The sequence below is a fragment of the Heterodontus francisci genome, unplaced genomic scaffold (assembly GCF_036365525.1).
Source record: "Heterodontus francisci isolate sHetFra1 unplaced genomic scaffold, sHetFra1.hap1 HAP1_SCAFFOLD_43, whole genome shotgun sequence".
Lineage (NCBI taxonomy): Eukaryota > Metazoa > Chordata > Chondrichthyes > Heterodontiformes > Heterodontidae > Heterodontus > Heterodontus francisci.
The window spans coordinates 10,983,589-11,055,677 of record NW_027141852.1 but is presented as its reverse complement, the minus strand read 5'-3'; the positions used below and the strand labels follow the sequence as shown (position 1 = coordinate 11,055,677).

The window sequence follows — 72,089 nt, the reverse complement described above, 5'->3', positions numbered from 1 at the left end:
TAATCGCACCAGCCCACTCTTTAAAGTGACAGGGACCTGTAGTTCAGCAATTTGGGCTCATTGCCCACAATGTACCCTGATTTTTACCTGGGTTGGATTAAAGCCGGTACCAACAGGCTCAGGGGTGCTCGGGAAGGACTTTTCTGTTGACACAACAGCTCCACTATTCCAGGAAGACACCGGCAGCAGCAGTTGTCAACTTTCAGAGGGAGTTCAGACATTTTAAATGTTGTATTTTATTTCTTAATTGCATGTAACTTTTTAGCATCGCCTGATCAGAGTTCTTAAATTTACATCTGACTTTTTATTAACAAGATTGAAGTGCTTTTAAAAGATCTCTAAATGTATATGACTTTTTATCAAGATTTACTTGGCTTCTTTGTAAAGACTCTTGAGCAAGATTGAAGTGACTTTTAAAAACTACATCTTATCCTTTAAAATCCTGCTTCCATGTAGATGACATTGGAAGATGACTTCAGAATAGCTTAGACTATCTTTCTAACAGGTACTGCAACAGCTTAAGACCTACTTTTCTGCAAAAGCTGGTGAATTACCTTCCGGGAGCGGAGAGGAGCGGAGCGGAGCAGACCTATATGGACCGATATGAGGAGAACGCCGAGAGCGGAGCCTATAAATCCAATCCGAGGACCGAGGCCCAGTCTCTTACCTTCCAGGAGTGGAGTGGAGCTCTTCCAGTGTGCTGGAGTTTTGAAAAAAAAGAAGCCAACTGTGATGTCAGAGGAGAGCTGCAAGGTGATTGGTTGGTGAGTCACTGCTGTTAGTGTATTTAAATATCTTAAAGAAAAGGGCAAAGTTTTTTACTTGAAAAAAAAACCTCTGCTGATAAGATGAGTACTACGAAAGTGTTTTTTTTATTCACTGTAGCTTATGAAGGACTTTAGATTGTAGTTGGTAGAACAAGGCCCCTAGTGTCATTAGTATTTTTTAATTAAGGGAGCAACTGATTAATCTAAGGGTAAGTCATGGCAGGAGAGCTCAGCCCCGTGATATGCTCCTCCTGCGCTATGTGGGGATTCAGGAACCCTCCCAGTCTCCATGACGACCATGTGTGCAGGAAGTGTATCCAGCTGCAGCTACTGGCTACTCGCATTATGGAGCTTGAACTGCAGGTAGTTTCACTGTGGAGCATCCACGAAGCTGAGGGCGTCATGGATAGCATGTTTAGTGAGGTGGTCGCACTGCAGGTAATGGATGCACAGGCAGAAAAGGGATGGGTGACCACCAGATGGAATAGTAGGAGCAGGCAGGTAGTGCAGGAGTCCCCTGTGGCCATCCCCCTCTCAAACAGATGCACCGCTTTGGTTCCTGTTGGGGGGAAGACCTCCCAGGGGAAAAGAGCAACAGTGCGGTCCGTGGCACAACGGAGGGCTCTGCTGCACAGCAGGGGAGGAAAAGGGGAGGAAGAGCTATTGTGATAGGGGATTCTATCATAAGTGGTGCAGATAGGCGTTTCTGTGGCCACAAACGAGACTCCAGGATGGTATGTTGCCTCCCTAATACTCGGGTCAAGGATGTTTCGGAGCAGCTGCCAGAAATTCTGAAAGGGGAGGGTGTGCAGCCAGAGATCATGGTCCATATTGGTACGAACGACATAGGCAGGGAGAGAGATGAGGTTCTGCAAAGTGAATATAGGGAGTTAGGCAGAAGGTTAAAGAGCAGGACCTCTAGGGTTGTAATCTCAGGATTACTCCCTGTGACACGTGCTAGTGCGGGTAGGAATAGGAGGATTAGGCAAATGAATGCATTGCTGAAGACTGGCGTAGGCGGGAGGGCTTCAGGTACTTGGATCATTGGGATCTCTTCTGGTGCAGAGGTGACCTGTACAAGAGGGACGGGTTGCATCTGAACTGGAAGGGGACCAATATCCTTGTAGGGAGATTTTATAGTAATACTCTGGAGGGTTTAAACTAGTCTTGCAGCGGGGGTGGGACCCAAAGTAGTAGTCTCTCCGATGAGATAGTTGAGGCAAATGGAGAGGTTAAAGCAAGCAAGTCCAGTAGGCAGGCCAGGCAGGGGCAGGACAGGGAGCGTGGAAGGTCTGGTGGGCTAAACCGCATTTACTTTAATGCAAGTATCCTTACAGGTAAGGCAGATGAACTCAGAGCATGGATCGGTACATGGGAATGTGGTATTGTAGCTATTACGGAAACGTGGTTGAGGGATGGGCAGGACTGGCAGCTCAATGTTCCGCGGTACCGATCCTTCCGGCGTGACAGAGGTGGAGGTAAGAGAGGAGGGGGAGTTGCACTATTGATTAGGGAGGACATCACGGCAGTACTTAGAGAGGATATTCCGGGGTGAATGTCCAGTGAGGCCATACTGGTAGAACTTAGAAATAATAAAAGGGTGATCCCTTTGATGGGATTATACTATAGGCCCCCCAATAGTCAGAGGGAAGTGGAGGAGCATATATGTAGGGAAATCACAGATAGGTATAGGAATTATAGGGTTGTAATAGTAGGTGATTTTAACTTCCCTAATATTGACTGGGACTGCCTTAGTGCTAAGGGATCAGATGGGGAAGAATTTGTTAAGTAAGTCCAGGATAGTTTTCTGAAGCAGTACGTGGATGGCCCGACTAGAGAAGGGGCTACACTCGATCTCCACTTAGGAAATGAGGATGGGCAGGTGGTTGATATGGCAGTGGGGGAGCACTTTGGGACCAGTGACCATAACTCTATTAGCTTCAAGATAGTTATGAAAAAGAATAGGACTGGTCCTCAGGTTGAAGTCCTAAATTGGGGGAAGGCTAATTTCCATGGCATCAGACAGGAACTCTCAAAAGTTGAATGGGAGAGGCTGTTTACAGGTAAAGGGACTTCTGGCAAGTGGGAGGCTTTTAAAAGTGAGATAGGAAGCGTTCAGGGCCAGCATGTTCCTGTTAGATGGAAGGGCAAGGCTGGCAAGTTTAGGGAACCTTGGTTGACGAGGGATATTGAGGGTCTGGTCAGGACAAAGAAGGAGGCATACGTCAGGTATAGGCAGCTGGGATCGAGCGAGTCCCTCGAGAAGTATAGGGGATATAGGAGTATACTTAAGAAGGAAATTAGGAGGGCGAAAAGGGGCCATGAGATTTCCCTGGCAGATAAGATAAAGGAGAATCCTAAAAGATTCTATAAGTGTATTAAGAGTAAAAGGGTAGCTAGGGAGAGAGTAGGTCCCCTTAAGGATCAGTGTGGCAATCTATGTGTGAAGCCACGCGAAATGGGCGAGGTCTTAAATGAATATTTCTCGTCTGTATTTACCGTGGAGAAGGTCATGGAAGCTAGTGAGTTCAAGGGAGGGAACAGCGATATCCTGCAGCATATCAACATTACAAAGGAGGAGGTGTTGGAGGTTTTGAAGCGCATTAAGGTGGATAAATCCCCAGGGCCTGATCAGATGTATCCTAGGATGCTATGGGAAGCAAGGGAGGAGATTGCTGGGGCGCTGGCAGAGATTTTTGTATCATCATTAGCTACGGGTGAGGTACCGGAAGACTGGAGGATAGCTAATTTGTTAATTAATAAATTAAACAACAAATCATGTCGCCTCTTTCTCTTCTAAACTCTGGCGGAGACAAGCCTAGCTTGTCCAATCTTTCCTCGTAAGACAGCCCGCCCATTCCATGTGTTAGTCTCGTAAACTTTCTCTGTACTACCTGCAATGCATTTACATCCTTCCGCAAATAAGGAGACCAGTACAGTACTCAGTACTGCAGAAGAGGTCTCACCAATGTCCTGTATAGCTGAAGCATAACCTCCCTACTATTGTATTCAATTCCCATGGTGATAAATGATAACATTCTATTAGCTTTCCTAATTACGTGCTGGACCTACATACTAACCTTTTGCAATTCATGCCCTCGGACACCCAGATCCCTCTGCATCTCAGAGCTCTGCAATCTCTCACCATTTAGATAATATGCTTTTTTATTCTTCCTGCCATAGTGGACAATTTCCGACTTTCCCACATTATACTCCATTTGCCAGGTCTTTGCCTAGTCACTTAACCTATCTATATCCCTTTGTAGCCCCTTTATGTCCTCTTCACAACCTACTTTCCTACCTATCTTTGTGATCAGCAAATTTAGCAACAATACCTTCGGTCCCTTCATCTACGTCATTTATATAAATTGTAAAAAGTTGAGGCCCCAGCACAGATCCCTGTGGCACACCACTCGTTACTTCTTGCCAACCAGAAAATGACCCATTTATGCTGACTCTCTGTTTCCTGTCAGCTAGCCAATCTTCTATCCATGCCAATATGTTATCCCCGACACCATGAGCTTTTATTTTCTGCAATAACCTTTGATATGGCACCTTATCCTTCTGGAAATCGAAATACAATACATCCACTGGTTCCCCTTTATCCACAGCACATGTAACTCCCTCAAAGAACACCAATAAATTGGTTAAACATGATTTCCCTTTCAAAAAACCATGTTGACTCTGCCTGATTACCTTAATTTTTTCTAAATGCCCTGCTATAACATCCTCTGTAATTGCTCCAAACATTTTCCCTCAGACAAATGTTAAGCTAACTGGCCTGTCGTTTCCTGCTTTCTGTCTCCCTCCCTTTTTGAATAAATGAGTTACATTCACTCTTTTCCAATCTAACGGAACCTTCTCGAATCTAGGGAATTTTGGAATATTAAAACCAGCGCATCAACTATCTCACTAGCCAATTCAGGACCTGGCGACTTGTCAACCCGCAGCTCCAACAATTTGTTTAGTACCACTTCCCTGGTGATTGTAATTTTCTTGAGTTCCTCCATCCCTTCAATTTCCTGATATACGGCTAATACTGGGATGCTATTTGTATACTCAATAGTGAAGACCGATGCAAAGTATCTGTTCAATTCATCTGCCATCTCTTAATTATCCATTATTAATTCCCCAGACACACTTTCTATTGGACCAACAGTCGCTTTGTTAACTCTTTTCTTTTTAAAATATCTATCGAAACTCTTACTAGTTGTCTTGAAATTTCTTGCGAGCTTTCTCTCATACTCTAATTTTACCTTCCTTATCAATCTTTTAGTCATTCTTTGCTGTTTTTTTTATATTCAGTCCAATCTTCTGACCTGCCTCCCACCTTTGCGCAATTATAGGCTTTTTCTTTAAGTTTGATAGTATCTTTAACTGTTTTCGTGAACCATGGATGGTGAGTCCCACCTTTGGAACTTTTCTTTCTCGTTGAAATGTATCTATTCTGTGTATTCTGAAATTTCCCCTTAAATGTCTGCCACTGCATCTCTATTGACTTATCCCTTAACCTAATTTGCCAGTTCACTTTAGCTAGCTCTGCTTTCATGACCTTATAATTGCCCTTATTTAAATTTAAAATACTAGTCTGGGACCCACTCTCCTCTCCCTCAAACTGAATGTAAAATTCAATCATATTATAATTGCTACTACCTAGGGGCACCTTAACTATGAGGTCATTAATTAATCCTAACTCGTTGCACAATGCCAGGTCTAGTATAGCCTGCTCTCTGGTTGGCTCCAGAATGTATTGTTCCAAGAAATTATCCCCAAAACATTCTATGTATTCCTCATCTAGGCTACCTCTGCCCATCTGAATTTTGCAATCTATCTGTAGATTAAAATCCCCCATAATTATCACAGTACCTTTCTGACAAGCTGCCATTATTTCTTCCTTTATATCCCATCTGACAGTGTGGTTAATGTTAGGTGGCCTGTACACCACTCCCACAAGTGACTTCTTGCCTTTATGATTTCTCATTTGTACTCAAACTGCTTCTGCATCCTGATCTCCAGAACTCAGGTCATTCCTCTCTGTTACGCTAATACCATCATTAATTAACAGAGCTACCCCGCCACCTTTTCCTAGCTTCCTGTCCTTCCAAAATGCCATGTCACCTCCAATATTCACATCCCAATCTATGTCGCCCTGCAGCCATGTCTCTGTAATGACTATCAGATCGTACTTATTTATTCTATTTGTGCTCCCAGTTCATCTGTTTTGTTTCAAATGCTCCATGCATTCAGATGCAGAGCATTTAGTTTTGTCCTTTTATTATTTTTGTCACCTCTAGCCTTATCTGTCGATTTACTCTTAGATTTGTACATTCTGTCCCTTCCTGTCACAGTCTGTTTATCATTTCCCATATTTATACCTTTCTCTCTTGCCTTGCCTCTCCTCCTTGATTCACCATATCTTCCCAAATTTGATCCCTTGCCCCCACTATTCAGTTTAAAACCGTCTCTACGTCCCTCGTTATGTGGCTCGCGAGAACACCGGCACCAGCACGGTTCAGGTGTAGACCGTCCCAACGGTACAGCCACCTCTTTCCCCAGTACTGGTGCCAATGCCCCACGAACCAGAACCCACTACAACCACACCAGTCTTTCAGCCGCACATTACTTTCTCTAATCTTATTTGTCCTATGCCAATTTGCACATGGCTCAGGTAATAATCCAGAGATGATTAACTTTGAGGTTCTGCTTCTTAATTTGGTGCCTAGTTCCTCATACTGACTTTGCAGAACCTCTCTCCTTGTCCTGCCTATGTCTTCGGTACCGACATGGACCACGACGACTGGATACTCCCCCTCCCATTGTATGTTTCGCTCCAGCCCTGAGCAGATGTCCTGAATCCTGGCACCGGCAGGCAACACAGCCGTCTGGACTCTTGCTTTTGCTGCAGAGAACAGAGTCAATCCACCTTACTATACTGTCCCCTACTACCACTACATTCCTTTTTTCTCCCTCTTTGAGCCGCAAACACTTACTGCAGACGTGTTTGCCCTGGATCACACTGGCATCCAGGAACTCCCACATGCTGCAGCTGTGACACATCACCTGTCCTGTCATCCTTAACGTGTTTCAATTAACTACTTAAATATTTTATTCAATTATTCATTTTATTGCATATTTTATTAAACTTACCACTAGTTTGTTTACTATTTTCAACGTTAGGACTAAAATGGATCTTAATCACTTACCAGATGCGCATCAAGCAGGTCGGTTCTTCCAAACCAATCAACTACCTGCTTGCCTGTGATGTCACAGCTCACCAGATCCTCACCAAACAGCTCCTTCCACAGCACCGAAGAAAGAACCAAATCCTGTATCCTCACCCCGGCGGCTCTCTGTTTCCCTGCTCTCACTCTCCATTGTGACGTCACTCCTCGATTTTTTTTTCCCCTGCTCTGCTCCTCTCTCTCTCGCTCTGTCTCCGAGTCTGTGCTTTCGGCGCATTTCTTCATTTGTTGTTCCGTTGTGCTCCTCTGTTTCTGGTCCAAAATCGGATGCTGGTGGGACTTGAACCCACAACCTTTGAATATCGTTTCAATCATTATTTAGAAGCCCAACACGCTATCCATTGCGCCACAGAACCTCACACATTTTTGTTAACATCACTAAGGCCTTTGATCTTGTCAGCAGAGACGGCCTCTTCAAACTGCAATGGAACACAGGCTGCCCTCCTGACCTCTTGGGCATCATCTCTTCTTTCCACGAGAACATGCACAGTTCCATCAGTTACAATGGAGCAACATCAGACGCTTTCAAGATCAGCAGTGGGGTAAAGCAGGGCTGCGCGCTGGCGCCAACTCTCTGAGGAACAGAGGAACATAGGAGTAAGCTATTCAGCCCGTCGAGCCTGCTCTGTCATTCAATTCGATCATGGCTGATCACCTACCTCAAAGCCCCTTTCCCATGCTATCCCCATATCCCTTGATGTCATGAGTATCAAGATTTCTATCAATTTCTGTCTTGAACATGCTCAATGATTGAGCTGCCACAGCCCTCTGGGGCACAGTATTCCAATGATTCACCACCGTCTGAGTGAAGAAATTCCACCCATCTCAGTTTTAAATGGCCTACTCCTTATTCTGAGACGATGTCCTTTGGTTTTAGACTCACCAACCAGGGCAAACATCCTGTCTACATCCACACTGTCACGCCCTGTAAGAATTTTGTCAGTTTCAATCAGATCACCTCTCATTCTTCGAAACTTTAAGGAATACAGGCCCAGTTTCCTCATAAGACAATCCCACCATCCCAGGGATTAGTCTGGTGACATAAAAACAAGAAATGCTGGAACCACTCAGCAGGTCTGGCAGCATCTGTGAAAAGAGAAGCAGAGTTAACGTTTCAGGTCAGTGACCCATCTTCGGAACTGACATATATTAGAAAAGTCACAGGTTATAAGCAAGTGGGGTGGGGGTGGGGCAAGAGATAACAAAGGAGAAGGTGTAGATTGGACAAGGCCACATAGCTGACCAAAAGGTCATGCAGCAAAGGCAAACAATATGTTAATGGTGTGTTGAAAGACAAAGCATTAGTACAGATTAGGTGTTAATGGACTGAATATTGAACAGCAGGAAGTACAAACCTGAAAAAACAGTAGGTAAGCAAACTGAACAAACTGAGATGAAATGAAATAAATGCAAAAAAAAGATTAGTCTGTTGACCCTCTGTTTCACCCCCTCTATGGCAAGTGTATCCTTCATAAGATGAGGAGGCTAAACTGCACACAATATTCCAGTGCGGATTCACCAAGGCTCTAGACAATTGCAGCAAGACATCTTTACTCCTGTACTCATGACCCCTCGTGTGGGTACAACATACCATTTGCCTTCCTAATTGATTGCTGCACCTGCACAAGAGCTTTTAGTGTCTCAGGAACAAGGACACCCAGGTCCCTTTGGACATCGACACTTCACAACCTCTCACCATTTAAGAAATACTCTGTCTTTCTGTTTATTCTACCAAAGTGAATAACTTCACACTTATTCACATTATATTCCATGTTCTTGCCCATTCACTTAGCCTCTCCAGGTCCCCTGGAAGCCTCTCTGCATCCTCCTCACAACTCACACTTCACCGAGCTTTGTGTCATCTGCAAACTTGGAAATATTACATTTAATCCCCACATCCAAATCATTTATATAGGTTGTTAACAGATGTGGCTCCAACACTGATCCTTGCAGTACCCCAATAGTAACAGCCTGCCATCCCGAGAAGGACCCGTTATTCCTGCTCTCTGTTTTCGGTCTGTTAACCAATTCTCAATCCATATCAGTATATTATCCCCAAGCCTATGTGCTCTAATTTTGTTTACTCACCTCCTGTGTGGGACCTTACCAAAGGAAAATACAAATACCACACATCCACTGGTTCTCCTTTATCTGTTCTATAGGTAACATCCTCAAAAATCTCAACAGGTTTTTCAAACCTGTTTTCCTTTTCATAAATCTATGTTGACTCTGCCCAATCATGTCATCATTTTCGAACTGTCTAGTTATCACATCCTTTATAATTGGCATATTCTTCTCCATGCTGCTATTGTACACTTTCAATTACTCAGATATAGGTGTTCACCTGCACATCAGAGCTGACGACAAGCTGTTCAACATGGCAAGACTGTGCGCCAGGACCAAAGTGGGTAAATTCCTAGTCTGTGAGTTGCTATTTGCTGATGATGCTGTGCTGACATCCCATAATGAAGTTCAGTCACAGCAGCTTGCAGATCGGTTCTCCCTGGCCTGCAAAGAGTTTGGACTGACAATCAGCATCAGGAAGATGAAAGTTACAGGCCAGGACGTAGAGACTCCACTTTCCATCAACATCTACAACCTCACTTTGGAGGTTGTCAACAGCTTCACATACCTTCAATCAACAATCACCAGCAATCTGGCCCTTGATGCTGAAATCAGCACCAGGATTGCCAATGCTGCAGCTGTCATGTCAAAGTTGAGAAGACAAGTGTGAACCGACAGCAAACTGACCGAAAATACAAAGCTCCACGTGTACCAGGCTTGTGTTCTCAGCACCCTCCTTTATAGTAGAGAAGCATCAACAACTTATACAAGCCAAAAAAAGCGGCTGAACAGCTTCCACCTCCACTGCCTCAGATGGATACTGGGCATCTCCTGGCAGGACAGAGTGCCGAATGCGGAAGTACACCAGCGTGCAGGGATCCGCAGCATGTTTGCCCTCTTGAGTCAGCGGTGACTCTGTTGACTGGGCCAAATGGATGACGGTCACATTGCCAAAAACATGCTCTGTGGTGAGCTTGCTATCAGCATGAGATCAACAGGTCAGGGAAAAAAATCAAGTCCTTTGGAGAGGTTTGAGTTAATTCAGGAGAGTGGGCATGGATTTATCAATGGGAGTTCATGCTTGACGAATCTAACTGCATTTGTTGATAAACTATCTGAGAATACTGATGAAGGGAATGCCGTGGATGTTGTTTATATGGATATTACGAAAGCATTTTATAAAGTACCACATAAAAGGGTGGTTAACAAAATTGGGGTTCATGGATTAGGAGGGCCAGTGTCCATTTGGATAGTAAATTGTTTTGAAGACTGAAAACAGCGAGTCATATTAAATGGTTCTTGGTCAGACCGGAGGATAGTCGACAGTGGTGTTCCCCAAGGGTCAATGCCAGAACCACTGCTTTTTTTGCTCAAGGTAAGTGACTTGGATCTTGGAATACAGAGTAGAATCTCAAAATATGCCGATGACACCAAACCTGGAGGAGCGGCAAACAGTGAAGATGATATGAACTGCCTGCAACAGGACAGTGATAGGCTAGCAGAATGGGCAGACAGGTGGCAGATGGAATTTAATAGTGACAAGTGTGAGGTGATGTATTTTGGCATAAGGAATAGGGAGAGGCAATATATACTTAATGGCACAGTTCTGAAGAGTGTGCTGGAATAGAGGGACTTGGGGTTCATGTGCATCAATCTTTGAAGGAGGCAAGTCATATTGCGAGAGTGGTTCGCAAAGCATATGGGATCTTGGGCTTTATAAATAGAGGCATTGAGTACAAAAGCAGGGAAGTTATGCTGAACCATTATAAAACTCTGGTTAGGCCCCAATTGGAGTGTTGCTTCCAGTTCTGCTCAGCAGACTTTAGAAAGAATGTGAGGGTCCTTGAGAGGACGCAGAGGCGATTTACCAGAATGGATCCAGGGATGGGGGATTTTAGTTACAAGGTTAGGTTGGAAAAGCTAGGATTATTCTGCCTTTCTCAAAGGAGATTGAGTGGAGAATTGATAGAGGTGTATAACACCTCTAGAGAGCAGGCCATCCTGGACTGGGTATTGTGTAATGAGAAAGGATTAGTTAACAATCTTGTTGTGTGGGGTCCCTTGGGGAAGTGCGCCCATAATATGATAAAATTCTTCATTAAGATGGAGAGTGAGAGAGTTGATTCCGAGACTCGGGTCCTGAATCTAAACAAAGAAAACTATGAAGGTATGAGGCGGGAGTTGGCTGTGATAGATTGGGGAACGTTACTTAAAGGGTTGACAGTGGATAGGCAATGGCTAGCATTTAAAGAGCGCATGGATGAATTACAACAATTGTTCATTCCTGTCTGTGCAAAAGTAAAACAGGAAGGGTGGCTCAACTGTGGCTCACAAAAGAAATTAAGGAAAGTATTAGATCCAAGGAGGAGAAATATAAAATGGCCAGAACAAGCAGCAAACCTGAAGATTGTGAGCAGTTTGGAATTTAGCAGAGGAGGACAAAAGGATTGATTAAGAAGGGGGAAATAGAGTATGAGAGTAAATTAGCAGAGAACATAAAAACTGACTGTAAAAGCTTCTATAGATATGTGTAGAGAAAAAGATTAGTGAAGACAAATGTGGGCCCCTTACAGTCAGAAACGGGGGAATTTATAATGGGGAACAAAGAAGTGGCAGACCAATTAAATACATACTTTGGATCTGTCTTCACAAAGGAGGATACAAATTATCTCCCAGAAATGTTGGGGAACATTGGGTCTAGTGAGAAGGAGGAACTGTATGAAATCAGTATTAGTAGGGAATGTTTGGGAAATTGATGGGATTGAAGGCCGATAAATCCCCAGGGCCTGATAATCTACATCCCAGAGTACTTAAGGAAGTGGCCCTTGAAATAGCAGATGCATTTCTGGTCTTTTTTCAAAATTCTATCGACTCTGGAACAGTTCCAATGGATTGGACGGTAGTTAATGTAACTCCACTATTTAAAAAAAGAGGCAGAAAGAAAACAGCGATTTATATACCGGTTAGTGAGGCCTGGACAACGTATGCCAGCCAAGAGCGACGTCTCAATTCATTCCATCTTCGCTGCCTTCGGAGAATACTTGGCATCAGGTGGCAGGACTATATCTCCAACACTGAAGTCCTTGAAGCGGCCAACACCCCCAGCTTATACACACTACTGAGTCAGCGGCGCTTGAGATGGCTTGGCCATGTGAGCCGCATGGAAGATGGCAGGATCCCCAAAGACACATTGTACAGCGAGCTCGCCACTGGTATCAGACCCACCAGCCGTCCATGTCTCCGCTATAAAAACGCGACATGAAATCGTGTGACATTGATCACAATTCGTGGGAGTCAGTGGCCATCATTCGCCAGAGCTGGCGGGCAGCCATAAAGACAGGGCTAAATTGTGGCGAGTCGAAGAGACTTAGTAGTTGGCAGGAAAAAAGACAGAGGCGCAAGGGGAGAGCCAACTGTGCAACAGCCCCGACAAACAAATTTCTCTGCAGCACCTGTGGAAGAGCCTGCCACTCCAGAATTGGCCTTTATAGCCACTCCAGGCGCTGCTTCACAAACCACTGACCACCTCCAGGCGCGTATCCATTGTCTCTCGAGATAAGGGGGCCCAAAAGAAGCCTGACATCAGTCGTGGGGAAAATGCTGGAGTCCATTATAAAGGATGTAATAGCAGAGTGAAATAATAACTCGTCTCCACTCCTAGTATTTCTAAATCCCACACATTCACTAGAATGTGAACAATTATTTCCTGTTGTGTCTCTCTCAGATTTGTAAACTTCACTGTATTGGAGTGAGGTGACATCTACTGGCGGGAAGCAAGAACTGCAATCAAGCAGCAGAAACTCCACAGTCTGTCAGGGTTAAAGAAACATTGCAATGTGAGGAGACAGCGAAGTGGTTTGATTGGGTAGATGGAGACATGATTCCACTTGTGGTGGTGTCTGAAGCAAAGGCCAGAAATACAAAATTGTCATTAATAAAAGAAATGAGGAATTCATGAAAAATGTAGTAACGTTGTGAATGGTTAGAATGTGGATAGAATAGAAAGTGAGATTGGATGGACAGAAGCAGTCTGAAAGGATGGCTGAAACAAAAGGTGAGTGCCGTGAAACGTTAACTGTGTTTCTCACAGCACAGATGCTGCCAGAGCTGCTGAACATTTCCAGCACTTTCTGTTTTTATTTCAGCATTTGCAGGATGTTGCTTTGATCTGAAAGAAAATGGATGATTGGCTGGGGGGTTCCAGTGAAATTCCACAGCAGCTAATAAAGCCTGACTTGTCAGTGGCTCGTTGGTCTAGGGGTATGATTCTTGCTTCGGGAGTATGGTTAATTAACATGCGAAAAATCCCACATTCAAATCCCGGATGAGCTCTGGTTTGCTGGCATTTTTAGATTAAGGTTATCTATTGGTTCAACCTTGCAGAAGGTGGAATTGACTTCCACACGGAGCTGACTTGAGGACCAGACAACTGGATTCAAAGAGCTTGTCGACAAAATTGCAATTAACTAAATGCACAGACAGCCAAGTGGGAATATAAAGTTGTTGCTGTAATTGTGATCTGACTCCAAAAACAACAGGACTGGGTTCTGGACTGGAATGGAATGGAATTCTTCAGTGTTTCTGTTGTTTGGCTTGCATTGACTCATCGATTTTCTTGTTTTTCACTTTGTCGATGCCTTTGAATAATTGTGGATCCTTCTTCAGAGTGTCTTCTTTCACCAGGTAGTTCTGACCTCTGATGATGTTGATCGTAATGAGCTTCAATTCGCTGATAGTTCTGGAACTGAGCAGATTTCCTTTGCTTGAGTCTACAACATGGAACTCAGTCTGACATGTGGACCCATGGGAGGATTTAAATGCCATCCCTGTGTTGGAGTTGCATCCATCCAATAAGAGACCGAGTAGAAGTGACAGTTCTGTCAGTCGAATATGAGACTTTTAATGGCAGGGTTGTGAGTTTGAGTGCCATTCTGTTTTTCCCTTTTTTAAGGCTTCATGAGCAGAGAGTACAGGGAGTGTTTGAAATGAGCAAGTCTCGCTTTGATTCAGGACTCTTACCTCTCAGCAGCATCTCACTATGAAAGATTGAATTTGATCTCATTTCATTCTCAGCTCGGGTCTGTGCGGCTCAGTGGCACTTCTGGCTGTCTCCCGCTTCACAATCCATCAGTACTGAGAAAGCAATGGGGAATATTACTCACATGTTGTGTTCTTTAATTTTTTGGAAAACTTGAATGTATGTATTTTCTTCCAAAACAAGGACACCAAGCCGTTGCTAATGTAGGGCTGAAATAGCTCAGCTGGGAGAGCATTAGACTGAAGATCTAAAGGTCCCTGGTTCAATCCCGGGTTTCAGCAATTTCGCTTCCTTATGCGTCCATTGCCTTGGTTCTGATTTTCCGGTTGCACAATTTACTTTGAAATTATTTACCAAGCACCAGTGGATTGAATTTGAGAAACAACACAGAGTCATTTACAGCACAGAAGGTGGTCATTTGGCCTATCACGTCCATGCTGGCTCTCCCCGGAGCAATCTAGTCAGTTCCACTCACCACCTCGATCCCTTTCCTCCTGCAAGTTTCTTTCCTTCAAGTATCCATCTAATTTCCTTTTCAAATCATTGATTGTCTCTGCTTCCACCACACTCGTGGGCCAAGACATTATCACCCACAACATAAAAAATTCCACCTCATCAAGGATGGGAAATACTTACATCTTCTATATTTGCTTATTCTCTATTTCTATGAGAATAGACTGACAGTCAACATGAAAGGAAACCCAAAAATCTTCGAGCAGCATGTAAATGATAAGTGGGTAGTAAGAGGTTGAGTCGGGCCTATTAGGGACAAAAAGGATAATATAAGCTTAGAGGTGCAGGGCAATGTTAATCTACTTAATGAGTACTTTGTATCAGTGATCACTAAGGAAGTGGAATTTGACAAAATATCAGTCGAAGTGAAGAGAGCAGAGTCAATGGAGAGGGTACAAATTGAGAGAGGGAGGTACTAAAAAGGCTGGCTGTGCTTAGGGTAGATAAATCACCTGATCTGGACGGCTGGCATCCCAGGTTGCGAAAGGAAATGCGGATGCAGATAATGGAAGAGTTTGCCATCATCTTCCAATCTTCCCTGGATACGGGGGAGGTGCCAGAGGAATAAACAGTGGCAAATGCGACGCCCTTATTCAAGAAAGGGTGTAAGGACAGTCCGGGTAACTACAGGCTAGTTAGATTAACAGCAGCGGTGGGTAAGGTTTTAGAAAGAATAATCAAGGTAAAAAATCAACAGTCACTTGGATAGGTTCGAGTTAATTGAGTAGAGTGAGCATGGATTTATAAATGGGAGTTCATGCTTGACTAATCTAACTGCTTTTTTGATGAACTAACAGAGCAGGTTGATGAAGGGAATGCAGTGGATGTTGTTTATATGGATTTTAAGGAAGCGTTTGACAAGGTACCACATAAAAAGGGGGTTTACAAAATTGAGGTTCGTGGTATAGGAGGGTCAGTGTCCAATTGGATAGAAAATTGGTTGAAGGACAGAAAACAGCGAGTCTTATGAAATGATTCTTTGTCAGACTGGAGGATGGTCGACAGTGGTGTTCCCCAAGGGTCAGTGCTAGAACCACTGCTTTTTTTGCTAAAGATAAATGACTTGGATCTTGGAATATTGAGTAGAATCTCAAAATATCCCGATGACAACAAACTTGGAGGAGTGGCAAACAGTGAGGATGATATGAACTGCCTGCAACAGGACAATGATAGGCTAGCAGAATGGGCAGACAGGTGGCAGATGGAATTTAATAGTGACAAGTGTGAGGTGATGTATTTTGGCATAAGGAATAGGGAGAGGCAATATTTACTTAATGGCACAGTTCTAAAGTGTGTGTTGGAATAGAGGGACTTGGGGTTCATGTGCATCAATCTTTGAAGGTGGCAAGACATATGGCGAGAGTGGTTAGCAAAGCATATGGGATCTTGGGCTTTATAAATAGAGGCATTGAGTACAAAGCAGGGAAGTTATGCTGAACCATTATAAAGCTCTGGTTAGGCCCCAGTTGGAGTGTTGCTTCCAGTTTTGCTTACCACACTTAAGAAAGAATGTGAGCGTCCTTGAGAGGATGCAGAGGAAATTCACCAGAATGGATCCAGGGATGGAGGATTTTAGTTACAAGGTTAGGTTGGAAAAGCTAGGGCTGTTCTGCCTGTGTCAAAGGAGAGTGAGGGGAGAATTGATGGATGTGTTTTCGGCTGTGACAGATTTAATTAAGTTGGCAAGGAAACATTGTTCCCGTTAACTATTGGTACAAGGACTAGGGGACACAGATTAAAGGTTTTGGACAGGAGGTACAGGGAGAATGTGCGCAATAACTTTTTTACACTGATTGGTGATGATCTGTAACTCGCTGCCCACGAGGGCGGTGGAAATGGAGACAATCGAGGATTACAAAAGGAATTTGAATGGGCACTTGAAGGAAATAATTTTACAGGGCTATGGGGATCGAGCAGACAAGTAATAACTCGTCTCCACTCCTGGTATTTCTAAATCCCACACATTCACTATCATGGGAACAATTATTTCCTGTTGTGTCTCTCTCAGATTTGGAAACTTCACTGCATTGGAGTGAAGTGACATCTGCTGGCAAGAAACAAGAACTGCCATGATGAGATCAGCCATGATTGTATTGAATGGCAGAGCAGGCTCGAGTGGCTGACTTGCCGACTCCGGCTCCTCGTTCTTATGTTCATCGAATCATACAGCACAGGAGGCCATTCGGCCCCATTGTGCCTCTGCTGACTCTCTAACAAAAAGATGCAATTAGTCCAACCCCCTGCCTATTTCCCCATAATCCTGGAGAATTTCACTTTGAAATATTTGTCCAATTCCTTTATGAAAGTTATAATTGAATCTGTTTCCACCACCCTGTCAGACAATTCATTCCAAATCCGAATCAGTTACTGGGTAAAAAGATCTCTCCTCACCTCCCCTTGACATTTTTGGCCGATTATTTTAAATCTGTGTCCTCTGGTTACTGACCCCCAGGACAGTGGAAACAGTTTCTCCCTCTCGACCCTATGAAAATCCTTCATGATTCTGAACACCTCTATTAAATCTTCCCTTAACTTTCTCTACTCTGAGGAGAACAATCCCAGCTTCACCAGCCTGTCCAGAGAACTGACACCCCTCATCTCTGGTATCATTCTAGTAAATCTCCTCTGAACTGTCTCAGAAGCTTTGATGTCCTTTCTAAAGCCTGGTGTCCAGAACTGGACACATTACTCGAGCTGAGATCGAGCCAGCGACGCCCACATCCCACGAACGAATAATAAAACACTCCCTAACCAGTCCCCAATTCTTAAGCATTTATCGACGCTCCCTGCCCAGTCCCCAAATCTTATTCATTTAGAAACGCTCCCTGCCCAGTCTCCAACTCGTATTCAATTTTACAAACTCCCTGCACAGTCCCCAGTTCTTATCCATTTACAGACGCTTCCTGACCAGTCCCCAATTCTTATCCATTTACAGACGCTCCCTGACCAGTCCCCAAATTTTATTCATTTAGAGACACTCCCTGCCCAGTCCCTAATTCTTACCCATCTACAGACGCTCCCTGACCAGTACCCAAATCTTATTCATTTAGAGACGCTCCCTGACCAGTACCCAAATTGTATTCATTTAGAGACGCTCCCTGCCCAGTCCCCAATTCTTATCCATTTCTCGACGCCGTTTCGGGAAGCCTCACCGGGAAAAGCTTCACCACCGCCATCCGCAGGGATACAGATGGGATTGTTCCATCTTATTGTGGCCCTGAGGCCCTGCTCCAGCTGTGTGAGCCAACAAAGTCTTCTCGCACTTTGTGAATATTCCGCTCCAACTCCGAACCCGCAGCTCCAGCTGCTGACAGAGCTGTCTCTACTGCGCCTGCGCGCCCCGCTCCTGTCACAGATCGGGCGGATTCTAGGCCGCTGAGCATTCTGGGTACCACACCTGTCATTAATGTTATTCTTTCAGCTGAAAGGTTTTATTACGTACATTTCATGACCTGGAATCGTCGTGAGTGTTTTCTTTTGCACCTGTCAATGCCTGGGAGGATAGAGTCAGCTTCACTTTGTAGCCATGAGTTTCTGGTGTGAGAAAGTGATGTTTAACTCAGTATATTTCAGTTTTTGGTCTGTGACTGTGGGTATTATTCAGTACCTGTTTGTTTCTGCTATTGCTCTGTGAGTTTCACCACATATCTTTCAACAACTTGTATGTGAGCATCAGCTTTTGTCGAGATCTATCAGTTTCTGAGAATTGAGAAAGGGTTTGATTCTATCCCTATCAGTTTCTGTTACATGCATGTGTCTTGAATCTGCACCTCCTCTGAGTGTGTCTTCGTCTCTGTACTTGTAGGTGAGTATGTGTTTTGCTTTGTATCTCTCAGTCTTTGAAGTGTGAGCCTGGGTTTGTACCTAATTTCCTTTGTACCTTGCAGTTGGGATATGAAAGAAAGAATTTTACACGGTACCTGCCAACTGCTGCAACGTGACTGTGGGTTTCACACTGTATCTGTCAATTTCTTGTCTGGTAATGCGAAGTTTACAGTGCACCTGTCAGTTTCTAGTCCAGGACTGATTGGTTTTACTCTGTCCCGAGCATTCGCTGGTATGTTAGTGTGGGGTTTACATTGTAGCTGTCAGTTTCGTGTATGTGAGTGTTGATTTCACTCTGAAAAGAATCATAGATCATAGAATAGTTACAGAACAAAATGAAGCCATTCAGCTCATTGTACTTGTGCTGCTTCTCGGCACGAGCAACTCAGCTCATGCCACAGACTCATGTATTCCATGAAAACATGCAATTTTTTTCACTTCAGATAATTATTTGATACCATTTTGAAAACCATGGTTGAATCAGCCTCCATCACACTCTCAAACAGTGCATATCAGATCTTAACCACTCGCTGTGCAAAAGAAGTTTTTCCTCATGTTGCCTTTGGTTCTTTTGCCATTCACCTTAAATTGGTGTCCTCTGGTTACAGAGCCGTGAATAATATTCCCCATTGCTTTCTCAGCACTGATGGATTGTGAAGCAGGAGACAGCCAGAAGTCCCACTGAGCCGCACTGACCCCGAGCTGGAAATGAAATGAGATGAAGTTCAATCTTTCACAGCGAGATGCTGCAGAGAGATGAGTCCTGAATCAAAGTGAGACTTTCTCATACTTTTGCTGAATTTCATTTCAAACACTCCTTGTACTCTCTGCTAATGAAGCCTTAAAAAAGGGAAAAACAAAATGGCACTCAAACTCACCACCCTGAAATTAAAAGTTTAATGTTTGACTGACTGAACTGTCACTTCTACTCGCTCTCTTATTGGATGGATGCAACTGTATTCTTCAATGCAGGGGTGGCATTTAAATCCTCCCATGGGTCCACATGTCAGACTGAGTTCCATGTTGTAGACTCAAGCAAAGGAAATCTGTTCAGTTCCAAAACTATCAGCGAATTGAAGCTCATTACGATCATCATCATCAGAGGTCAGAACTACCTGGTGAAAGAAGACACTCTGAAGAAGGATCCACAATTATTCAAAGGCATCGACAAAGTGAAAAACAAGAAAATCGATGAGTCAATGCAAGCCAAACAACAGAAACACTGAAGAATTCCATTCCATTCCAGTCCAGAACCCAGTCCTGTTGTTTTTGGAGTCAGGTCACAATTGCAGCAACAACTTTATATTCCCACTTGGCTATCTGTACATTTAGTTAATCAAGCTCTTTGACTCCAGCTCTCTGGTCCTCAAGCAGGCTCCATATGGAAATCAATTCCGCCTTCTGCAAGGCTGAAACCAATCAATGACCTTAAACTAAAAATGCCAAAGAAGAAGGGCTTGTCCAGGATTTGAACCCATGATCTCTCACACATTAATTAATCACTCACCCTAAGCAAGAATCAACATGCCACTGATATCAGAACTTCCTTTTAGCTCCTGTGGAATTTCACTGGCAGCCAAAGCCGATCATCCATTTTTTTTTCAGAGCAAAGAAACATCTTGCAAATTCTGAAATAAAAACAGAAAGTGTTGGAAATGTTCAGAAACTCTGGCAGCATCTGTGGAGAGAGAAACAGAGTTAACCTTTCAGGGCGTTTACCTTTTGTTTGAGCCATCCTTTCACACTGCTTCTGTCCACCCAATCTCACTTTCTATTCTGTCTAGATTCCACCCACTCACTGCCTCAATACATTTATCATGAATTCCTCATATCTTTTAATAATGACAATTTTATATTTCTGGCCTTTGCTTTGGACTCCACCACAAGTGGAATCATGTCTCCATCAACCCAATCAAACCCATTCACTATTTCCTCACATTGCAATGTTTCTTTCACCCTGACAGACGATGGAATTTCTGCTGCTTGATTGCAGTTCTTGCTTCCTGCCAGTAGATGTCACCTCACTCCAGTACAGTGAAGGTTACAAATCTGAGAGCACACAAGAAGTAATTGTTCACGTGACAGTGAACAGGTCCCTCTATTCCTGCACACTCTTTCGAACTGTGCCATTTAGTATATATTGCCTCTCCCTATTCCTTCTGCTAAAATGCATCACCTCACACTAGTCACTATTAAAATCCATCTGCACCTGTCTGCCCATTCTGCTAGCCTATCACTGTCTTGTTGCTGGGGGTTCATTTCATCCTCACTGTTTGCCACTTCTCCAAGTTTGGTGTTATCGGCATATTTTGAGCTTCTCCTCTATATTCCAAGATCCAAGTCATTTATCTGTCGCAAGTACAAAGCAGTGGTTCCAGCAGTGACCCTTGGGGAACAGCACTGTCGACAACCTTCCAGTCTGAGAATGAACCATTTATTACGACTTGCTGTTTTCTGTCCTTAAGCCAATTTTCTATCCAATTGGACACTGACCCTCCTATTCCATGAACCTCAATGTTGTTAATCACCCTTTTATGTGTCGCTTCTTAAAATCCACATAAACAACATCCACTGCATGCCCTTCATAAACCTTCTCTGTTAGTTCATCAAAAAATGCAGTTAGATTAGTCAAGCATGAACTCCCATTTATAAATCCATGCTCACTCTCCTTAATTAACTCGAACCTCTCCAAGTGACTGTTGATTTTTTTCCCTGATTGTTCTTTCTAAAGCCTTACCCACCACTGCTGTTAATCTAACTGGCCTGCAGTTAGCCGGACTGTGATTACACCCTTTCTTGAATAAGGGTGTCACATTTGCCACTGTTTAATCCTCTGACACCTTCCCCGTATCCAGGGAAGATTGGAAGATTATAGAAAGCCTTTCTGTTATCTGCATCCACATTTCCTTTCGCAATCTGGGATGAAAGCCATACGGACCAGGTAATTTATCTTCCTGAAGCATAACCAGCCTTTTCAGTACCTCCCTCTCTCAATTTGTACCCTCTCTATTGCCTCTACACTCTCCACTTCTACTGATATTTTGTGAAATTCCACTTCCTTAGTGATCATTGATACAAGGTACTCATTAACTAGATTAACATTGCCCTGCAGCTCTAAGTATATATTACCCTCTTGGTCCCTAATGGGGCCCACTTCACCGCTTACTACCTGCGTATTATTTAAAGACTGCTCAAAGATTTTTGGGTTCCCTTTCATGTTGACTGCCATTCTATTCTCGTAGAGATAGAGAATAAGCTAAATATAGAAGATATAAATATTTCCCATCCTTGGGTGAGGTGGAATTTTTTTATGCCGTGAGTGGTAATGACCTGACCCACGAGTGTGGTGGAAGTAGAGACAATCAATGATTTGAAATGGAAATTGGATGGATACTTGAAGCAAAGGAACTTGCAGGAAGAAAGGGATCGAGCAGGTGAGTGGAACTGAGTAGCTGGCTCCGATAATTGCTGCAGTCACTTCGATCCCCCTTAATTTTGTACAAGGTGACAATGTTTGTATCACGCATGTTTTGAGCCCTTGTTGAGCTGGACTATGGTGGGCTCACTGTCCAGTTCCTCCATGGCAGGGAAGTCTGGAATGGCACTGAGAGCTACTTCAATGACAATGTTCTCCGTTATGCAGAGTTCAAGGTAATGCTCCACTCACCTTTCCATCTGCTTGTTAGGTTCAGTGATGATCACCCCTGTCTTTGTCTTCAAAAGGTGCTGATTTAGTTACTACTGGGCCCATTGCTTTCTTAATTCCTTCATACATCCCTCGAGCATCCCCGGATTCAGCAGCAGAGTTTTAACCAGTATTGATTGGTGCAGTGCTGAGCAGTCTGCAGAGACTTGTTTCTGGCAGCTCTGAGAGCATCTAGATGTTGTTTGCTGGGGACTTGTTTGTAGTTCATGAGGGCTCTCCTCTTAGTTGCAGTAACTGACTCCATTTCAGTCCAATAAGCCTCAAACCAGTCAGCATTCCTCCCATCGCTTTTCCTATACACAGTGAGAGCAGAGTTATAGATGGTGGCGTGCAGATGATTCCACTTTGACACTGCACTGAGGCCTTGAGCATTGTTGTCTGAAAGAGCCTGATCGAGGATGTTGAGGAACTCCTGGGTCAGTGGTTCGGCAAGTGTTGATCAGAGGACGACCTTTCTTCATGGATGGATGAAGCTTCCTTGGCTGAAGCCTGACCTTGTTACACACCAGGGAGTGGTCAGTGTCACAGTCAGCGCTGTGATAGCTGTGAGTGATGAGGACACTGCTGAGGGTGGTATGTCTGGTGATGATAAGGTCTAGCTGGTGCCAGTGGCGTGATCTCGGATGTCTCCAGGACACCTTGTGGCACAGCTTGACCTGGAAGTAGCTGTTCATCACACAGAATCCATGGTGACAGCATAGCTCCAGCAACCTCTGTACATTTTCGTTCATCTTGCAAATCCCCAGGTGCTCTATGCACCTTGGCAAAGCTGTGTAGTCAGTATCCAAGCTTGTGTTGAAGTCTCCTAGAAGGTACAGTCCCTCAGTGCTAGGAATTCTACTGATGGCAGTGTCAAGTGTCACATAGAATTGATCCTTGACATCTGGGGTGGAGGTGAGTGTCGGGACATAGATGCACATGAGATTAACTGGGCCCACGCTTGTTGACAAGTGAAGAGTAAGAAGTCTCTCTGAGCCTACTGTGGGTGGTTCACTCATCTCAAGTAGCGTGTTTTTTACTGTGAAACCCACTCCATGCTCACGAGTTGCCTCTTGGGCTTTCCCCTGCCAGAAGAAGGTGTAGTGTTTCTCTTTGAGGGATCCACTTTGAACGAGTCTAGTTTCTTGCAGCTCAGCAATGTCCACATTGAGCCTTGTGAGTTTCTTGTCGATCACAGCTGCCTTGTGTGTGTCATCAACCTGCAGAAGGTTGTCGGTAAGGCCAGGACACATGGTCCTCACATTCCAGCTTGTGATGCGAAGGACTGTTGTCTTCTTTGTTGAGTTTGTTTTTCTTGGTGCATAGATTATCGAACCGCCTGTTGAGAGATGACTCTCCAAGCTCCAAGCACTCATTGAAGCAAGCAGGTCGTGGCAGGACAGCACCTAACTGACTGGGGGCTGCCCAGCTTGGAGTGAATGGTCGCTATCCAATGAGACACTAAGAGCTCTTCCACTGACCGAAGTAACCCCTGGCGCTCATACTCTACACCAATTCAATGAGAGCTTATAATCAGTAACTGTTTATTCCCGGGTTGTGCTAATGTTTAACCAAGAAGCTGGAGTGTCCTCTCCAGGGCACAGGCCTGGGCAAATAGTATGGAGACCCTGAGCATCAGGATCCCCTCTCAGCATTGCTAGTATTGTCCAAAGGAAAGGAAAAGACAGTACTGTTTGTTAACAGCTCTGCTGTTGGAGTTGCTGGAAAACTGCCTGATAAGTAACAGGTAACTGCCTCCAGGACTCCACTCCGGATTTACTCTATAGGTTTACTCTCTCAGTCTTGCCTTCTTATTCATTTATTTCGAGATACAGTACTGAAACAGGCCCTTCCAGCCCACCGAGTCTGTGCCGACCATCAACCACCCATTTATATTAATCCTACATTAATCCCGTATTCCTACCACATCCCCTCAATTCCCCTACCACCTACCTACACTAGGAGCAATTTACAATGGCCAATTTACCTTTCAACCTGCAAGTCTTTGGCTGTGGGTGGAAACCGGAGCACCCGGCAGAAACCCAAGTGGTCACAGGGAGAACTTGTAAACTCTGCACAGGCAGTACCCAGAATCGAACGCGGATCACTGGAGGTGTGAGGCTGCGGTGCTAACCACTGCGCCACTGTGTCTTCTCGAGACACCCATCGAGAAGTGAGACTTTTTGCCCAGAGATGGGGCATCAGGATGGAACCACACACCAGTGGGCCTGTATGACATGCACAAGGATATCACACACTGCCCCATCCCTGGTACAGATCAGAGTCAGACACTGAACAGATTGCAACCCACAAGGACATCACAACCTTCCCGCTCTCTGGGACAGGTCAGTGTGATACACCAAACAAACAGCACCCCACAGGGACCTCATAAATGCCACGTCCCTGTGACAGATCAAGGTCAGACACTGCAAATATTGCAACCACAGGAACATCACAAATTGCCCCATCCCTCGGACAGCTCGGGGTCTGACATTGAACATATTGCAACAACAAGGACATTACTGTATTACTCCCTCCATTCTGAAAAACAAGCATTCACCATTCTTTTTACCCTGCAGCCAATTTTGGATCCACACTGCCACTGCCCCTTTAATCCCATCTGTTTGAATATTGTTAACAAGTCATAGAGAGATGCAAAACTGAAACAGGCCATCCGGCCCACTGAGTCTGTGCTGACCAACCACCACCCATTTATAGTAATCCTACACCATAATCCCATATTCCCTACCACATCCCCACCATTCTCTTACCTACACTAGGGACAATTTACAACAGCCAATTTACCTATTAACCTGCAGTCTTTGCTTGTGGGAGGAAACCGGAGCACCCAGCAGAAACACACACTGTCACAGGGAGAACTTGCAAACTCTGCACAGGCAGTACCCAGAACTGAACCTGGGTTGCGAGAGCTGTGAGGTTGCAGTGCCAACCACTGTGCCATTGTGCTGCCCCAAGTCTAGTTTATGGTACCTTTTCAAACACAATTTTGATGTCCAGACACGCACCATTAACCTCACCACCCTGGTCAACTCTCTCTGAAACTTCATCAAAGAAATTAATTCATTAATTATTTCAGACACAATCTTCTGTTAACCAATCTGTACTGGCTGTCATTTATTAGCCCATGTTCTACCAAGTGACAGTTAATTTCCTCCTGGATAATTGTGTCTAAAAGTTTCCCCACCACCGACATTAGACTAATTGGTCTGTAGTTCCTGGGTTTATCTCTCTTTTTAAACAGGGCTGTAATATTCACAATCCTTGCAGACTTATCTTTTAATTCTGGAAAGTCTGTTGTAGACAATCACTTTGGGAATGACTTTAACCAATTAAAGCAACAGGATACTTGATTAATAAGTCCAGAACTTTTATTGAGAGTAAAATAGTACTTAATAATTGAAAGTAAAATTATAGTTAACAAACTTGGGGAATATAACTTTACAGCTCTGGGGACTGGTCGAGCTTGGTCTCAGAGTGTCAGAGTCCTCTTTGTCCAGTCGAGATCCCTCATCAGGTGGAGAACTTGGTTGATGATCTGAGCCTTTACCCCTGAGATCTTCTAGTGTTCCTGCACACTGAAACCTTACAAGCTCCCGACTTTTAACCCCTGGATGGCCATCACACCACCATGTAAAATAATAATTGGTCCTAGCTGTTGCTAGGTACATTTAATTAGTTCTTAATAATGTCTTCCACTAACAGTCACCTGTCCTCAGAATCTCAGACATGAGTACAATGGAGTGGTTTCACACTGTCTCCCAATCTGATCTGAAACAAGTTTCCTGTTCATTAAATCAAGACTCTTGAAGGTCACGATGTACCAAACCATGGGTTTTATCAGGGGTCCGAGAAAGATCCATTGTTTGAATACATTTAGCTGAAACTGTCCTTTCCCACACAGACACAGAAACTCACAGTAATTAGATTGAACTACCTTGAAATGAAAACCCATTCTCTCCAAAATGTTTATTGATTCATTAATTATAACTCAATCAAGGTTCATTACTTTTACAATCATCTGTTTCAGGATGGGTAGCTACTCATTAATTATACAGGATATAAGCGTTAGTACTGAACACAAAATGGTTCCTTTGGTCATGTGTTCATTATAAAATGGCTTTCTTGACGTTGTTAGTTATGACAATGGATACATGATAAAAATGGTCAAGTTAAACTGAGATCGAACTACCCAAGCTTACCTCCATCCTCCAGTCCTCTGGCATCATTCCCATATTCAAGGAGGATTGAAAGATTGTGGTTCGAGTCTCTGCTATTTCCACCCTAACTTCCCTCAGCAACCCAGGATGCAGCCCATCCAGACCGGGTGACCTTTCTACTGTGAGCATTGCTAACCTTGTAATTGTCTCCTCTTTATCTATTTTCATCCCCTCCAAATTCTCCACTTCCTCCTCCTTTACTGTGACATTTGCAGCACCCGTTTGTTTTGTGACAGATGAAATGTACTTAATTAGTGCCTCAGCCACACCCTCTGCCTCCACAGGATCTCCTAATTGACCCACCCTTTCATTGACTGTCCATATGTTGGGAAAAGACTTCAGTGTTCCCAGTTATGTGACCTGCTAATCTTTTCTCATACAGCTTGCTGATCTCTTTTCCTTTTTCAGCTCTCCTCTGCACTTTCTGTATTCTGCTTGTTTCTCTACTGCATATGAGTCCTCACATGATTTCTCAGTGAATGGTTTTTGAACTATTTTGTAAAAGGATTTAGTTTTGTAAATTTCTCCCTAGCTCCCCTCATGGTCAGGCATAATGTTTAACTGCTGTGTTTTCAAACAGCAACAGCTTTATTTGAAAAGCCATTGGGACAGGATTCCGGGTTTTAATCCAGTCACAAATCTGGTTCTGACGTCTTGTGGCTCCAGCTGTCACATGACCTGTCAGAGGATGACCTCATAATTGACCCAGTCATGGAGCTGTGGGTTGATGTTTAAATTGTTTCAAAATAATTTTCCAGAAGGACAATCAAAATGAATCGATATATAAAAGGTAGATTTTGTGAATTTGTGCTCCCAGTGGAAATTCCTGCAGAGTCTGCTGGTTTTCATATCCCCAATTCCCCACAGGAAGCTCTGTGCTCGGAGTCTGTATTCATTACATCAACATGATACAGAATCATTTCATGGGAGACCCCAGTGTGAATTGTAGACAGGTGGGTCAGTTTTAACTTTCAAAGTAACACAGAAGCAAAATAATGCTGATACTGGAAATCTGAAATAAAAACAGAAAATGCTGGAAATACTCATCAGGTCTGGCAGCATCTGTGGAGAGAGAAACAAAGTTAACGTTTCAGATCTGTGACCTTTCATCAGAACTGAGCTGAAATTGTCTGAGGGACTGCGATTGTGGAATCAATTTCAGGGTCAAAGACATTGTACTTGGTAAGGATAGGAAGATGGAGATTATTAAGTGCAGTGCTAAAATATAGATGCTTTTACATTATTTTAATCAAAATTGATTTAAACTTTGTGCTCATGAATCCTATCTTTTGATCACAATGACACTGCAAGCAATGGAAAAAGCAAGACTTGCATTTCACGACCACAGGACATTGCAAAGCCTTTTCCAGCCAATGAAGGAAGGACTTTTCAAGTGTAGTCACTCAACAGTACAATAGAGTACCCTACAATAAAGATGTATAAGATTCTCACCACACAACTGCCAGATTATGACCATCCCAAACAAGAGAGAATCTAACCATCTCCCTTTGACATTCAATGGCATTACCATCGCTGAATCCCCCACTCTCAACAACCTGGGGGTTACCACTGAGCTGAAACTGAACTGCAGTAGTCATATAAATATTATGGCTACAAGAGCAGGTCAGAGACTAGGAATCCTGCGGCAAGTAACTCACCTCCTGACTCCCCAAAGCCTGTCCACAAGTTAGGAGTGTGATGGAATACTCTCCACTTGTCTGGCTGGGTGCAGCTCCAACAATACTCAAGAAACTCAACAGGACAAAGCAGCCCGCTTGATTGGCATCCCATTTACAACATTCATGCCCTCCATCACTGGCACACAGTGGCAGCAGTGTGTACCATCCACAAGATGCACTGCAGCAATGCGCCAAGGCTCCTGAGACAGCACCTTCCAAACCCGCGACCTTTATCACCGAGAAGGACAAGGGCAGCAGATGCATGGGAACACCACAACCTGTAAGTTCCCCTTCAAGCCACACACCATCCTGAATTGTAACTGTATCACCGTTCCTTCACAGTTGCTGGGTCAAAATCCTGGAACTCTCTTCATTACAGCAGCACATGGACTGCAGTGGTTCAAGAAGGCAGCACAGCACCACCTTCTCAAGGCAATTAGGGATGGATAATAAATGCTGGCCCAGCCAGCGACACCCACCTCCCATGAATGAATAAAAAAATGATAATATCCTGTAATCCTCCAAAGTAGAAAATGCAGATGGAAATGAAAAATAATAAAACACAGTCAGCATGGATTTCACAAAGAAAGACTTGATTAACCTTATCATTGAAAAATCAACAGCAAGAGTAATATAGCAGATGTAGAAGAGTTTAAGTTAATAAAGCCTCATCCATTTATGTGCTTGAACCATCAAATTGTGGGTTCACAAACAAACAAACTAACTGACAGAGCTGCATGTTGTGCTTTCTAAATTACCCTAAAGGAGAGTGTTAATGAGTTAAAGCTTCAGGTTGCTGCAACCAGAATAGCCATTGTCCACGATCAGTTTTACTGACATAAATAAAGATGGAACATTCATTGTGAATCTACAGAAACAGTCTGGTCCTGCACACTGCAGACACATCCACGTCATCACCAACCAGCTCTCCTATAATTGGTGCAGTTATTTGACTTTGCCCCATTCGCTCCATGGAATTACTTTTAAAAGATTTTAAATTACAAGCAGTTTTGTTAATATTCAGCCTTTGAGAAGAAATCATTCCCTGGCCACAGTGGAGACAGCATTGAATATAAAACTGTAGACTACCAGGTAACACAGTGAAAGCTGATCAGCTAATTTATAATTACTTACTTTTCTTATTTTTGCTCTTGCTATTTGGTTTTTCATCATTTTCAGCTCCTGACTGTGGATTAAATGTGAAAAGATGCACTGTTTCTCAGCCCCGGTATATTGGCTCTTTCTCTGTTCAGTGCTGTACACACTCAGATACTGACACTGTCTCTCCCTCCCTCAACTTTACAGCCCTGACGGTGCAGAAAGCGCTGCTCAAAGTTACACATTCTGACTGTTTGCAGTTGATTAGTGAGAGATTATTAACGTATCCTTCTGCAGCGCTGCCTCGGTTAATAACAGCAGATCGAAGTCACATTTCAGATACAGAAACAGACGCATCAATTATTCACTCTTTCCCAGAGTGAGTGAGGCCGGGACAAGCAGCAACATTCCGGCCCCACACTCTGCAATTACCCAGCACCAGTGGAAAGCAGTGAATACAGATTCAATCAGTGGGTTAGTTTAGTTTAGTTTAGAGATACAGCACTGAAACAGGCCCTTCGGCCCACCGAGTCTGTGCCGACCATCAACCACCCATTTATACTAATCCTACACTAATCCCATATTCCTACCACATCCCCACCTGTCCCTATATTTCCCGACCACCTACCTACACTAGGGGCAATTGCTAATGGCCAATTTACCTATCAACCTGCAAGTCTTTGGCATGTGGGAGGAAACCGGAGCACCCGGAGGAAACCCACGCAAACACAGGGAGAACTTGCAAACTCCGCACAGGCAGTACCCAGAATTGAACCCGGGTCCCTGGAGCTGTGAGGCTGCGGTGCTAACCACTGCGCCACTGTGCCGCCCTAATGTCCATTACAGTGATGCAAGATTCCACAGCCCATGACAAACATCAAACATCCCCATACACCGAGAACAAGCTCAGGAAAACCCGGGAGAGTTAATATCCCAGTCACTGAGCATTCCAGTCACATTGAACAAGTTCCTGAACTGAGTGAACCTTTCAAAGTACAGAAGTGATGACGAGGTCAAAAAGGTCTGAACAGTTGAGGTGACTGAGCGGTTTCAGCTTCTCTGTTCAGGTTGCAGCTTTCACTGGAGGCATGTGTTTAAATCCCACTTCTGACAACTTGATTTTCAGTTACTTTGCAGAGCTTCCTTGAAGGTTTGAGGGAGAGTAAATACTGAGGAACTGTTTCTAACTGCTGAAAGGTCAATAACCGAAGATTATAGATTTAAGGTGACTCACAAAACCAGAAGGAACTTGAGGAAAAATTCCTTTCTGCAACGTGTGGTTAGCATTTCAGTTATGTGGAATGATTGGAGAAGCTGGGGTTGTTCTCCTTGGAGAGGAGATTTGATAGAGGTGTTCACAATCATGAGGGGTCGTGACAGACCCGATAGAAACTGTTGGTAGAAGGATTGAGACTCAGGTAAAATCTGTGGCTCAGTTGGTCACACTCACCTCGAAATCACAAGCTTCTGGGTTCAGATTTCACAGCTGACACTCCAGTACAGCACTGAGGATGTTGAAGGTGCTGCCTTTCAGGTGTGATGTTAAACCAAGACCTGGTCTGCATGTTTGGGTGAATGTAAAAGATCCCATGCTGCAATTTCAAACAAGTGAAGAGCAATTCTCCCTGGTGTTGTGATCAATATTTGCCTCTCATTCAGATCAGTTGGTCATTATCACATTGCTGTTTGTGGGTATTAGCTGCTGCATTTCTGACATGACAACAGTGATTACACTTCAAAAGTATTTCATTGTCTACAAAGTGCTTTGATATGTCCAGTGGTCTTGAAAGGTGCTATATAAATGCAAGTCTTTTCTTTCTTTATCACAACACATTGCTGTGTAAAAAATGGTTCTTCTGCCAATCACCTGATATCCGTGTCCTCTGCTTACTGACCCCTTTACCACTGGAAACAGTTTCTCCTTATTTAAACTATTGAAGAACTTCATGATTTTGAACAAATGTGTCAAATCTCTTCTGAATTTTCTCTGCTGCAAGGAGAACAACCCCAGCTTCTCCAATCTCTCCACATCACTGAAATCCCTCACCCTGCTACCATTGTGGCAAATCTCTTTTTTATTCTTTCATGGGATGTGGGCACTGCTGATACAATGTGATTCCTGTCAACGCAGCGGCCCGCTGACATCATCGGACTGTGCCAAGCTGTGCATCGGCACAGCTACATCTTGCCAGGATTAAGTGGCACATGCGTAGGATGATGTCATTGCGCAGCGCCAACATCATCGCATATCCGCGCCTGGTCCATCTTCGCACACGGGCGCGAAAGCATCATCGGGTATCCAGCCCCTCACTCAGCTGGAGGAAGCGGCTGAATAGGAGACTTTGAGGCTGGAGCTCTCCCCCCTCGGCAACTCGCTCCAGGCCTCGACGCTTCCTCCCCTCAGCTGCTCGCTCTACACCTCGATGCTCCCCTTGACAATTGTTCCCCACTCGCGTCATCCAGCTCGACGGCCGCTTGCTCTCTGCCCCCCAACCCCCGCTCCAGCCGCTAGCTCTAGGCCGTGCCACTTCCCTCCTCTAGGCCACTCACTACTCACTCCTACATCACACTTTGCAGCCCACCTTGCTTCTTCGGGCGGCGCGTGGAGACTGGACAAACGTGGGAGCAAGTGGCCGAGAGAAGGGAAGCAGCGCAGCCTAGAGCTAGCGGCTGGAGGGGAGGGGGGTGGGGAGTGAGCGAACGACTGGAGAATGGGGTGACATGATCGGGAGACAATCGGCCAGGGAAGTAGCGGGGGGTGGGGGGGGGGGCGCAGTGAGGTCTGGAGCGAGCGACTGTGGAGGGTGGAAGCGGCCGGTGCAAAGCAGGGGGAGAAAGCGAGTTGTGCCACCTAGTGGTTGCGTTGTCAGCAAACGCAGCCTTTATTGTCCATCCTTAATTGCCCTTGAGAAGGTGGTGGTGAGCTGCCTTTTTGGAGCTGCTGCAGTCCATGTGCTGTACGTAAACCCACAGTGCTGTTAGGAAGGGAGTTCCAAGATTTTGATCCAGTGACAGTGAAGGAATGGTGATATAGTTCCCAGTCAGGACAGTGTGTAACTTGGAGGGGAGCTTGCAGATGGTGGTGTTCCCATTCATCCAATATCCTTCTAGGTGGTCGAGGTTGGGCGTTTGGAAGGTGCTGTCGAAGGAGGCTTGGTGAGTTGCTGCAGTGCATCTTGTAGATGGTACACACTGCCGCCACTGTTCACTGGTGGTGCAGGAAGTGAATATTTAAAGTAGTGGATGGAGTGCTGATCAAGCGATCTGCTTTGTCCTGGATGGTGTTGAGTTTCTTTGGTGTTGTTGGAGCTCCACTCATCCAGGCAAGTGGGGAGTATTGCATCACACTCCTGACTTGTGCCTTGTAGATGGTGGACAGAGGTGAGTTCCTTGCAGCAGAATTCCCAGCCTCTGACCTGCTCTTGTAGCTACGGTATTTATATGACTGATCCAATGCAGTTTCTGCTCATTGGTAACCCCCCGGATGTTGATTGTGAAGGATTCAGCAATGGTAATGTCATTGACTGTCAAGGGGAGATGGTTAGATTCACTCTTGTTGGAAATGGTCATTGCCTGGCATTTTTGTGGCGTGCATGTTACTTGCCACTTATCAGTCCAAGCCCAATCTTGCCCAGGTCTCTCTACAGTTGGACACGGACTGCTTCAGTATCTGAGGAGTTACTAATGCAACTGAACATTTTGCAATCATCAGTGAACATTTCCACTTCTGACCTTATGATGGAAGGAAGTTTATTGATGAAGCAACTGAAGACGGTTGGGGCCTAGGACACTACCCTGAGGAACTCCTGAGCGATGTCTGGTACTGAGATGATTGGCCACCAACAACCAGCACCATATTCCTTTGCGAGAGGTATGCCTCCAACCAGTGGAGGTTTTTCTCCTTGATTGCCATTTACTTCAATTTTGCAAGGGCTCCTTGATGCCCTTGGCAAGAGCAGTCACTGTCACCTCACCTCACCTCCTGAATTCAGCTCTTCTGTCCATATTTGAACCAAGGCCATAATGAGGTCAGGAACCGAGTGGCCTTGGCGGAAACCAAAATGAGCATCGGTGAGCAGGTTATTGCTGTGTAAGTGCTGCTTGATAGCACTGTCAACGACACCTTCCATCACTTTACTGATGATCAAGAGGAGGCTGACGGGGCAGTAATTGACCGGGTTGGATTTGTCCTGCTTTTTGTGTACAGGACATACCTGGGCAATTTTCCACATTGCCGGGTAGATGCCAGTGGTGTAGCTTGGCAGGCGGCGTGGCTAGTTCTGGAGCACAAGTCTTCAGCACTGCAGCCAGGATGTTTTCAGTATCCAGAGCCTTCAGCCATTTCTTGATATCATGTGGAGTGAAGTGGATTTAGCTGAAGGTTGGCACCTGTGATGCTGGGGATCTCAGGAGGAGGCCGAGATGGATCATCTACTTGCCACTTCTGGCTGAAGATGTTTGCAAATGATTCAACCTTGTATTTTGCACTGATATACTGGTCTCCCCTGTCATTAAGGATGGGGATATTTGTGGAGCTTCGTCCTCCTGTTAATTGTTTAATTATCCACCACCATTCAGGACTGGATGTGGCAGGACTGCAGAGCTTTGATCTGATCTGTTGGTTGTGAGATCACTCAGCTCTGTCTATTGCATGCTGCTTCCGCTATATGACATGCAAGTAATCCTGTGTTGTAGCTTCACTCATTTTTAGGTCTGCTTGGTGCTGCTCCTGACATGCCCTCCTGCACACTTCATTGAAGCACCATTGCTCCCTTGGCTTGATGGTAATGGCAGAGTCAGGGATATGTCAGGCCATGAGGTAACATATTGTGTTTAAATACAATTCTGCTGCTGCTGATGGCCCACAGTGCCTCATGGATGTCCAGTTTTGAGCTGCCAGTTCTGTTCATTTCTTCCCTCAGATATAATTGACTACTGCGCCCCCACCCCCTCCCAGTGTGGTTGACAGGACTCTCAACCTCTCCTTCCCCCTTCCCCCTTCCCCTCCCTCCCAGAACTGCGACAGGGTTCCCCTTGTCCTCACTTACCACCCCACCTGTCTCCACATCCAAAGGATCATCCTCCACCATTTCTGCCACCTCCAGCGTGATGCCACCACCAAACGCATCCTCCCCTCCCCTGTCAACATTCTGAAGGGATTGTTCCCTCCGCGACACCCTGGTCCACTCCTCCATTACCCCCGGTACCTCGTCCCCTTTCCAAGGCACCTTCCCATGCAATCGCAGGAGATATAATACCTGCCCTTTTCCCTCCTCTCCGCTCATTATCCAAAGCCCCAAACACTCCTTTTAGGTGAAGCAGCGATTTACTTGTACTTCTTTCAATTATGTATACTGGATTCACTGCTCACAATGTGGTCTCCTCTAAACTGGGGAGACCAAATTCAGATTAGGTGGAACACCTCTGCTCAGGCCGAAATCATGACCCTGAGCTTCTGGTTGCTTGCCATTTCAACACTCCCCCCTGCTCTCATGTCAACATTTCTGTCTTTGGCCTGCGCCAGTGTTCCAGTGAAAATCAACCCAAGCTCGAGGAGCAGCACCCGACCTTTTGATTCGGCACTCTACAGCCTTGTGGATTGAACATTGTGTTCAATAACATCAGAGCATGACTGGTGTCAGGCAACCACAAGCATTAACACACTCTTTGCCTTTATCCCAGGACAGCTTTGTTATTTAATCTCTCCTGCCCTCTGCTCTATCAAACACCTTCTCTTTTGTTCTCTCCCACATGCCCCTCCCCTTCACTTGTTTAAAACCTAATTCTTTTCTAACCTGTGTCAGTTCTGATGAAAGGTCACAGACCAGAAACGTTAACTTTGTTTCTCTCTCCACAGGTGCAGCCAGAGCTATTGAGTATTTCCAGCACTTTTTGTTTTTATTTCAGATTTCCAGCATCTGCAGTATTTTGCTTTTATTGTGTCAGAAAGTCTTTCCTTGATTCAGGACTCTTACCTCTCTCCAGAATCTCTCTGCTAAAGATTGAACTTTATCTCATTTCACTCACAGCTCAGGGTCAGTGTGGCACAGTGGGACTTCTGGCTGTGTCCCACTTCACAATCCATCAGTACTGAGAAAACAATGGGGAATATTACTCACATGTTGTGTTCTGTAACTTTTTACAAACACTTTAATGTATATATTGTCTTCCAAAGCAGTGACAGAATGGTGGCTTTAGTGTGTTGTTGAAATAGCTTTGTTGAGTTCGTGCTGTACAAACAGTTAAACAGTTCTTGGTTCAATCCCAGGTTTTGGCACTTTCAACCTCTCCTGTGTCTTTTTCTTTGGCTCCAATTGTCAAGCTGCATGATTTACTCTGAAATTAGCACCAGAGAACCAAGGCACCAGCGAGCATGAGGAGCTGAAATTAGCACAGATCAAATCCACTTAATATTTCTGACTGAAGATGGTTGCAAATGCTTCAGCTTCATCTTTTGCACTGACGTGCTCAGCACCACCATCATTGAGGATGTGAATGTTTTTGGAGCCTCCTCATCTTGTTAGTTATTTAATTATCCACCACCATTCACGACTGGATGTGGCAGGACTGTGGAGCTGTGATCTGATCCTGAGGGAGATATCCGTGCGTGGAATGGCAGGATGTATGGAGAGTGATCCTGAAGAGGGTGTCTGAGCCTGGAGTGGAAGCTTTCCGTGGAGGTGCAGGAGTAGGTCATTCAGCCCCAGTGTTTTATAAAGGTTTAGCATAACTTATTTGCTTTTACTCGATGCCTCTATTCATAAAGCCAAGTGTCCTGTTTGCTCTTAGCAACCTTTTCAAACCTTGATCAAAAAAGATTGGTGTACATTGTCTCATTATTCCTCCCAAACTGTATCACTTCACAATTTTCTGTGTAAAATTTTATCTGTTGTGTGAAAGCCCATTTTACCAGTGTGATTAAGTTCCTCTGATGTGTATTACTGTCACTGGCATAGGACGCAATTCACGAGCATTCTTTGATGCTATCTCTGTGGAAAGAGCAATCTTACACACTAGCTCAAATTGGGATTGTGTGTGTTTAGTATCTTTCCTCATCCACCAATATAAGCACAAATCTGTCTCATAATGTACGGTCTAAGAATGTGCCAATGTTGCAATGTGGTGATAAATTCTTCAGTGTCACAATGTACTCACCAACTGTTTCACTACTTTTCTGATTTCTGGATCCAAGTTTGTAGCTTTCCGCGATCTCCAGTGGCTGAGGGTTGAGCCTCACTTCAACGAAGAAACGGAAAATTATAATTTAAAGATTACACTGTCAATCATTCACATCTCTGTCTTCTCCTGAACTTCGAGTTCAAATTTGTTTGTGACGTTGATTCACACGTTAAGACAGCACAGTCTTTGTCTTTGTGAAGGAAGTGATTTGGGAATGGCTGTTTGAAACTGTCCCTTCTTGCACAGAAATTCAGTGCAAATACTCGATCACTCACAATTTCCTTGAGAGAAATTTGTTCACAATCGCATTCGACACGGAAAAACTGCCTCAGCATTAATCTCACTGAAGCAGAATGTGACCGTGTTGTATGTTTCAGAATGTTGGTGCCGTTATTTGTCGCTTTTAACCGAGACTGGGACACAGGGCAAGGTTGATCCGAGGCTGGAATATGTTATCATTCAGGAGCAAGAAAAATCAAAAGGAACAAAATAAGAAAACCCAGTCTCTGGATTTGAGAATCTGTAGATTCGCTTTGGGAAAGTGAATCAGAGCAGAAAGAAGGGTGAACTGTCCAGAAGAGATGAAGACACAGCTCAGTCAACACGTTCCCCTGGTTTATGATGCTGGAACATTCCTCACACAGAAATGATTCAACCCAATGACAAACATTCTTACAGCTGATAATTTATGCTACTGATTTAAGGACTGCCTCATGTGGTTACCGAGTGATGACGAGAAGATATTAAACTTTGTTCTATTCAATCGAGCTGTGATGAAGTTTGAATTTTTCTACCTTTTATAAACAGCATTTGAAGGGTCTTGGTAACAATGTTCAGTGTTGATGAGAGTGGGGTCTGGGTGAGAAGCTGCTGAGTGTGACAGGGTCAGGACTGGATGCAGGAAGTTCTCTGACAGTCTCCCTCTATCTTTCTGATGGGTTTGAGTTGATTTACGACTGGTAGCTTTTATTTTACTTTTCTTATTTAGAGATACAGCACTGAAACAGGCCCTTCGGCCCACCGAGTCTGTGCCAACCAGCAACCACCCATTTATACAAATCCTACATTAATCCCATATTCTCTACCACATCCCCACCATTCTCCAACCACGTACCTACACTACGGACAATTTACAATGGCCAATTTACCTACCAACCTGCAAGTCTTTTGGAGGTGGGAGGAAACCAGAGCACCCGGCGGAAACCCACACAGACACAGGGAGAACTTGCAAACTCCACACAGGCAGTACCCAAAACTGAATCCTGGTCGCTGGAGCTGTGAGGCTCCGGTGCTAACCATTGTGCCACTGTGCTGCTGTTGGTGTTTTGATAAATGAAGGAAGTTCCCTCCACCCATTTTTTTTGGACAGACAGTGTGGTATAAGGATGTAAAGGGTTAATGCTGAAGATAGTGGTATCAACCCCTCCCACGGTCAGAGTGATGATGTAACAGTCACATGAGATGAAGTTTGGGAGAAGAGAGAGCAGCACCAAGGATGCTAGCTTCGCAGGCTTGATGAGTGTGTTTCGAGTATTGTGTAAATTTGAAAAGAGTTCTTAGTCTTTCAGCAGGAACTGTGTCCAGAAAATATCGAGAAACTCACACTTTTATTATTCAGGAGTCGGAACACAGATATTAATTCCAAGTGACAGTTCTGGGACCAATTAACAAAAAAAGTAGAGAATAATATTGCTGACTGATTGAAATCCCCGAGTGAGGAGACAGTTAAACAGGTGATCTGTTGGAGCATCCTTCGATCCAAGGTTTCAGCAACATTTAATCTCCCTTTTTGGTGAAATTCTCTGTTATTTGCAACTTTTTGTATCAGCTTTGATGGGCGTGTGAAAAAACTGAAAAAATTGAACAGTTCCATCCTTTCTTTTCTTCCTTCTTCTCTTCTTTCCATCGGTTTCTCTTTTCTGTCCCAGATCAATATAATGATGAGAATCCCAATTTAATCTGCTGTTTCTGGTGTTTTATCCATTCCAATCAAAATTTCAACATTCCAAACAAATCTATTTGTTATTCCACAGTGTCTCTCCATGTGTTTTATACTGTTGTCTGCTTTCACAGTCTGTTTGATGATCAATGTTACATCTCACTCTCTGTTCTGGTGAAGATCAGAAGCAGTGATATCTGTTTACACCACCCGACAAGTCGGCCTGAGGCTGTGCCTCGCTGATCATGTGGAGTTTAAGCAATTCTTCCAGTCAGTTGGTTCAGTTGTCATTTCATGAGTAATTCGGTCATCATGACTTCGTCAGTGACCTAATGGTTCAGGTGTCTGAGTGATGTTAATCATGATGTGTTGAAATGATTGTATGTTCCAGTCTTTCCGTGGTGGGTTTTCACACCGAGTAGAAACGTGTTGGACATGGTCTGGAAATGTTTCACACCGCTCCATTCCCAACTTCATTTCCTTGCAGAAGATACATTTCCATCATTGCACAGCTGGCTGCACAGCCAGAAACTGTGCTGAATGTGACAGCTGCGTTTCTGCAACTGACAAGGTGGCTGAGAGGTTAAGGCGATGGACTGCTAATCCATTGTGCTCTGCACACGTGGGTTCGAATCCCATCCTTGTTGCTAGTGTATGAACTGTTTAGTGTATTGTTGATGTTCAAAGTCAGCCTCGAAACCTGTTCTTGTCAATGTCCAGACAGTGATTCCAGGATTGGTTATACTTTATTAAAATTGAGACAGACAATTGGAATTCTTCACCCAAACTGCACTGGAATGAAGATCAAATAGGGATCACGAAACAGAGCAGGATTTTTCCTCCCCTCCTTCCTTCCATCTTTACTTTCTCTCGATTTGCACCAAGTGAAAGACAAATGGGAAAAGCAAATGGCGAGGGAGCAGATGCAGAAAATTATCCTTTGGCAAGAAATTTATTTTCAAATCTTCTTGATAGATTAAGTGAGTGAGCGATGCTTTGGCAGATGGAGTTTGCCTACGATAGATCAGAGTGTTTTTTTGTAAGAGGTGAGATGTTAGAAACGGCGGAGGAGCAGAGACCCGAATACTGAATTAATAAAAGCTAGTGGACTGGTAGAAAATAATGTGAAAAGTGAACAGAATATGAAGATTGGAACTCATGTTGCAGTGATATAAAGCTCTGTGCTCCTGAAGTAAATGTCCAAGCCCAGATTGTAGGGAATCTGTGGAGAGTGATTTGGTTTTTATTCATTCTTGGGTGTGAGTATCGCTGATAAGGCTAGCATTTATTACCCATTCCTATTGCCGTTGAGAAGGTGGTGGAGAGCTGCCTTCTTGAACTGATGCAGTCCATATGGTGCAGGAACACCCACAGTGCTATTGGGGAGGGAGTTCCAGGATTGTGACCCAACAACAATGAAGAAATGGCGATATCGTTCCAAGTCAGGATGGTGAGTGTCTTGGAGGGGAACCTGCAGGTAGTGAGTTCCCATGCATCTGCTGCCCTTGTCCTTCGAGGTGGTAGTGGTCACGAGTTTGGAAGGTGCTGTTGAAGGATATTTGGCGAGTTGCTGCAGTGCATATGGAAATGGTACACACTGCAGCCACTGTTTACTGGTTGTGGGGGGATTGAATGTTTAAGGTGGTGGGTTAGGTGCCGATCAAGTGCGCTGCTTTGTCCTGGATGGTGTTGAGCTTCTTGAGTGTTGTTGAGTGGGATGTATTCCATCACACTTCTGACTTGTGCCTTGTAGATGGTGGACAGGATTTGGGGTGTCAGGAGGTGAGATACTTGCTGCAGAATTCGTAATCTCTGACCTGCGCTTATAGCCACAGCATAGATGTGACTGGTCTAGTTACGTTTCTGGTCAAGATGTTGATGGTGGGGGATTTAACGATGATAATGCTTCTGAATATCAAAAGGTAGATTTTTTTTCTCTCTCATTGGAGATGTTCACTGCTTGGCACTTGTGTGGCCAGAAGGTTGCTTGTCACTTATCAGCTCAAGCCTGAATGTTGTTCAGGTCTTGCTGCTTGCAGGCACAGACTGAAGAGTTGTGAATCATCATCTAACATTCCCACTTCTGACTTATGTTGAAGAGAAAGTCGTCAATGAAACAGCTGGGATGTTTGTGTCTCGGACACTACCCTGAGAAACTCCTGAGGCAATGTCCTGGGCTGAGATGATTGGCCTCCACTAACCACAACATCTTGCTTTGTGCGAGGTATGACTTCAACAAGTGGAGAGTTTTCCCCCTGATTCCCATTGACTTCAATTTTGCTGGGGATCCTTGATGCCACACTCACTCAAGGGCAATCACACTCACCTCTCCTCTGGAATTCCACTCTTACGTCTCTGTTTGGACCAAGCTGCAATGAGATCATACGAACATAAGATCAGAAGAACTAGTAGCAGGAGTAGGCCATTTGGCCCCTCGAGCTTGCTCCGCCATTCAATAGGATCATGGCTGACCTGATCATGACCTCAACCCCACTTTCTTGCCTGCCCACATAACCCTTGGCTCTCTTGTAGATAAAAATCTTGAAGACATTCAATGACTGCTCTCTGCGGTAAAGAATTCCAAAGATTAATGACCCTCTGAGAGAAGAAATTCCTTCTTAAATGAAAAACCCCTAAATCTGAAACTATGTCCCCTCGTTCTAGATTCCACCACGAGAGGAAACATCCTCTCAGCATCTACCCTGTCAAGCCCCCTCAGAATCTTATATGTCTCAATACGTTCACCTTTCATTTTTCTCAACTCCAATGAGTATCGGTCCAACCTGCTCAACTTTCCTCATAAGACAACACCTTCATCACAGGAATCAATCCAATGAACCTTCTCTCAACTGCCTCCAATGCAAGTATATCCCTCCTTAAATAAGGAGACCAAAACTGTACACAGTACTCTAGGTGTGGTTTCACCAGCACAATGTACATTTGTAGCAAGACTTCTCTACTTTTATACTCCATCCCCCTTGCAATAAAGGGTAACATTCCATTTGCCTTCCTAATTATTTGCTGTACCTGCATGGTAACTTTTTGTGATTCATGCACGAGGACACCCAGATCCTTCTGCACCGCAGCATTCTGTAATCTCTCACAATTTAAATAATAATTTCCTTTTCTATTCTTCCTTCCAAAGTGGATAACCTCACATTTTCCCACATTCGCCTCTATCTGCCAAATTATTTCCTGGAGCTGAGAGACCCTGGCAGAACCTAAATTGAGCATCGATGATCAGATTATTGCTAAGTGTCTGGTGCTTGATCGCACTGTTGGTGACATTTTCCATCGCTTTGCTGATGATTGATAGTAGACAGATGGGGCAGCAAGTAGATGCCTGTGTTGTCGCTCTACTGGAACAGCTTGGCTGAGGGCGCAGCGAGTTCTGGAGCACAAGTCTTCAGTACTAGAGCCGGTATGATGTTCGGGCCCATAGTCTTTGCTGTATCGAGTGCCTGCAGCTGTTTCTTGCCATTATGTGGAGTGAAGCAAATTGGCTGAAAACTGGAAGCTGTGATGCTGGGGAACTCAAGAGGCCAAGTTGAATCATCCACTGAGCAATTTCTGACTGAAGACGGTTTCAAATGCTTCAGCTTTATCCTTTGCAATGACGTGCTCGGCTCCACCAACATTGAGGATAGGGATGTTTTTGGAGCCTCCTCATCTGGTTCGTTATTTAATTGTCGACCACCATTCATGACTGGATACCTAGTTTCTCAGGGCAGTGTCCTAGGCCCAAACATCCTCAGCTGTTTCATTGATGGCTTTCTCTTCAACATAAGTGAGAAGTGGGAATGTTCGCTGATGATTCACAACTCCTCAGAAACTGAAGCAGTCTTTGCCTGCAAGCAGCAAGACCTGAAGAACATTCAGGCTTGAGCTGATAAGTGACAAGCAACATTCTTTGATCTGATCCTGAGGGAGATATCCGTGCGTGGAGTGGCGGGATGTATGGAGAGTGATCCTGAAGTGGGTGTCCGAGCCTGGAGTGGCGGGATCTGTGGAGAGTGATCCTGAAGTGGGTGTCCGAGCCTGGAGTGGCGGGATCTGTGGAGAGTGATCCTGAAGTGGGTGTCCGAGCCTGGAGTGGCAGGATCTGTGGAGAGTGATCCTGACGAGTGTTTGTAAACCTGGAATGGAAGCTTTCTGTGGAGGTACAGGAAGAGGCCATTCATTCCCAGTATTTTATAAAGGTTTAGCATAATTTATATGTTTTCACTCTATGCCTCTATTAATAAAGCCAAGTGTCCTGTTTGCTCTAAGCAACCTTTTCAATCCTTCTAACATTGGTGTACATTGTCTCTCTGCTCCTGCACCCAGTTTAGAATTGTAACGGTTCATTTATATGCATTCTTCCTTCCAAATTGTATCACTTCACACTTCTCTGTGTAAAATTTCATCTGTTATGTGAAAGCCCATTTTACCATTTTTTTAAGTTCCCCTGAAGTGTGTTACGATCAGTGGCATAGGACAAAATTGCTGAGCATTCTTTGATGCTATCTCCATAGACAGAGCAATCTTTTACGCAAGCTCAAATGTAGGATTTTGTGTGTTTAGTATCTTATTTCACCCACCAATATAAGCACAAATATGTCACGTAAATCTTGTTCACTGCAGTCCCTGCTGCTGTTTGCTGCCTATATTTACAGACTTTTATCTCAACCTCGTCACCATGTTCTCTAATATATTCAGGGGGCATCAGCAGAGAAAATGTTCAACAAGCATGGCAAGTGCAAGGAAATGTTTATTTATGTCATTATGTCATGAACATAATATACAAATTTTTACATGTGTGTATCATCAAGATGTGTCTTCATAAATGGAACCCCGTCACAATAAACACTGTCACCTTTCAATGTTTAGCGGACAGGTTTGACGGCCTGATGTGTGTGATTCCCATATTAATGTGTTTGTACAAAGTTCGGGGAAAGATGGAGATATGAATAATTTACAGGGAAATCTTTTAAACATATTACCACATCTCTCACTCACAAAGATCTGCAAACACATGGATTCCAAAAGAACCTGAGTACAAAATCACCTAAAATAAACACTGCCAGAGAGACTTGCAATAACCTGTAGCTCAGGGAAAGGACATGATGTTATGGAAGGGATTCTGTTTCTTTTGTTAAAATATTTTTTGAAGAAGTCATAATCAAACTGAATAAGTGTAGGACCAGTTCTTTTTCAAGAGGGCACCAAAAGAACCAATTTGGCAACTATGTTTACTGGTTGTCACATGATTCAAGTTAAGTATAGAACAGAAACCCTGGTAACAGGGAGAAATGTGGACAGAGAAGTCAGTCAAGCCCCTTGATTGGACAAGCTTGGCAGCAGCAGCGCAAACCTAAGACAGCAGAAAACTCACAACCTTTGGTTGTAGCAGTCAGTGTGTTTTACCTGCTGGAGTGAGCAGCTGATAAAGTTAGCCTGAAGAATCGTCAAGGAAGGAGAGAAGACCACAACCCAGTTTGTTTTCCAGAAAATCTTTAAAAGACCCTGAGAAGTCCACTGAGTTAATTCAACTTGTCGCATGTCTTTGAAGAAGGCCTGCTAAAATTAATTCTCAATGCCTTCTGAAAAGAACTGTTCTAAAATACCCTAGTGACCTGTCTACGTATACTCGGAAGTTAGACTGTATTCCAGTTTTGGAGCAACATATCTCATCTGATGATTTCTTCAAAAATGAGCAAATAAACAGCCCAAGAGGTTGTTTTTGTCTGGAACAGAGTGCTGAATTTTTTTTAAAATCCCTTTTATTTTTTCAGCTATCCGGTGTGTGTGTGTGTGCATGTGGCTCGAAGATAAAAAAAAGGACTTTAAAAGTTGGTAAAGGTGAAAAAGGAACTTTTAAAATTTCCACCTGTGTGTTTTTGCTTTACTTCATGACTAGTTAAAACTTGTTCGACAATAAATGGATAATTTTGTTGTTCATTAAAGAAACCTGGTCAGTGTCTTCTATTCTGGGAAAAATAGAGTACATGATTGACTGTATCAGTATGTGGGAAAAGTTCACATAGATGTTGTGACCTGTGGAGAAGTGGGATGAGAATAAAGAGTGCCCTCCTCTGCCCTTAGTTGTCACAGCACTTGTGATCTGGCTCAGTAGCTTAATTGGTTCGAGTGTTTGTCTTCTAATCAGAAAATCTTGGATTCATATCCTTGCTTCAAAAGTTCAGCTATCAATCATTTACATCCATTTTCTTGTGAACTTTAACTTTTCTTATGAATTTCATTCACAAAAGAAAACAGCTCAGTGGTTGCCTTTGTGAAGGATGTGAGTTTGATATGGCTGTTCCTGCTCGTACAGATGTCCAGTGCTAATAATACAACGGCAACTCAATCCCCTACAATTTCTTTGAGAGCAATGTGTTTGCAGTTGCATTTAACCTGGAAAACAGCTCAACATTAATCTCACTGAAGGAAAGTGTGACCGTGTTGTATGTTTCAGAGTGTTTGTGTCATTTTGTGTCTCTTTTAACCAAGACTATAACACGACGCAAAGGGGAGGGTTGATCCGAGGTTTAGAATATATTATCATTCAGGAGCAAGAAAAATCAAAAGGAACAAAATAAGAAAACCCCATCTCCAGATTTGAGAATCTGTAGATCCGCTTTGGGAAAGTGAATCAGAGCAGAATGAAGGGTGAACTGTCCGACTGCCCAGAAGAGATGAAGACACAGCTCAGTCAGCACGTTCCCTTGGTTTATGATGCTGGAACATTCCTCACACAGAAATTATTCAATCAATATTCATCTGCCAAGTCGGTCTGAGGCTGTGCCTCTCTGATCACGTGGAGTTAAAGCAATTCTTCCAGTCAGTTCGTTCAGTTGTCATTTCATGAGAAATTCGAAGTCATCATGACTTCGTCAGTGACCTAATGGTTCAGGTGTCTGAGTGATGTTAATCATGATGTGATCAAATGATTGTATGATCCAGTCTTTCCGTGGTGGATTTTCACACTGAGTAGAAACGTGTTGGACATGGTCTGGAAATGTTTCACACCACTCCATTCCCAACAGGCCATGACCTGATGTGATGGAAATGTCATTTACTAAAAGAAGCTACATTTCCATCATTGCACATCTGGATGCACAGTCAGGATCTGAGCTGAAGGTGACCATCCTGCCCAAATTTCCATGGAGGCAAAAAAGACATGTGATGGGTTGCTGGCACAAAGCTGGGTGATGAAGTGTTTGAGAGGTTAAGATGATGGATTATTAATTCCTTCTGTTTTACATGTATGAGTTTGAATCCCATCTGCATCAACAGTTTATAAAATGCTCAATACATTGTTTCTTTGTAATTCACCAGCTTTTGCAGAAAGTAGGACTGAAGCTGTTGCAGTACCTGTTAGAAAGATAGTCTAAGTTATTCTGAAGCCATCTCCAATGTCATCGACATGTAAGCAGGATTTTAAAGGATAAGATGTAGTTTTTAAAAGTCATTTCAATCTTACTCGAGTCTTTACAAAGAAGCCAGATAAATCTCGATAAAAAGTCATATATATTTAGAGATCTTTTAAAAGCACTTCAATCTTGTTCATAAAAAGTCAGATGTAAATTTAAGAACTCTGATAAGGCGATGCTAAAAAGTTACATACAATTAAGAAACAAAATACAACATTTAAAATGTCTGAACTCCCTCTGAAAGTTGACCCCTGCTGCTGCCGGTGTCTTCCTGGAATAGTGGAGCTGTTGTGTCAACAGAAAAGTCCTTCCCGAGCACCCCTGAGCCTGTTGGAACCGGCTCTAATCCAACCCAGGTAAAAATCAGGGTACGTTGTGGGCAATGAGCCCAAATTGCTGAACTGCAGGTCCCTGTCACTTTAAAGAGTGGGCTGGTGCGATTATGATCAGAGGCTCCTTCTAAGCACATTTCTCACCACCACAACTTCCAGATGTTGGTGTTAGTGTGTGCATGTACTGGCAGTTGCAGTGCTGTTCAGACCCTCAATAGCAGTGAAAGTCTCAGAATTCACCACTATTGGGCTGCAAAATCCAGGCCAATATCTCACAGTCCTGTTAGATTTGCTCTCCCTCTGTACAAAATCAAACTCCACACAGTGTCTTTCACTCACTCCTGTTTCCAGCCCTGATGGTGCAGAAATCCCCTCTCAAAGGTACACAATCCAGTTGATTTCTGATCAAATACCTCCTTCCTCATTCAATAGAGGAAACAGAGACATGAACAGGAGTCAGGTGCAAGAAAGTTTCACCAACAGAGCAAAGAAAGGCACCAACAAAAGTCACACCTACTTTCCAAATCATTTCACTGTAATATTCTTTCACTTGTTTTGTAAGTGACTGCAATAAATCTGAAAATGAGCACCATGAGGTTTGTGTTCACTAGTCACTTGTTCTCCTGTGTTTGTCTGTCAGGTTTGTAATTCAATTTGTATTGGATATTGAAGAGAATCTCTTTTCAAGATGATTGCACATTGTACTGTGTTTAAAGCAACCAACTTGTAAAATGGCAGATAATGAATGTTTCAATACCTGTGTGACCAGATTCTTCCAATGCTTTTCAACAGCTAGATTGATGATGCTTGCAATCTGTATCCTGTGGAGAATGGGAGAGGAGAATAAAAACATGGTGCATGAACAGGACAGACTGTGTAAAATGGGAGCACAGAAATACTGCCACCTCATTGAAAGTTAATGAGATTTATTCTAAGTCAGACACCTGCCCACAATGAACAAGTGAATACATTAATTGTCCACTTTCAATCTAAATGGGACTGAGGTTCCAACAGAGAAGTTTTCTGGAAAATACCTGCTGCAGTTTTAAAATTGATGAACTGGAACATCTTGTACTAACTTTCAAATAACTGGAGTGATTGTTTAGTTCTCATAGTGGAGAGAAGGAGTTGTTTATAAATATAAGCAGAAAGACACATTTGTGGATTGGTGAATGAGCTTTATCTTTCTGAAATGTATTTGTCCATTGGTTGCAGGTCACTGGAAATTCTTTTTTTACATTTCAATTGTAGCAGCAGCAGTTAGCAGCAAAATGTCTGATTAATCAGAGTAGTGGGTCTGGGAAACACTGAAACAGTCGAGACCCTGTAAAACAGAACTCCAAGTCATAGTTTAAATAAGGCACTGAACTGACAGAGCGGTAAAGGCCTGCTCAGGTCAGGAAAAAATACCCGACCCGAACCCGACAGAACCACATTGGACCCGGCCCGAGTATCTCCATTTATTCCCATGCCCAAACCGACCCGAGCCTTCCCCGACCACCGGAATGTTCACTTTATCTACCTCCCAATTTCGAATCCACAGGAAGCTGCAGCACGAGCGCAATGACGTCCTAGAGATGCTCACTTGCTCACTGAGCAGACTCAGAGTTTCCCTCCTTAATGACCCGGACTCCCGGCTTTGGTTGGCTTTTCAACTTTTGACACTTATTAAACTCAACTTCCCAGCAGAGTTAAATGTAATACTTACTGTGTGTGTCCGACACGGACTCAGCCCGACCTGGACCCAGCCTGACCTGAACCTGGCCTGACCCTACCCGAGTCCAAAAGCCAGACCCGGAAGAGCGACCCGACATGACCCGAACCCGACACAGGTCGTCAGGTCCCGTCGGGTTCAGGTCGGGTGGCAGGCCTTTACAGAGTGGAGGTCAGATTAGGATTGAATTAATTTCAATCACTGAAACTAAACAAGAAGTAAATCTGCCAGGAATGGGATGCTTTGCGTTATCTGTGAGCTTGTGGCACAACGGTAGCGCGTCTGACTCTGGATCAGATGGTTGCGTGTTCAAATCACATCAGGTTCAGTTGTGTTTTACAGCAGCTCAAGTTCCTGGATTTTATATCAGGAGAGAATTCAATCTTTTGGAATGTTCAGTGAATGGTTGAATTTCAAGATCAACTTTAACAGATTAAAGTCCTGATTTCTGGTTCCGTTCCATTTCCATGCTCAGTTCTTATTTCACACTGTTTTATATCAGAACAATGTTCCAGGGATGTGATGTGTCCATTGTTTGTACAATTGCTCTGTCACCCAGTGTGAGAAATAAAACACAAACCGCCCAGCGTGCGGCTCAAACCCATACCTGGCTCTGTCTATAGGCCACTTAGTTCAGTTGGTTAGGACGCAGTGTTGATAACAACAAGGCTGTGGATTTGATCCCCATGTGTGCTGTCACATGGTCAGTCAATAATTTGACACATTTTTGTTACACTTAAAATCCAACTTTTAGATACAAACAAGTTTACATAAAATGTCAGAGGAAACTTATTTTGAATAACATCCATTGTATCTTTGTCACTGGTCTGGAGTAACACAGAATTCTTTCCAATTATCTTCCGTTTGCTGAGAAACGTTGAACTCGTGGCCTGTTCTCGTTAATGGTCACGAGCAACAAAAACAGACAGAGCGAGTCTGACCACCCAGAGATGTGGAAAAGGCTTCAGTTTGGGACAAATGCAGCAAATCAAATGTTCACCCGGCCCCGAGAGAGTCAAAAACTGGGGAAAAGGACACAGAGAGATAGAGAATAAGCTACAGCAGACAATGTAAATATTTCCCATCCTTGATATCTCTCTATTCCAATCCAACCTTCAGAGTTGGGTAAATAATTTCAGTGTAAATTGTGCAGCTCAAGAGTCAAAACCAAATGGCGATGCAGAATAAAGGAGAACTGCCAAAGCCCCAGATTGAACCAGGGATCTTCAATCTAACACTCTCCCAACTGAGCTATTTCAGTCACACAGACTTGGAATGATAAGTGGCAAGTAACATTCGCACCACACAAGTGCCAGGCAATGAATATCTCCAACAAGAGAGAATCTAACCATCTCCCCTTGACATTCAATAGCATTACAATCACTGAATCCAGCACTATCAACATTATAGGGGTTACCATGGGGAGCCAAACAAATAACGTAGCTACAAGAGCAGGTCAGAGGCTTGGAATCCTGAGGCGAGTAATTACAGTGCAGCTGTTGGCTCCACCCCAGGGGCTGAATTTGTTCTGTAAACCATGAAGCAGCTTCCTCTCAAATCCCAGGTTTATCAATAAATCCTCTTACAAAAGCCCCAAAGTGTGATGTATTCCTCTCACTCATCCATGACTCTTGACTCCCCAAAGCCTGTCCACCATCCACAAGGCACAAGTCAAGAGTGTGATGGAATACTCTCCACTTGCCTGGATGGGTGCAATTCCAACTCAAGAATCTCAACACCGCCAGGACAAAGCAGCCCGCATGATTGGCACCCCATCTGCAAACATTCACTCCCTCCACCATCGACGCACAGTTGCAGAGTGTGTACCGTCTACAAGATGCACTGCAGCAATGCACCACGACTCCTTAGACAGCACCTTCCAAACCCAGCGGCCTTTACCACCTAGAAGGGTAAGGGCAGCAAATGCAGGGGATACCACCACATGCAAGTTCCCCTCCAAGCCACACACCATCCTGACTTGGAACTATATCGCCGTTCCTTCACTGTCGCTGGGTCAAAATCCTGGAACTCCCTTTCTCACAGCACTGTGGGTGTACCTACCCCACATGGACTGTAATAGTTCAAGCAGGCAGCTCACCACCACTTTCTCATGGGCAATAAATGCTGGCCTAGCCAGCGATGCCCACATCGCATGAATGAATGAATGAAAAAGTGAAGTATCCCTTGTGTCATTGTTTTGGTAGAAAATATAACCCTGGTGGAATTGCCCCTCCCAATCACACCTCACTTCATAGAACATAGAAAATGGAGTAAATTTAAGGCACAGAATGAGACCATTTACCAATCGTGTCTGTGCCAGCTGAAAAAGAGCGATCCAGCCCAATCCCACTTTCCAGGTCTTGGGAATGGGTTCTGAACAGATCTCAGAGCTCACATTATGTGAATGTTCTGTTGAAGTATTGGTGAGCTGATATACCAGGGGAGATTCACACTGTTAGACACAGTGTGAAATACATTCAAGTATTTATAAAACATTGTAACATGTGAGTAATATTCCCCATTGATTTCTCAGCACTGATGGATTGTGAAGTGGGAGACAGCCAGAAGTCTCACTGATTCACACTGACCATGAGCTGAAAATGAAATGAGATAAATTTCAATCTTCAGCAGCGAGTTGCTGCAGAGAGGTAAGAGTCCTGAATCAAGGAGAGACTTTCTCATACTGCTGTTGAATTTCATTTCAAACACTCCTTGAACTCTCTGCCGAGGAATTCAGAGCTGGAGAATGCCTGTAAAATCAGCCTAAAAAGGAAATAAAAAACACCCATCGTGGGGCTCAAACTCAAAAACTTGAGATTCAGAGTTTCATGCTTTCATCGACTGAGCTCACCAGGCCTGAGACAGTGTCCCCGTCCTGTCTGTTATTGGACGGTGCAGCTGTTGCCTCCACCCCAGGGACTGAATTTGTTCTGTAAACCATGAACCAGCTTCCTCTCAAATCCCAGGTTTATCAGTAAATCCTCTTAAAAAGCCCCAAAGTGTGATATATTCCTCTCACTCAACCAGAATAAAAGTTACATCTTTTGCTCTTTTTACCTTCCAAACATTGACTTCTATTTTTCTCAGCATTTATTTCTCTCTCTTTTTTATATTGTGCATTTCCTAATAAACATTTCATTTCAATTATTTATGAGGGATGAAATGAACAGAAGAGATTTTCTGCAATGGTACCAGGGGTGTGGGACAGAGTGAGTGGTTCAGATCTGGATTACACTGCCTGAGAGTGCTGGAGGCAGATTCAATCGTGGTTTTCAAAAGGGAATTGGATAAACACCTGAATAGAGAAAATTTGCAGGGTTACAATGAAAGGGCAGAGGAGTGGAATTAGCTGATTTGCTCTTGCAAAGAGCTGTCATGGACATGATGGACTGAATGGTCTCCTTCTGTACTGTAACCATTTGATTCCTTGATTCTAACTCTGTCAAAGTTGTTCTGAACTTGCTCTGCTCCAAGGAGAACAACCCCAGATTTTCCAGTCTGAAGTTATGAGGAACCATGGGGAACCCACTGTAAACCTTCCTCCAGACAGAAATACAACTGTTCACCACTACACTGTGACCCAGCTGTTCACAAAATACACCAATGATTCGGATGTGGGGACCAAATGTAGTATTTCCAAGTTCGCAGATGACACAAAACTGGGTGGGAATGTGTGTTGTGAGGAAGATGCAAAGCGGCTTCCAGGGGATTTGGACAGACTTAGTGAGTGGACAAGAAAGTGGCACATGGAATATAATGTGTAAAAATGTGAGGTTATCCACTTTGGTAGGAGGAACAGATGTGCAGATTATTTCTTAAATGGTAAGAGATTAGAAAGTGTAGATGTACAAAGGGGCCTGGGTGTCCTTGTCAATAAGTGACTGAAAGCTAATATGCAGGTGCAGCAAGCAATTCAGAAGACGAATGATATGTTAGCATCTATCACAAGAGGATTTGAGTACAGGAGTAGTGAAGTCTTGCTTCAATTGTATATAACCTTGGTTGGTCTGCAGTTTGGAATACTGTGTGCAATTTTGGTCCCCTTACCTTAGGAAGGATATCATTGCCATAGAGGGAGTGCAATGAAGGTTCACCAGACTTGTTCCCGGGATGGCAGGACTGTCCTATGAAGAGAGATTGGGGAAACTGGGCCTGTATTCTCCAGAGTTTCAAAGAATGAGAGGTGATCTCATTGAAACTTACAAAATATTTAAAGGGATAGACAGGGTAGATGAAGTTTTTCCTCCGGTTGAGGAGTCTAGAACCAGGGGACACAATTTCAACAGAAGGGGAAAGCCACTTAGGACAGAGACCAGGAGAAATTTCTTTACTCAGAGGGTTGTGAATCTTTGGAATTCTCTACCCCAGAGAGCTGTGGAAGCTCAGTCATTGAGTATGTTTAAAGCAGAGATTGACAGATTTCTAAATACAAATGACATAGGGGAAATGGAGATAGTGTGGGAAAAAGGCATTGAAGTGGATGATCAATCATCATCATATTGAATGGCGGGGTGGTCTCAATGGGCTGAATGGCCTACTCCTGCTTCTATATTCCTATCAGTCTGCTAACTTCATATGCATGCTGTCATTGTCCCTTTTATTACATGGGCTTCAGTTTTACTGGCAGTCTAGTATGTGACATCATCAAGAAGGTTTTCAATAAGTTAAATAAGGAGAAATTGTTTCCAGTGGCAAAAGGGTCAGTAACCAGAGGATGTATTTATCAGGTGATTGAGAAAAGAACCAGAGGCGAAATGAGGAATGATTTTTTATACAGTGATGTGTTGTGATCTGGAATGCACTGTCTGATCAGGACTTGAAAGCAGATTCAGTAGTAACTTTGAAAAGCAATTGGGATAAATACTGGAAGGAAAAATGTACGGATTACAGGAAAAAGCTGAGCAGCAGGACTAATTGGATAGCACAACCAAAGAGACAGCACTGACACAATGGACCAAATGGTCTCCTTCTTTGGGTATCAGTCTATGGTTTTATGAACATAATGTTGATACAATTCGCTGAGTTGGAAGGGAAGTGAACCCAGATTCCGGGTATTCTAAACACCAGACCCAAACCAACTGAACAAGGCTGTTGTTTAATCTCTGTTTTTCAGACCAGCTTCTCCTCGCTCTTTCTGTGTTTCCAGCCTGGTCTGTTCCTCTGAACTTCATTCATGACACTTTATTGAGAACGGCCAATTGGAATGGAATACATTGGAATGGATTTTTCTGTCGGCGGCTGACATGGAGGGCAGACTTCGCACATCCACACGGCAAGAAGGCATTTCAAGTATTTATGAGTCCAATTGTCAGCAATTTTATTCACTGGATCCAATTGAACTAATAGCACAAGGGAACCACGGGGCTTCAGAGCCTCGCCTGGTTAAAGGAGGTGACTGGGAGGTGGGAGCTGAGTGTTGGCTTCACTGGGAAGCTGTCGGGTGAGGTAGCGTAACTTGGCAGCAAGGGTGGAGGGGGAAAGGGCATCCGGAATCACTGTCAGGAGTGGGGGCCAATGTGCCAGCTCTGCAGGAGGAGCTACACCAGGGTGCCATTGAGGCAGTGCCACCTCAATGAGGGTAAATGTGAGTGGGTAAAGAGTGAGGTAAATGTGGCTGGGTGTTGTTTACTGTGAAGGCCTTGCACTCAGGGAGGGGCAACCTGTCATGGGCCTCATTCACCCTGGATTCGAGGCTCCCATTGAGGAGGAGTAGAGAGGGAGGGAGGGAAGGGCAGGCACCAGCAGGGACACCACAGCAGCTTGGGTGCCCACAGGAAGGCCAGCCTCGAACAGGAGGCTGGAGAAGGAGGCAGAGGAACACGTCAGCCAAGGTTCGACTACCTACAGATGTCCGAACGACAGTGTCTCCACAGACTGCACCTCTCCACGGAGGTTGTCACTGATCTCTCTGCCATGATGCAGCTGTGCCCCATGGGACTTGGTGGGCACCTGATGCCGGTGTCACTGAAGGTCACTGTGCCACTGAACTTCTCGATGACCAGATCATTGCGGGGATCCACTGGAGATATGTGTGGAATCTCACAGTCTGTGGTGAATCAGTGCATCAAGGAGGTCACCAATGTCCTGTTCAGGAGGCCCGGTGACTATGTGCACATCGATCCAAACAGTCACGCTAAGAGGGCTATAGGATTCAGGGCCATCGCTGGATTTCCCCAGGTATAGGGTGTCATTGACTGCACCCATGTGACCATCAAGGCTCCTGCAGACCAGCCAGCACCCTTCAACAGGAAGGGCTTCCATTTGCTCAGTGTGCAACTGGTCTGTGACCATCACAAATGGATCCTATAGGTGTGTGCACAAATCCCGGGAAGCAGCCACAACGCCTGCATACCAAGGCAGTCGCAGGTGCCAGAACTTTTCCGTGGCCCCATGCGCTTTCTGAGATGGATCCTTGGAGACAAGGGCAACCCAGTGAGGACATGAGTACTGACGCCTGTGAGGAATCCACACAAGGATGCAGAGGAGAGGTACAAAACCTGCTGCGGGTCAACCCGAGTGACCATCAAGGAGGCCATTGGTCTCCTGAAGATGAGATTGAAGCGCCTGGATTGTTCCAGTGGAGTCCTTCAGTATGTCCCGGCGAGGGTCTCGTATATCGCGGTGGTTTGCTGTGCACTGTGGCATTACAGAGGGGTGAGGTGTTGACTCGTGAGGAGATCATGGAGTGTGATATCTCCTCTGATGGTGAGGATGTGGAGGAGGAGGCTGCTCAGGCAGTGCCAGATGAAGGACCTCAGGCACAGCAGGAAAGCCACCATGAGATACACACAAGGGAGACATGAGACACCCTTATACATTCACGTTTCCTTTGAGCCTTACCACCTTCTGGAACCAAGTCAATAAAGTCTTAGCTTTGATCAGCCCTGTTGTCACCTCCTTCCTTCTGCACTACAGCGCCCAGGTACACATCGCACAGTGGCAAGGCCGAAGCTTTGTGAACTCAGGGCTTGGTCCCTCACTTCCAGCCCCTTGGGAGGAAGGGTTTAAATGAAGTCCCAAAGGGCATCAACAGTTAGAAGGAGACAGAGTGAGAGAACATCATTTCTTTATTCTGTGTGACACCAAACACAACCCTATCCATCTGGAATGTACATTCACCCGTGAACCCCTCAGTGAATCTAGGTGCTCTTCTTAAATCTTTTCCGGGTGCTCCTACGTGGTGCTCCCCCTGCTCTGGCAGCTGAGGTGGAGACAGGCTGCTGACCTTGCTGCCCCATGGCTTGGGATGACATTGGCGGCCGTCCTCTGGCTGCCTGAGGCCTGGAGGGCCCCGGCACACTAAGGGCCTCCTGCACAGGTACAGGGACCCCCCTCTGTCATCGAGGATGATGGAGACACTGGCATCACTGGTGTCACTGGCAGAGGGACTTTCGAGCTACCGTCCACACCAGGAGCACCCTGAGAGGAGACCCCAGATGTAGCAGCCAGCTGCTCCTCCCCCTTATAAGACACACTTGTACCTCCCTGCTGACCTGAGAGGGACGTGGACCTGGTGGAGAATTCAGGTGCCTCGTCCCCCCTCTCACCTTGTCACCGCTGGATGGAGCTCATGGACAAAGTGATGGAGTGCAGGTCTGCGAACATCTCTGGCAGCCACTGATTGATCGGCTGGATCTGGCTCTCCATGAGAGTCACCAATCTCTCAATGGAGGAAGCCAGACACACCCCCATCAGAGACAGTGCAGCACCCAAGGCCTGGATGGACTCCTCCACCATCCTTGTTTGGGTACACATAGCCTCTGGCAACTCTGCCAGATGTTACCTGACCTCTCGCTGCAGCTGCGGTATTTCCCGTGTTGCTGGTGACACCCGAGGCATGTCATCAGCCTGAGGCTCAGTGTGGGCCTGGCCTCCCACAGACCACCAACTGTCAGTGGCCTCGGCTGTCACAGCCTCCGTCAGCTGCCCAGGCCTGTCTGTGATGTGCTCATCAGTTTGCGTGAGCGTTTCTGTTCTGGTGGAGGGTGCAGGGGAATGATGTGATGGTGCACCATCTGAGGCTCCCTCCTCCTCCTCAGACGTATCCGGCTGTCTCCCAGTCTCTCCAGCGCTTTGCTTTTGTCGTTCATCCGGGCCTTCATGAGAAAACAGGGACATTGAAGGGTTACGGTCTGCCCATCGTGACATTCCAACCACCCGTACTGTGCAGCTCCATTGATGCAGTGGTGAACAGATGAGCAGTGTGGCTCCTTTGCAGCGGATGCTCACTTGTGCCCCAGGAGATGTTCACTCACTCTCTTGGGTAGATGCCCCTGTCTCTCCATCAGCTATGGAGCTGCTGCTTTGCTGCCCTGCCTGTTCCATGGCCTCCTCCTCCATCGGGATGAGGACACGGAGATAAGGCACTCCACCGCCAGTCTTGACACGCTCTTTCCAATTGTGGGATGTCTTCTCCTGCAGCCACTATGATGAACAAAGTTAGTCTCCCAGCGGGGACAAGCCCAACATCTCTGATGGTGATAGTCCAGCAGTCCATGATGTGGACACACATATGCCTCCTGCATGCGGCCCCTCTCGAGGGACTGTGTGAGGTTATATAATGACTGACGTGTGCCTCTCCTGCTGCCCTTCCCCAATACACATGACTGGGTTGTCACTCCCTTTCCACTAAACATTCCCTCTCACTCTGCCACATGCAATGTCCAAAGGGTCCAAAGTGTTTTGAGTTGTCGCCTGAGCAACCTGGATCAGGTCATTGACCCACTTCCTGCACTGGATCCATGTCCTGGGGGTGAACCCATGGCTGCTGACCTCACCTACTATCTCCAGCCAGCTTTGCTTGGTCAGGTGGACAGGTCTCCACCTCCCTTCCCTGGGGAAGAGGATCTTGCACCTTTCTCTTGCCACCTGGAGGAGAACCTGCAGGGAGGCATCGCTAAACCGTGGCACCATGGTCACTGCAGGCTCGCATTCAGCTCCTTACCCATCAGGCAACAGAGGCAGCAGAACGGGTCCTGGGGCATCAGAGGCAGCAGAACTGGTCCTGGGACAGCAGATGGCTCTCAGGAAGACACTCCTTTAAACCAGGCAGCAGTGAATGCAGGGCTGGCAGCCCTTTAAATATGGTGCCAGCACCTGCCGTTCTTTCAGATGTCAGTGTCATCGGCACCTCATTCCCTACCTCTGGTCCTTGTTTACATAGGCCCCACGCCTCCCCTTCATTAATTTGTCGGCTGCTCCGTGATCGGAGTCGGTCGGCCACATTTCACTCGTGTGGTGACGACACCCGCTTCCGGTGCCTCTGCCGAGAGCCGCACCGTTAGTTTAAAATTCAGCCCATGGGGTCAAGAGTGGAAAATCTCCCCTCTGATTCTCTCTACTTAAACTGATGGAGACACCAAATTAAAACTGATGAAACCAGGGATTGTATTCTGGTTCTTCAATCTAGTGTTCTCCCAACTGAGCTATTCCATCCTCACTGTGAGCTCATCTTCATTGGAGACAAATATAACCCCAGGCGGAATTTCCCCACCCGTTCATTCCTCACTTGAGGGGAATGGGACCCGACCAGATCGCGGAACTCAGATTATGTGAATTTTCTGCTCTTGATATCTTCATATTATTTTGCGTTTTAGCCACTTTTAATCAGGTTCACGGACAAATTCTTCTATCATCCCTTCTCCCACATTCTCTCTCTCTCATTCATTCTTTATTCCTCACAATCCAGAAAGGGTTAGGAATCAGAGCTCACCCCCAAACCCTCTGCACACAGACCTCTGTCTGTCACCCTGTTTGCTCCAAGATCCAAGAGACCAGTCAATAAATTACACTCTTTATAAACACAGTGTTGGACACAGAGTTAAATACACTGAAGTCTTTTGAAAAAAGTTCATCTTACGGGTTGTTACTGAGCCCACAGAGCAGGGCGAGCCCAGGCTCCAGCCCCAGCCCCACCTGGGCTGTGTTAGCTGATGCCACTTGGTGTGATACTGAGCCACATGGAGCAGGAAAGGGCCTGGTTGTATTCATGGCCTGTGTTGAGTTAACTGAACCCACCCAATGTTGTAGGAGCTACACAGAACAGAATGGGCCCAGGCTCCTTCCTCAGCCTGAGGGATGATAGTTCATCTCACACGGTGTTGTACAGAGCCCCACACAGAACAGGAAAGTCCCAGGCTCCATCCCCGGCCTGTGGTATTTTACTTCATCACACCTGGTATGGTACGGAGCCCCCAGAGCAGGAAAGATCCAGCTTCCATCTCCAGCCTGTGCTGAATTAGCTGATCTGACCTGGTTGGCACTGAACCACAATCAGGGGAGGATGGGCCGAGGCTCCCTGGCCTGTGGTGTGTTAGTTATTCTCATTTGGTGAGGTACTGAGCACTATATAGAGCAGGAAGGGCCTGTGCTCAGTGAGCTGATCTCACCTTGTGCCTTCCTGAGACCCACACACAGAGCAGGACAGGCTTAGGCCTCATCCCCGGCCTGTGCTCAATTAGCGGATCTCAGCCAAAAGATTTTGATAAGGTTCCACACAAGAGGCTTCTCTATAAGATTAAAGTCCCTGGTATCAGTGGTAATATATTGATCTGGATTGGGAACTGACTGGCAGGACGTAGGCAGAAAGTAGTTACAGATGGATCTGGATCTGTTTGGAGACCAGTTACCAGTGGTGTCCCACAGGGATCGGTGTTGGGTCTGTTGCTCTTTATTATTTCTATTAATGATCTGGATGTAGGTGTAGGGGGCACCATCTGTAAATTTACAGATGATTTGAAGATCTGTGCGAGTGTTCAGACTGCAGACGATGCTCGACTGTTTCAGGCTGATCTTAATGTGTTGGGAGATTGGGTTCAGGACTGGTAAATGATGTTTAATTTGGGTAAGTGCAGTGTTATTCATGTGGACAGGGCGAATGCTCAACATTCATACACCCTTCAGGGAAAAACATTAAAGCAGGTGGAGAAAGAAAATAATTTTGAGCAGAGATCTGGATGTTCTAGTGCACAGATCTCTAAAGGTACAGCAGCAATGCTGTGAAGTGATAGCTGGAGCAAATAGGGGGTTGGGCTGCATTCAGAGGATAATTGCATATAAGATGGGGCATATTCTTTCATGGGATGTGAGCGACACTGGCAAGGCCAGAATTTGTTACCCATCCCTAATTGTCCTTGACAAGATGGCGGTGAGCTGCCTTCTTGAATTGCTGCACTCCATGTGGTGTAGATACACCCACAGTGCTGTTAGGAAGGGAGATCCAGGATTTTGACCCAACATCAGTGAATGAACAGCGATATTGTTCCAGATCAGATGGTGTGTGACTTGAAGGGGAACTTGCAGATGGTGGTGTTTCCATGCATCTGCAGCCCTTGTCCTTCAAGGTGGTGGAGGTCTTCGGTTTGGAAGGTGTTTTTGAAGGAGCCTTGGTGAGTTGCAGCAGTGCATCTGGTAGATGGTACACACTACTGCCACTGTGCGTCAGTAGTGAAGGGAGTGAATGTTTAAGGTGGTGAATGGGGTGACAATCAAGGCAGCTGCTTTGTCCCGAACAGTGTCGAGTTTCTAGAGTATTGTTGGAGCTGCACTCATCCTGGCTTGTGCCTTGTAGATGGTGGACAAGTTTTGGAGAGTCAAAAATCACAAAATTATTACAGTGCAGAAGGAGGCTATTCGGCCCATTGTCTCTGCATAGAATCATTGAACATAGAAAGTTTACAGCACAGGAAGGCCAAAAATCGGGCAACCCAGCGGAATCCCATTGTCCAGCATTTGGACCGTAGCCCTGCAGGTTCAGGTACTTGAGGTGCACATCCAGACTCCTCTTAAATGAGTTGAGGGTTTCTGCCTCAACTACCCTTATAGGCAGTGAGTTTCAGACCCCTCGCACCCTCTGGGTGAAAAAACGGTTCCTCATCTCCCCTCTAATCGTTCAACGAATCACTTTAAATCTATGCCCCTTAGTCATTGACCTCCCTGCTAAGGTAAATAGACCCTTCCCATCCACTCTATCCAGACCCCTCACAATTTTATACATTTCAATCAAATCTCCCCTCAGCCTCCTCTATTCAACCCCAGCCGATCCAATCTTTCCTCATCGTTGCATTTTTCCAGAGCTGGCAACATCCTCGTAAATCTCCTCTGTAACCTCTCGAGTGCAATTACATCCTTTCTGTAATGAGGTGACCAGAACTGCACACAGAACTGAAGTTGTGGCCTAACTAATGATTGATACAGTTCCAGCATAACCTCCCTGCTCTGATACTCTATACCTCGGCTAATAAAGGAAAGGATTCCATAAGCCTTCTCAACCAACTTATCAACCTGTCCTGCTACTTTCAGGGATCTGTGGACATTCACTTCAAGGTCCCTCACTTCCTCTAGACCTCTCAGTATTCACCCATTAATTGTGTATTCCTTTGCCGTGTTTGACCTCACCAAAGGCATCACCTCACACTTCTCCAAGTTGAATTCCATTTGCCACTTTTCTGCACACCTGACCAGTCCATTTTTCCAGCTCTCCAAATGAGCATTTCACCTCGTGCCGAGAGCTGAATTATTCATTGCAGAATTCTCACTGTCTGTTTTACCTTTGGTGCCACAGTATTTATATGAATGGTCCAGTTAAGCTTGTGTCTATGGTTACCCCCAGGATGTTGATGGTGGGGGGGATTCAGCGATGGTAATGCTGTTGAACGTCAAAGGGAGATGGTTACATTCTCTCTTGTTGGAGATGGTCATTGCCTGGTACTTATGTGGTGTGAATGTTACTTGCCACTTAGCAGGCCAAGCCTGAATGTTGTCCAGGTCTTGCTGCTTCTGGACACGGACTCCTTCAGTATCTGAGATGTCCGGAATTTGTCCTTTTATGAAACCTTGGTCAGGCCTCACTTGGAATATTGTATCCAGTCTTGGTCTCCTCACATGATGGGTGCTATTGAGGCTTTTGACAGGGTACAGAGGAGAGACATTAAACTAATTCCCAGTGTATGACATCTTCGTTATCAAGTTAGACTAAAAGAGTTGGAACCCTACACCGTAGAGAAACCTAGATTGAGGGGTGATCCAATTGAGGTTCATAAGTAATGAAGGGTCCAATTTAGCATGGGAGAGGAGTCATAATTGTATATTGTAAAAGGCCAGATGTCACCCGGATCACATTAAATTTCATTTTCAGCAACGGGTTAATGAACCAGGAGGGCTGGGTGGTTAAGGTGCTGGACTTAAAATCCAATGAATATATGTCTGTGTGTGTTCAAACCCTGGTATCTGTGCCGGCCAAATGTTACTTGTTGTTTCCCTGACTTTTGCCTTGCACCATCATCTCTTCTGTCATTTAATCACTCCTGCCTTCCAACCGATCACAGCTTCCTATTATTTGCCCCAGCACCGTTCCTTGTCTCTGCACTTGCTTATAAGCTGGGAAACCTTGAACTTAATCTCCTCTGTCCCCTCACAATGACCTTCTCATCTTTCCTGAACTGTGGTTCCTCACAGGATCCGCTGCCTCTCCGACTCCCCTCCAGGGGAAACTGAAGGCCCTGAGCCTGGGTCTTGCTTTCTACGCTTGCTGGTAGTTGAGTCCTTGCATGTCTAGACTCCTCCAGGAAGGGCTTGCCATAATCTTCCAATCTTCCCTGGATAAGGGGATTGGAGAGTGGCAAATGACACCCTTATTCAAGAAAGGGTGTAAGGACAGTCCAAGCAACTCCATGCCAGTTAATTTAACATCAATGCTGGGTAAGGTTTCAGAAATGATAATCAGGGAAAATATCAATGGACATTTAGAGAGGTTTGAGTTAATTAAGGATATCCAGCATGGATTTGTAAAAGGCAGATCATGCTTCACTAATCTAATTGAATTTTTTGATGAAGGAGCAGAGAAGTTTGATGAAGGAAATGCAGTGGATGTTGTTTCTATGGATTTTACGAAAGCATTTGATAAGGTATCACATAAAAGGCTGGTTAACAAAATTGAGGCTCATGGAATAGGAGGGTCAGTGTCCAATTGGTTAAAAAATAGGATTAAGGGCAGAAACAAGCAAGTTGTAGTAAAAGGTTTCTTTTCAGACTAGGGGATGGTCGACGGTGGTGTTCCCCGAGGGTCAGTGCTGGAATCACTGCTTTTCTTGCTATGTATAAAATATGTGGATCTTGGAATACGGAACAGAATCTCAAAATTTGCTGACAATACCAAACTTGGAGGTGAGGCAAACAGTGAGGATGATATGAACCGCCTGCAATAGGACATAGATAGGCTAGCAGAATGAGCAGAGAGGTGACGGATGGAATTTAATACTGTTAAGTGTGAGGTGATGCATTTTGACAGAAGGAATAGGGAGAGACAATGTATCCTTAATGGCACAGTTCTAAAGAGTGTTCAGGGACAGAGGGACCTGGAGATGCATGTGCATTGATCTTTGCAGGTAGCAGGGCATATTGAGAGAGTAGTAGTAAAATATATGGCATCTTGGGCTTTATACAAACATACAAGCATACGAATTAGGAGCAGGAGTAGGCCACTGGGCCCTTCCAGCCTGCTCCGCCATTCAATAATTTCATAGCTGAACTGATGACCCACATTTCCAGCTACCCCTGACCACCCCCTTGCTTATCAAGAATCTATCTACATCTGCCTTAAAAATATTCAAAGACTCTGCTTCCACTGCGTTTTGAGGAAGAGAACTGCAAAGACTCACAACCCTCTAAGAGAAAAAAATTCTCCTCATCTCTGTCTTAAATGGGCGACCCCATATTTTTAAACAGTGACCCCTAATTTTAGATTCTCCCACAAGAGGAAACATCCTTTCTACATCCACCCTGTCAAGACCCTCAGGATCTTATGTGTTTCAATCAAGTTGCCTCTTACTCTTCTAAAATCTGGTGGATACAAGCCAAGCCTGTCCAATTTTTCCTTGTAAGACAGCCCACCATTCCAGGTATTTGTCCAGTAAACCTTCTCTGAACTGCCTCCAATGCATTCACATCCTTCCTTAAATAAGGAGACCAGTTCTGTATACAGTACTCCAGATGTGGTCTTACCAATGCCCTGTATAGCTGAAGCATAACCTCCCTACTTTTGTATTCAATTCCCCTCGCGATAAACACGAGTATTCTATTAGCTTTCCTAATTACGTGCTGTACCTGCATACTAACCTTGTGCGATTCATACACGAGGACACCCAGATCCCTCTGCATCTCAGGGCTCTGCAATCTCTCACCATTTAGATAATATGCTTCTTTTTTATTCTTCCCGCCAAAGTGGACAATTTCACACTTTCCCGCATTTTACTCCATTTGCCAGGTTGTTGCCCACTCACTAAACCGATCTACATCTCTTTGTAGCCCCCTTATAAGAACATAGGAAATAGGAGCAGGAGTAGGCCATTCAGTCCCCAAAGCCTGCCCCACCATTTAATAAGATCAGGGATGATTTGCCCCAGACCTCAACTCCTCTTTCGTGCCAGCTCCTCATAGCCCTCAACTCCCCAATATTTCAAAAATCTATCTGCCTCCTCTTTAAATGCTTTCAGTGATTTAGCCTCCACAACTCTCTGGGTCGAGAATTCCAGACATTCACTACCCTCTGAGAGAAGAAATTCCTTTGCATCTCAGTTTTAAATGACTGTCCCCTTATTCTGTAACTATGTCACCTAGTTTGAGATTCCCCCACTAGTGGAAACATCTACCCTGTCAAGCCCCCTCAGAATCTTATACATTTCAAAAAGATCACCCTTATTCTTCTAAACTTTAATGTATAAAGGCCTAACTTGTTAGCCATTCTTGATAAGTCAACCCCTTTCTCCCAGGAATCAGCCGAGTGAATCTCTTTTGACTGTATCCAATGCCAATATATCCTTTCTTAAATACGGGGACCTAAACTGTACACAGCACTCCAGGTGTGGCCTCACCAACACCCTGTACAGCTTTAACAAGACTTCCCTATTTTTAAACTCCAGCCCCCTAGCAATAAAGGCCAAAATTCCATTTGCCCTCTTAATTATTTGCTGCACCTGCATGCTAACTTTTTGTGTTTCAATCACAAGAACACCCAGATCCCTCTTTTTTGGAGTCTCTGTCTATTTATATAATAGTCTGCATTTTGATTCTTCCTACCAAAGTGTATGACCTCACAATTTCCTACATTAAACTCCATCTGCCAAGTTTTTGCCCACTCACTCAACCTATCTATATCCCCTTGGAGATTCCTTATGTCTTCATGACAACATGCCCTACCTATTTTTGTATCATCAGCAAATTTGGATATATTACACTCTGCCCCCTCCTCCATGTCATTAATATAGATAGTAAATAATTGAACCCCAAGCACTGATCCTTGTGGCACTCCACCAGTCACATCCTGCCAATGAGAAAATGGCCCATTTATGCCTACTCTTTGTTTCAAGGAATTGGTAACTCGTGTGTGCATCATCAGTTCAGGAAGTGATGTCATACAGTATGTGACAGAGTAGGAGATGGGATGATCCCCGGTAAGATGTGCCTGTAATACTCTCCTGTAAATTGTATATAGTATTGTCAGTCTTCAATAAAAAAGTCAAATTATTTGTTGGCGTTGATCAGTGTGTGATTGGTAAGTCTGTGTGATGAACAGGGGTTGGCAACATGTCTGTACATGGACACCAGTGTCCACGTTAAAACAGTTCGGTCCGTGACTGATAATTTCAGGGATGAGAAATTTCCCATTGGCTTCTTCTTCCAGACCAGTCTGACTTTCAATCAAATCGCAGCCGTCAGTTTCACAGCTGACAGGTCCTGAGAGCAGAGACAACGTTTCAGAACCTCGGACAAGTTCGGAGCTTTCCGGCAGTTCTGATTTAATTTAAAAGCCCTCCAGAAAAACCCGAGCTTGTCCGAGTTTCGGAAGTGCTGTCTCTGCTCAAAGCACCTGTCAGCTGTGAAACTGACGGCTGCGATTTTTTAAAAAAGACGAACCATAAAGCTGAGAGTTCTCGCTCTCTGCAACTGTCAGAGAGAGGGAGAGAGAGAGAGGAGAGTAAGAGGGAGAGAGGAGACCGGGGGTGGGTGTCGGCAGAGAGAGGGGCAGAGAGAGAAAGGACAACCTGAAAGGTTTACCCCGTATCCTTAGATTATGACCCCTGGTTCTGGACTCACACCCAAATCCCATGAACGAATAAAAAAAGTCACAACTGTGATTGGCTCTTGTAGCAGACTCTGGTTAACAGACAATATTCGGAGCGCCGGCCCCAGACTGTTTAACACTGACTGAGCTGAGAAAATACAACTCACCCCCGAGAATCCGCAGCACAGACCGAGCGGAGGGGAAAACCTGTCCTGGGAACTCGACATTCAGGGAACAGTTTGTCCTGTGAATATGCAGATGTGAATATTGTGGAAGAGAGATTGTATTAAAGGGGAGGGCGGGTTAGTCTGAAGCCACTGTGTTTGTGGGTCCGCTCTCATCGCCGGATTTCAGAGTCATTCTTGTGTAAAATCAAATGATCTTCCAGTCAAAGAACCGCCCTGCTCCCTGCTCAGCCCCAAAGTGGGAATTCGGGATCATTTTTTTTAATTTCAAGATTTCAGTTGAAAAGTAGAGAACATGTCAGCGAGGGGTGAGAGAGGGCGGTCAGTGCAGCAATAAAACCAGGTTAAATGGAAAATGGAGTCCTCAATCCTAGTGAAAGCTTTTCAACAGCAAACATACTGGAGTGAGAGACAGGAAAGATCTAGTCTGGAAGTCTGGAGTCTCTGAATTTCAATGGAATTGTAGAGTTTGTGAGGAGAGAGAAACACAGAGAGACAGCAGGAGCCGAGAGCTGACAGCAGCTTGTCTCCGCCCCGTCCTCTCTCTGCCTTGAAGTTGCTCTGTGCCACCATCACCGGCTTCATTTCTGACCCAGTTCACACTGACAGTGAGAATTTGTGCAGAGTCCCGGACATGACCGATAGTGCAGCCGCCCAAACGGCTCCTCCAGCCGCCGCCGCCGCCCAAGTCAAGACCCCCAAGAAGAAGAAGGCGGCTCCCCGGAACAAGCCAGCCGGTCTCCCGTTGGGCGAACAGATCCTCAAGATTGTGCCGTCTTTCAGCGATCGCAAGGGGATGTCCCTGGCCGCCATAAAGAAGGCTCTGGGTAGCAGCGGTGTCGATGTGGAGAAGCTCAGGACCCAGATCAAGCAAAGTATCAAGAGGAATGTAAACAAACGCTCCCTGGTGCAGAGCAAGGGACAGGGAGCCTCCGGCTCCTTAAAAAATCAGCAAGAAGGAAAACCCAGGGAAAAGTGGGAAAGAAGGTGAAGAAACTAGCAGACAAGAAATCTTTAGTGAAGAAACCAGCAGACAAGAAATCTTTAGTGAAGAAACCAGCAACCAAGAAATCTTTAGCGAAGCCACCAGCAGCCAAGAAATCTTTAGTGAAGAAACCAGCAGATAAGAAATCTTTAGTGAAGAAACCAGCAGACAAGAAATCTTTCATGAAGAAACTAGCAGACAAGAAATATTTCATGAAGAAACCAGCAGCCAAGAAATCTTTAGTGAAGAAACCAGCAGACAAGAAATCTTTAGTGAAGAAACCAGCAGCTAAGAAATTTTTAGTGAAGACACCAGTAGACAAGAAATCTTTAGTGAAGAAATCAGCAGCCAAGAAATCTTTAGTGAAGAAACCAGCAGACAATAAATCCTTCGTTAGAAACCAGCAGACAAGAAATCATTGGTGAAGAAACCAGCAGCCAAGAAAGTGACAACAAAGGAAGTAACAGCCAAGAAAACGAGCAGCAAAGCGGCGGCAACGCCAAATAAGGCGGTGAAGAAAGCAGTGCTTCAGAAAAAGTCTCCTGCGAGGAAGGTCAAAAAAGGCAAGAGTGCGGCGGGCAGAAAGGCGCTGAAGAAATTGCTGACATGGAAGAGCAAGGTCAAGCCGAAAGCAGTGAAGGCTCAGAAAGCAGGGTCTGGAAAGAAGTGAAAGAGCGCGGGAAACTTGTAAACATCTGAACACAAAGGCTCTTCTCAGAGCCACCCACATCTCTCAGGAAAGAGCTGATCCCCTGATCAAATGATCCCTGTCCCGGCCCCGCCTGCAGATTCCACATGGAAATGATTTGGAGTAAATCCAGGATCCCTGGTGACTCGCTGACATCCCCTCCACCCAGCCCTTTCCACACTCTCTGTAATAAAACAGAAGGATGTCCGGCCCTCACTCTAACTGGAGATGTGTTCGGTGTAGTCTCAGTTCACAAATTCAGGGGGAGAGTCCTGAAAGGCAGCTCGGTCACTCTGACTGAAACCGCCAGTTCCCCGGGGTTGCAGACCCTGACACTGCGGGGAGAGAATCCCCGACTCTATCCCGCCGCCGGGGGAAACAGACAGCTCTGTGTCCGGAGAATAGGGAGGGCAGGGGAGAAGGCACATATTAAAGCGCTGCAATGGACTCAGCTCCTGTGTGTGCACAACTCTCACTGATTCCGTCCTCTGGGAACAGTGCGGTCCAAACAGATCAGGTTAGGAGAGAGACACACAGCCCGAGAATGGCCTCTTCCTTCCTGCATTTACTCTGTTCTGGGAGCAGATTCTCATTGAGAAGCGGCGCTCAGATCACCGGAGAGAAAAAAAAAACACAATTCAAACTGTCCAAATGAAAAACAGAGAATTAACCCGGACCATTCCATTATTAAATTAATTCATCAGCTCCGAACCAGTTCCCGTTAATGTACGGGGATAATCTCGGGATTGATCAAATCGAAGGCAGCGGGATTTATTAAATTGTTGATTCTGACACCCTGTAGTTCAGTTCTTTACTTAACTAGAGGGGGAGATGTGTGAGCAGAGAAACAGAGCGAAATCCAGAGAGGGAACTGAAAACACACCTGGACAGATGTGAAACAGGTCAATCCACTGTTACAATAACTCCATCACTGATTCCCTCCTGACAGTAACCAGTTCTTTCACAGAGACTGTGGGTGGCTCTGAAAAGAGCCTTTGGTTTCTGAGATGACATTTTGGCCGCTTTACTTTTTCTGGGAGCTCGAGTGCTGGTTTTCTTGGGCAGCAGCAAGGCCTGGATATGAGGCAGCACCCCGCCCTGAGCGATAGTCACCCCTCCCAGCAGCTTGTTGAGCTCCTCGTCGTTGCGGACGGCCAGCTGCAGGTGTCTGGGGATGATGCGGGTCTTCTTGTTGTCCCGGGTCGCGTAACCGGCCAGCTCGAGGATTTCAGCGGTCAGATACTCGAGCACAGCAGCCAGATAGACCGGGGCTCCAGCACCCACACGCTCAGCATAGTTGCCCTTTCTCAGGAGCCTGTGAACACGGCCCACCGGGAACTGCAGTCCAGTCCGGGAGGAGCGAGACTTGGCCTTGGCCCGAGCTTTCCCGCTGGTCTTTCCTCTTCCAGACATTTCCACAATCTCACAAATACTTTCACAAAGAATGAATAATTTCCTTAGCATTAATGACAGCCAGTAGGCGGTCAGGATGGCCGAGCGGTTTAAGGCGCTGCGTTTAGGTCGCCGTCTCCATTGGAGGCATGGGTTCGAATCCCCCTTCTGACACCTTGCGTTTTGACTGCACTGGAGGCGTTTGGGAGCAGCGGTGAAGAGCAAAGAGAGAACAGGAAAGAACATGGACAAGCAAAATAACAATGGACCCAAAGATGTTGCATCAAAACATTCGAGTCAGAGGCAACTGAGCAAACAGCAGGGCACATAAAAGATCAAAAATGTAACCTTTGTATCGGGGTGGAAGATGTTGCCAATATCCTTAATGAATACATTTCTGTCTTCTCAAATGAGGGGGTGATGCAGATATTGTTATGAAGGACGAGGAGTGTGAAGTATTGGACGTGATAACCAAAGGAGAGAGGAAGTCTTAATGGGATGAGCATCCTTGAATGTGGATAAATCACCAGGACCAGATGAAATTTACCCCAGGCTGTTGAATGAAGCCAGGGAAGAAATAGTGGAAGGTCTGACCATCGTTTTCCAGAGGATTGGAGGTCTTGTAACGTTGCAATAAAAGCAAAATACCACGCAGATCAAGCATGGCTGAGCCTTGAGAGTAGAGAAACAGGGCTGAATTCCCTGAACCAGTGCTACAGCTTTCAGAATAGAAGGAGCCTATACAAACCTGATGGGTTCCACTTAAACAAAAGAGCTGGAGGTGTTGACAGTCAGAACAGATAAAATGTGGAGGAGTGTTTGAAGCAGATTCTGTGTGGTTACTGTCGTTGTACTATGGAGTTATTTCAAGGAGGTGATTCTGAATGTAATGGATCAACGTGGACCCACCCAAGGCAAAGGTCACTGAAAGTGGCAACGCAGGTGGAGAAGGTAGTCAAGAAGGCATACGGCATGCTTGCCTTCATCGGTCGGGGTATAGAGTATTAAAATTGGCAAGTCATGTTGCAGCTGTACAGAACCTTAGTTAGGCCACACTGAGAATATTGCGTGCAATTCTGGTCGCCACACTACCAGAAGGACGTGGAGGCTTTGGAGAGGGTACAGAGGAGGTTTACCAGGATGTTGCCTGGTCTGGAGGGCATTAGCTATGAGGAGAGGTTGGAAAAACTCAGATTGTTTTCACTGGAACGACGGAGGTGGAGGGGCGACATGATAGAGGTTTACAAAGTTATGAGCGGCATGGACAGAGTGGATAGTCAGAAGTTTTTTCCCAGGGTGGAAGAGTCAGTTACTAAGGGACATAGGTTTAAGGTGCGAGGTGCAAAGTTTAGAGGGGATGTGCGAGGCACGTTTTTTACACAGAGGGTGGTGAGTGCCTGGAACTTGCTGCCAGGGGAGGTGGTGGAAGCAGATACGATAGCGACCTTTAAGAGACATCTTGACAAATACATGAATAGGAAGGGAATAGAGGGATATAGGCCACGGAAGTGCAGAAGGTGTTAGTTTAGGCAGGCATCAAGATCGGCGCAGGCTTGGAGGGCCGAATGGTCTGTTCCTGTGCTGTACTGTTCTTCGTTCTTTGTTCTAAGCTTCCCTGTGGTCCAGCCTGGTTGAATGGAACTGAAGCAAACAAATCATTCAGAAGTGGAAAAGAAATATAAGGCCATGAAAGCACATAATTCAGATGGATGCAATACCAGATGGTATGGCAAGAATGTAAAACAGCAACAGACTGGTGAATAAAACTTTCCCATTGAATAAGACAAGAGAAGAGAAGGGTAATAATAGTGTCAGAGGTGAGTTGTGACACTATTCACATTCCACCTTGATCTGAATAGGACTGTTGAAGGGAGTGATTGAGAAGAATAGAGGAGAAATGAAAAGAAAGGAGAAATAAACAAAAGGTCTTTTGATTTTAGAATGCTTGTTTTTGGAAATGACAGACTGTAAAGTGTGTGTGTCAGAAGATACAGAGCGAAGTTGGGTATGACAAGATCACAGGAAAGTTGTGCCCTGAGACAAGGTGTGTGTTGACAGGAAAGCTGCTTTCTTTTGCACAAAATGTAATTTATTCATATAATTTGTGCAATTACATTGCAAAGCAGTTCAATTTTAATATTACATAAGGTACAATACAGATCAGTTTCCTTCAATAAAGTACATGAGGTATCTCACCATCCCTGCCTGCACAGGTTATATTTACAGTATTTACATTACACATCAAACATTCTCTGGTGCAAACAGCCCGAGCGGTTTTACACAGGTTCCAGCCTCTCGCTGTCCTAGGGCCTTAGTCTGTCGCCTTTCTATTGAGACTCCATGGTGGCTTCCCCAAGCTTTAATGCCGTCCCACAGCACATAGTCTTGAATGTTGGAATGTGCCAGTCTGCAACACTCGGTCATCGACAGCTCTTTGCACTGGAATACCTGTCCCACGGCCGGGCTCGTTCTCAATAGAGATCATTTCAAATGAACATTTCCTAAATCCGTGCTTTCTCTCTCGCAATAAGGAGAACAGGATGTCTGGCAGATTCAGTGTGAGACGATAACACTGCCGGGTAAAGGCCGCTTTCCAACTCCAATCTTAACACAGGAGATTCCCCAAACAGCTGCAATAGGGTGTTTGTAAACTGTTGGAAGCGGATGTGTGTGGAAATGGTGATGTTACTGAGGAGGTTCCTTGTTATAGAATGGATTGTGTTTTGGTGGGAATATTACTGAGTGTTAATTGTAGCAGGATCATATTTAAAAGCTCCGGCTTTCTGGAAAGCCTTGACTATGAAGGTCGAGTCTGGAAGGGTTTGCGTGGAGAGCTGGGTTTCGGTTCTACTGTTAATAAAGGGTTTGAAATTGGCAGCCCGGAGGAAACTGGAGGTGGAGCTGAAAGATAAGGTGCCGTTCTCTCTCTGTCTGTCACTCTGGGTGTCTCCTTCATTCTCGCTCTCTGTTTAATCTTCACTCTTGTCTCCTCCCCTCCCTGCTCTCACTCTGCCTTTCTCAGCCAGGTCCGGGCGGCCTGCAAAAAAAAGGAAGCTGACGAATTCAGTCTCTTTTATTGTGCACTGATTTGAGGCAAGAATTATCATGGTGGCTGTGGTGGAGAAGAGACGGTCGCCCACCTCCTCCTGGAATGTGTCTTTGCAAAGCAGGTGTGGAAAGGGATGCAGTAGTTTTTGTCGAGGTTCATCCCAAGCAGCTCTATAACACAGGAGTCTGTGCTCTACGGGCTGTTCCCAGGGACGCACACCGAGACAAACATCAACTGCTGCTGGAGGACTATCAATTCGGTGAAAGACGCCCTTTAGTCTGCCCGAAACTTGCTGGTCTTCCAGCGCAAAGAGTTGTCCAACACCGAATGTTGCAGACTGGCACATTCCAAGGACCAGGACAACGTGGGCAGGGACGCACTAAAGCTTGGGGCAGCCGCAGCAAAGGCTCAATGGGGAAAGACCATGGTGTAAGGTCCCCCCACCAAGCTGAGCGGAGGGGCTGGATCCATGGGAAACCCTTCGAACCGTATAGGGAAAATTTTGTGTGCTGTAAATGTAGAAATGTATATGGCATGACAATGAAATGGAAGAGTTGTGAGGCAACTCGTGATTGTATAGAAGGAAACTGATCACCTTTGCACTGTTTGTATTTTTTGACTTGATGCTGTTTTAAACTGTTTGGGAATGTAATTTTTACAGATTTTTATGAATAAAGTATATTTTGGAAATTAAAAAAAAATGTCTGGCAGTATACCAGAGTATGGTCCTGGCCGGCAGCATATTAGAATCCATGAGGAAAGGCATCATCACCCTCATCTACAAGGGGGAGGGGGCAGAAATCAGAAATTGGGGGCTCATCTCACTGCTTAACATCGACGACAAGATTCTGTCAAAAGTCATCGCCAGTCGAGTCAAGTCTGCTCTGGAGTTGGTGATTGACCCTGATCAGACCTGTACTATACCAGGCAGGAAGATCTCTGATAGCCTCGCGCTACTCAGGGATACGATCACCTATGTACGGGACAGGAGGGTGGACACCTG

At 45.0% G+C, this 72,089-nt stretch overlaps 1 protein-coding gene and 3 non-coding genes across 4 annotated transcripts; 3 read left to right on the top strand and 1 right to left on the bottom strand.

Moving 5' to 3' along the window:
* The first annotated feature begins 14,319 nt into the window (after positions 1-14,319).
* trnaf-gaa (transfer RNA phenylalanine (anticodon GAA)) lies at positions 14,320-14,392 on the top strand. The gene has a single exon. It is a non-coding gene; the product is annotated as a tRNA-Phe (tRNA).
* Positions 14,393-18,657: 4,265 nt separating this feature from the next.
* LOC137364974 (histone H2A-like) lies at positions 18,658-68,058 on the bottom strand. The gene is made up of 2 exons (XM_068027846.1): positions 67,690-68,058; positions 18,658-18,744 (listed from the first exon to the last, which is right to left on the bottom strand). Exons 1-2 carry the CDS (start codon positions 68,056-68,058, stop codon positions 18,658-18,660), a joined length of 456 nt encoding a protein of 151 aa, XP_067883947.1.
* Positions 38,833-38,914, top strand: trnas-gcu (transfer RNA serine (anticodon GCU)). Its single transcript has one exon. It is a non-coding gene; the product is annotated as a tRNA-Ser (tRNA).
* Positions 68,059-68,128: 70 nt separating the features above from the next.
* On the top strand, positions 68,129-68,211 carry trnal-uag (transfer RNA leucine (anticodon UAG)). The gene has a single exon. It is a non-coding gene; the product is annotated as a tRNA-Leu (tRNA).
* The last annotated feature ends 3,878 nt before the right edge of the window (positions 68,212-72,089 follow it).

What these genes read in the sequence shown, in the direction of transcription:
- LOC137364974 (XM_068027846.1), bottom strand. Translation starts at nt 68,058, where the DNA reads ATGTCTGGAAGAGGAAAGACCAGCGGGAAAGCTCGGGCCAAGGCCAAG. An exon ending in TGCCCAAGAAAACCAGCACT is followed by an intron (nt 18,745 to 67,689) that starts CGAGCTCCCAGA and finishes GATTCTTTTCAG; the next exon opens with AGTGAAATCAACACTCACAT.